The following is a 72,089-nucleotide window of genomic DNA, read 5'->3' on the forward strand; positions in this document are numbered from 1 at the left end:
GGGGCCGTCTCGGGCACAATTAAGAGAGGGCACCTGAAGGTGGGGTACTGCTTGTCAGGGCCAGCTTCCTCAAGTGAGCTGACACATATTACAGCCTGGACCATGATTAGATGGAGATGACGGGCTACAGCACTGAGTGCCAGCCAGTGGGTACACTGTCAAATTCTGCCTGGCAGCCACCCCAATCCCCAAGGTCTGGCCTGTTAGATACAACTAGGACCCTCCTAGACCCGGATATCTAACAGGCAATGCGACAGCACAGAGGTATATCATTCGCTTGTTTCCGACCCATGTCTTGTGCATGGGGACATGTGGGCGGAAGCATAGCAAAAAATGGGACAGTTGGAACAGTACAGGTTGAGAGATGGGCCAAGAACAACCAGGTACAGTCAAGATGCCTGGAACCCACAGACTGCCACCAAAAGCCAAGCAGACAGCTCAATGGTGCACACATATGGTCAACGGATTGTGAGATGTAGGCAAGAGAGTTAATGGAACAGTGCAATGTGTGTGTGTCTTTTTGTTTGTAAGGGTCAGTGAGCTTGTGTGTGTTGTGGGTCACTGAATGCGAGTAAGTGTTTGGGGGGGATATCACTGTTACTCTGACAGCCACTAGAGGGACTTCCTGGGTTCAGTCCTACAAAGATTGCAAGTCTGACGTTCAACTCTACATGAAGACGCTAAATGCTTCCCATAGAGATACATTGATTCAGAGGAGATGCTGATTGGCGCAGCGTGGCATTTTGTCACACATATACACTAGCCTCCCAATGCTTTCCTATGAAGATTGATGATGAGCGAAACTACATTTTCATGCATTCGTGGTGGGGTAGGGGGTGGAATACTAAACGCTACAGTTCGCTATTGCATTAGGAGTCCATGTTTGAATTCCTAATGTTAAAGCTTTTCTTTAAATTATAGGTGAGTATTATGCTTGTATATTTCTATGTGTATTATAATAATATTTATATGTACTGTATGTACTATAGGCCGAATATAATTTATGGGTGTTTATGTGTTGTCACACCATGGACTGAGTGTATGGGGTGGCAAAAGATTATTGCACCTGCACCTGTCTAATCTTCTCTGCAGTTTCCTGTGAGAGAGGAGATTTGGTAAAATTACCCGATGGCCATTTCTGATAATGAAAAACTCTGCTCTTAACCCGGCCTCTCCCATTTAAAACCATTCTGTCCCCATACACGGAAACTGTTGCAAATGCATTGGTGCCCGCAGGTGATTCGATAACTCCTTCCATTGTTACGTGGTATATACCGTGGGAGTCCTTGTGATATCCACCATTGTGGTGATGTCCTGCAAGATAAGAGACTACACTGGGGTGCGAGTGGATCAGTGTGAGCATCTCTATGTAATTCCATGCCAAGCAAGTCTTCAAAGTAGTCTTTGGGTGAATGGGGATGTGACCTGCAGGGAGACAGAAGGTACGAATATTTTATTTATACATCTTTTACATTTCTTATCCCATAGGCTTAGCCAGGGCTACTTACATTGAATACATTAGGGAGTCAGACATAAGGTTACACATCTCTCAACATTAAAAGTACGATGTCAATTTTATTGGAATTTAGTTTATATTGACAGCTCTTCAATCTACAGATAAATAATGCAAAATCGGAAGATACTTAATATGCCTCGAGAATGGAATGCCTTGGTATATGGCAGCACACCAACCGTGCCAAATCTATGCAGTTAATTTTCTCCCTTTATTAACTAAACTAGCACGAAATCTTTAACAGTAGTAAAAACCTCACTTATTTTGTATAGAGAAAATAAACGCAACAGAATTACACTACTCCCCAGGGTCCTATATGCAACAAAAGCTGCCAGTCAAGATACCACAGAGTTTTTTTTATAGAACTCCAGTCACATTATCGAAAATTTATTTGGAAGAACAATTCCCCATGTCTAGCATACCCCATACTGGCCCTGCCTAAGTTGGGAGGAGGGCTGGTACTTCAGGAATTGGAAAAATATTATTACACAACACACTTTTCTAGGTGTATTTCCTGGATAGTGGCAGACAGATTTAAAGACTGGGTGGGTCTCAAGACTACAACTTACCAGCTATAACCACTCTTTCTCGGCGTTCATCAGAAAACGTCAGGACGTTATGTAACCAGGACAGCTGCTCCGAGCTAAATCCCCCATTAAACTCCTTCAGCTGGGGTAACGAATAATCTGGTTACAAAACAAAACAAATCAAGGGAGGATAAAAATAAACAAGCATAAAGACGGTACAAGCTTTGTGACTTAAAAATAACCTTTCGGGCACCATAACAACTTAAATATGATATTGTGAAAATTCTGATGTTGTGAAAGTTGTTATGGTGTCAAGGGGTCCATGGCGCCAGCTTACCTCCAGGGGTTTCACAAATCTTTTAACCCCAAAGTGTTGAATCCAGCCCCGGCTGGCTCTGCCCCTCTCCTCCCGCTTTTCTCTTGGGCTTGAATCAGGAAGCCTTAGACAGAGGCGCTGCAAATTGGCAGAGGGCCAATAGATAGCTCCCCGTTCATAAAATGGATTTAGAAAAATACGTCACTTTAAACTCTAAGCCAGGGACCTGTAGGCACCATAACAACTTTATTCCGATGAAGTTGTAATGGTGCCCGGAGGTTCCATTTAATTAACACTATGTAATCGTGATGAAGGATATCTTACATTACAACTGCCTAACTATCCTATATAACTAAAGGATCCCCATCTAGGGGTGGTGACTACAAAATTACGGTATTTTCAAATTTTACGTAAGTAATCATTAAAGAAAATCTGTCACTTGGAATTCTTTTAGCCAACATGAATAGTGAACGGAATAATAGCAATAGGTTTTGATTTATATTTAGCAAAATATTGTTTTTTTATTATTTATTTAGATTAACCTGGTATACCAGTCTGTCATGTAGAGCAAGTCAGTCATTTCCCATGATGCAGTGAGCAAAAGGATGGTGTGTCTGAGAGCAGATAAGAACTACTAGCATCTCAGGAAAATGGAAACCCAGTCCAGGTAAATTCTTAAGCCAAGGCCTCCTACTGTGACCAAAGGCAACTTGAGAACAAAAGGGTATTTTTGTTTGATTCAATATTTGATCTTATATTTTAATTGTATTGCTTCCACAAATTTTTTTTTTACACCCCCTGTATACAATTTTTGGGGTTTGCAAAAGTCTGCTGCCTTTGCAAGCCCTCCCCTTCTAACCCCGCCCAGACTTTCTGTGGCTGTCCAATCACAGACTTCCCAATGCAGCTCAATGAGAAGTCTTGGCAAGGCAGGTACTCTGGGCAATTGCTGCCTGTTGAGTTTAGCTTCACTGAGCTAAACAAACCAGGAAGTAACAGGGTCAGGTGTCTGTTTGACAGCCAGGGTGTGTAACGTGGTAAATTTTTAAAAGCGCCAATTTCTCTTGGAATCTGTACTTTTTGTAAAATGAAATCAAAGTACGCACTCTTCACACATAAAGCACTACAGCAAGCTAAGATGATTTAGTGGTCTAAATTGTCCCTTTAATCACCAGCATGACAGTAATCAGATTAGGTGGGGTTAACACTGCACTTGCCTTGGTTGCCTTCAGATTCGTTGCTTTGGTAATTTCCATGAAGGTAGTCTGATGATTCTAGGTATTTAGGATTAGAAGAATCTCTGCCATGGACACTCAAATCATAGCTGTCCACTAGAATAAAACGAAAATTAGGAAATGGGCTGAAATGGTACGCGTAGTAATTAAAGCAGTCTGTACTGTTTGATATACATGCGCCCATTCCTGGTTTTTGTTCATCAGCCATAAACATGGTGTTTAGCGGTGAATCCGCTAAAAAAATACGATCAAAGTTGAGGAGCTCGTGGTTTCCCCATATGTGATGGAAAGGAACATCGATATTTTTAATTTCTTTCAGAACAACCTGGAGTGCATTTGTAGATTGACATAGACACGCGTTGCATGCATCAATGATATCTCCAAGCTGAAGCACGAACTGTAATGGAATATCTTCTGTTTTCCACTCATCTATGGCTTGCCGGAGATGTAGGAGACTTTGTCGATAGAACCTCATTGTCCTCCATCCACTGATTCCATCTGGCCGATCGGCATATTGGATATCTGCTATAACCCCAAAAGTAAAATATGGCTGTTGGGTTCCATCTTTGCCTTCCTCTATGTTAATTTGTTCTGCCATCCTGCAAAAAAGAAGATTTTTATGAATTTCCAAGGCTTTTTTTACTGTTCGGTTTTAACCCATTAGTTAAGAAGCATGTTGAGGACGCTTTAACCAGGGCTGGGCAAATGCTATTGAAGAACTACGACTTCCATAATGCTTTAATGGAAGTTGAAGTATTACAACATTTTGGGATCTGCCATTTGTCCACGTCTACTTTAGATGTCTACTTAGACACTTACATCTTAAAGGGACATGTATTATTTGATTTTTGAAAAAAAATTATAATAAAAACAAAAAGCATACAACACTTTTACAAATATGCAAGCTAAAATAAAGCATGAAAAGTATTTAATTAACACGTATAAACTTACTTAGATTTTCTCTAATTTATTTGTAAAGAGTGTTGGCTGCTTCGAGTAAGACTATGTTGGTGTGGGAAGTAGTTACTCCCCTCTGAGGGGAAGTGAAAACTCCCCTCTATTCTCCTATAATTTTGTTAGAGGGGGAGAGTGGACATATTCTGGCCTCCCCCATTTTAGTAATAATATTAACATTGTATACTTTATTGAAAAAAAGGGGTATTATACTTGTGGATAAATAGTGAAACTTTTACTAACATTTTTCACAAGCTGCTCTATTTTATTTTAAATTAATATTCAAGATTTAGTACATATTAATCCAGTTCAGACAAGGCAAAGCCTGAAGAAACATCGCAAATGAAGAGGAGGCAAAGAAACATTTTCATTTCTCCTCTGTATACTTTCTCTATGCGGACTGAGCTTAGAACAGTAATTATAGGGACAATACGGTTAAAGGAACAGCACGCACACAAAAACAAAAACACAGCTTTATATTTTATAAGGCTACTTAAAAACACTTATCTTAGCAAATAAATATGGGGATTTAGTTACCTTAATGTTAGTTAGTTTGCTAAGATATTTAAGTAGCCTTGTATAATTTAAAACGTTATTTTTGTTTTTGTGGGTGTGCTGTTTCTTTAACTGCTTAGAAATGCATGTTCTTGGTGTGCCCCAAATTTCCATTTTTTTTCTGAATAATTATAGGGATCTGAGATGTAGGACAAAGAAGTAAAAAAAAAAAAAAAAGATTTCTTTATTTAATTTTTTCACACTACCCAAATATATATTTGTTAAATATAGGGATAAGTAAACATAATATTAAAAATCATGGGAGTCATAGTTCCTCTTTTAATTATTAAATCTCTAAAAAGTAGCCAACAGAAAATTGTTCCTGATCCCCACAAACATATACAGGGTTATTTCATTTTAATTCTCATTTTGGTAAATAAATCCTAAAATATTGCTCTGTACCCCTGTGATAGAAACCTTTGTGTTTGTCATTTGAAATATGCTTCTCTGTAAAATCCCCCAGATTTTTCTTATTCCATCACCAATACAGGATTAAAATAATTTCCTTAAAGGGACACTATAGTAACCAGAAGAACTACAGCTTAATGTAGTTGTTCTGGTGAGTATAGTCGGTCCCTGCCGTCTTTTTGCAGTAAACACTGTCTATTCAGAGAAAAGGCAGTGTTTACATTAGAGCCTAGGGAAACCTCCACTGGCCACTCCTCAGATGACTGCTACAGGTACTTCCTGGGGCAGTGCTGCACAGTGTGACTGACATTCTGTGTCTCCACCCTCTGCATGCAGACTCTAAACATTCCTCATAGAGATGCATTGATTTAGTGCATATCTATGAGGAGATGCTGACTGGCCAGGGCTGTGTTTGGCTCCGTCCCCTTACGGCCTCCTGGGCAATCTCTGCCAATTCAATACTTTCTTATGGGAAAACATTGTGATTGGCTGAGATTATCACTTCTGATTATGTCAACTAAAGAGACAGATCAGGGGCAGAGCCAGCACCAGCAGACTATAACAAAGGTAAGAGGGGGGTGGGGGGGGGGGGAGGCTAAATACTGATTTTAACACTACAGGGTCAGGAATACGTTTGTGTTCCTGACCCTATAGTGTTCCTTTAAGTATATTAGAAGCCAATTTTATGGTGCAGTATATGACAATTTCAAGGGCTTTGATGACTAAACTAGTTTTTATTTTTATTTAATTATTTTCTGTTAAAGAATGCCTTATTAGAGCTAAGGAGGACAGTTAGTATTGATTTGTATTTGTATGTTTGTATTCACTAAAGGCTGACTGTATAAAATTGTTGCTTTGTTTTTTTTCATATATATTTTTATTTTATTTTGTAAATTCCTTTACCAATTGCTGCTAGAGGAATTAAAGGGACACTCCAGGCACCCAGACCACTTCTGCCCATTGGAGGGGTCTGGGTGCCAACTCCCACTACCCTTAACCCTGCAAGTGTAATTATTGCAGTTTTCATAAACTGCAATAATTACCTTGCAGGGTTAACTCCTCCTCTAGTGGCTGTCTACCAGACAGCCACTAGAGGGCACTTCCTGGTCCATAGCACAGGTCGCTGGACGTCCTGGCGCTGTGTGAGAACCTCCAGCGTCGCTAAAATCCCCATAGGAAAGCATTGAAAAGCATTGCATACGCATTAGGTCTCCCCCGGCTGACGTGATGAAGGGGAGGAGCGGCGGCGGACCAAGAAGCAGCGACGAGGGACATCGTCGCTACCTTTGGTAAGTGACTGAAGGGTTTTTCACCCCTTCAGCAACCGGGGGTGGGAGGTGGGAGGGAGAGGGGACCTGCAGTGCCAGGAAAACGGATTGTTTTCCTGGCACTGGAGAGTCCCTTTAATCACACGTGAGCGAAACTAAGCAAAACCATATCCAATATAAAAACTAAGAGAGGAAAAAATACAGAATGTTTTATAATAAAAATACCCACAATCCACTTCCCGCACGTAACTCTTACCTGCCCCTACCTCTGCTGGGGTTTTCCCGTCTAACAATGCTGCACAGGAGTGATACGATCGTCCACAAAGGCGAAGGATTTATGTTACTGTAACTTCCTACTGTCGATAAATGAAGTTGTGTCTACATGTTACACACCCCATGTCATACCAATACCATGACAAGTCAACTGTGTTTTTTTAAAAAAATGGGTGATGTTAAAAATGAGCAATTCTGGAGCAATGACGTACATCTTTGACAATCAGTGTGTAAACCAAAAGGAAAGCACATATTAATTGATCCACTTTAAACATCGCTTGGATTTTTAGAAACTTTTGGTACCAATTGCCCCTTGGTAATATTATATTGCGCAAGCACTGTATTAGAACCTATTTCAGAATTATGGGAAACCTGCGTTACAAGCATCTGCAGTACTAAGGCGCAGTACTCATAGTGGGGGGCTCTAGCATTTATTGGACAATGCTAGGAGGGGTGTATCCGGCAGTACAGCTAGTGAAGGGCTAACTATAACATCTTGCAATTAACCAAAACTAGTTGGATTTTTCCCCCAGTGTCCTATTGCGCGGACACATTGTGGTTTGCGCTAATTTAAAGCCATGTCCCGCCGCCTATAATAACTTAATCTAAACAGATCTATTTACTATTCTCTTTAATCACATAGTGGGTCATTGCTCAAGAAAGCCATCATTGCTCCTTAATTGTACTTACTACCCAGGCAATAATGCAGAGTACAGACATTAGATTTTTTTTAGTCCAGATTTAAGATTTAATTATCATGCCTTCGCTGCCTGGAGATGTCCCCTTTGGGGACTTTTCCTACCTAATACCCATTCCGAGGTCAGGATGCTTTAACCGTTATTAAAAATGGGATTTGTTGGCAATTCAAAATTGAATTGAAACTTTTAAGGCAAGATAGCAAAACTGGTAAACAGATAAGGGTTAAGATCCCACGGGGCCAAAGTTAGGTTTCCAATTTGGGATCCCTCCATCATTCTTCACATAGGGATAGTAAATGGGGCCACACAAATTCATGGTTCCTGGGGCTCCTTGTCTAGTCCCTGGGCCCTAAGCAGCCGCCTAGGGTCCCCCTATGGTTAGTCCTGCTCCTCTGCTGGAAAAGTTTCCCAAGTGAGTTGTGTTTTCAGACCAGTTGCTTGTCCTAACTATGAAATTCACTTTGAATTCCTGACAATTCACACGTTAGTAAATCACGGTGTGGGATATATAGCACACAGAGGCACGTGATGGCTAAGGATACTGGTAGTTGTACATTTTATCAGCTACATTTCCTGATACCCCACCCCTAACCTTGCACATTATAACTTACCTGGGTCTCTTACTTGATAAGACCTTGCTTGTGTTTCCTGTCTGTACACTTGTCATACAATACACACCTGAAGCACAGACAGGTTTCACAACTCTCTTCTCAATGATGCAGCGAAATGAAACTGGATTTATGTGTTCCCTAACCCAGCCCTGCCTCGCCCCCTCCAAGCAGACTATGCATTGACTTACAATTTAGCACCATCTAGAGATGTAACTGGGAAAATCATAAAACAAAAACAAGTACAATCACTAGAGTGCAAATTTTATCTGTATGTCTGTATGTATGTCTGTATGTATGTATCAATGTATGTCTGTATGTATGTATGAATGTATGTCTGTATGTATGTATGTATGCCAGTATCAATGTATGTCTGTATGTCAGTACCTCTGTATGCATGTCTGTCAGTGTCTACGTATGTATATATGTCTGTATGTCTGTCAGTATGTATGTATGTCTGTATGTCATTATGAATGCATGTCTGTATGTATGTATGCCAGTATCAATGTATGTCTGTATGTCATTATGTATGTATGTCTGTATGTCTGTATGTCAGTATGTCAGTATGAATGTATGTCTGCATGTCATTATGAACGTATGTGTGTATGGATGTCAGTATGCATGTATGTCAGTATGTATGAATGTATGTATGTATGTATATCTGTCAGCAGGGCCGGACTGGGGATACAAAGCAGCAGCAGGAAAAAATAATCTATGCCAGCCCCATAAGTCATTGCGCCATATATGTCGCAGGTAATATGTAAGGCTATGTCTTGCCACCCCAGATAATAGAGTTATGTTATATATATGTGTGTATATATATATATATATATGTATTGCTTTTTCTAATATAATATATTGGTCCTTTCAGAGTAAAACATTTAATTATACAGTAAGCATACTCACATGCAGACACAGACAATCTCACTGACACACACAAGCTCATTGATACACAGCCTCATAGACAAACAATTTCACTAATATACATAAGCTCATTGACATAAAAACCCAAGCTCACTCACTAGCAGGCACACACACACACACACACACACACAAGCAAGCAAGCTCACTAGCAGGCGCACACACACACAGCTTAATGTAGTGTTTCTGGTGTCTATAGCCTGTCCCTGCAGGCTTTTGAATGTAAACACTGACTTTGCAGAGAAAAGGCAGTGTTTACATTGCTTCCTAGTGACACCTCTAGTGACAGACACTCAGACGGTCACTAGAGGCGCTTCCTGTGTCGGTGCGGATTGGCTGAGATCATCAAGCTTGATGATCTCAGTCATAGAGGCAGAGACCAGCACGACGTTGGAAAAAAAAAAGGTGAGTAAAACATTATTTTTAAAAACACACACTGACACACACACACACACACCATGACAGACACACACACACACACCATGACAGACACACACACACACACCATGACAGACACACACACACACACACACACACCATGACAGACACACACACACACACACCATGACAGACACACACACCATGACACACACACACACCATGACAGACACACACACCATGACAGACACACACCATGATACAGACACACAGCATGATACAGACACACAGCATGATACAGACACACAGCATGACACAGACAGACACACACACACACACAGCATGACACAGACAGACACACCGCATGACACAGACAGACACACACACCGCATGACACAGACAGACACACAGCATGACAGACAGACAGACACACAGCATGACACAGACAGACACACCGCATGACACAGACAGACACACCGCATGACACAGACAGACACACCGCATGACACAGACACACACACCGCATGACACAGACACACACACACAGCATGACACAGACACACACACACATGCAGCATGACACAGACACACACACACAGCATGACACAGACACACACACAGCATGACACAGACACACACCATGACACAGACACACTGTGACACAAACAGACACACACACACACAGCATGACACAGACAGACACAGCATGACACAGACAGACAAAGCATGACACAGACAGACAAAGCATGACACAGACACACACACCATGATACAGACACACCGTGACACAGACGACACAGACAGACACACACACACACAGACAGACACACAGCATGACACAGGCAGACACACACAGCATGACACACACACACACACAGCATGACAGACACACACACACACACACACACACTGACATACATACTTTTTGGTACCTGTGGGTGGGCAGACTGATCGCTATGCTGGCGGCCGCAGGGGAAGCTCTTCTGGGCCGGCGGCCGCTGGGGGAGCAGGCTGTTCTGGGGGAGCAGGTTGTTCTGTCTCTGCTCCCCCTCCCTCGCGCGCAGCTTAATGAGACCGGAGCCGGAATATGACGTCATATTCCGGCTCCGGTCTCTTTCTAGCCCGCGAGGGAGGGGGAGCAGAGACAGAACAGCCTGCTCCCCCAGAACAGCCTGCTCCCCCAGCGGCCGCCGGCCCAGAAGAGCTTCCCCTGCGGCCGCCAATCAAGTTCTCCCTGCGGCCGCAGGTCACCCCGGCCCCAGGTGCCGACGGCCCACCGGGAAATTTTCCGGTATCCCGGTGGGCCAGTCCGGCCCTGTCTGTCAGTATGTCTGTATATATGCATGTATGCCAGTATGAATGTATGTCTGTATGCAATTATGAATGTATGGATGTCAGTGTCTGTATGCATGTATGTCTGTCTGTATGTATATATGTATGTATGCCAGTATGAATGTATGTATGTCTGTATGTCATTATGAATGTATGTCTGTGTGTGTGTATGTATGTTGGTGTCTGTATGTATGTCAGTGTGTATGTATGTATGTGTCTGTATGTCCTCGTGCATGTGTGTCTGTATGTATGTTAGTATGTGTCTGTCTGTCACTGTGTAAGCCTGTGTGTCTGTATATGTGTGTATGTCTCAGTATGTGTGTGTTAGTATGTATGCCTATATGCGTGTATGTCTGTTTCAGTATGTGTGTCTGTTAGTATGTATCTGTGTGTGTGTATCTGTGTCCTTTTGTATCAGTGTGTGTGTTTGTGTCTGTGTGTGTGTATTCCTGTGGACGGGATTTGGAGGCGGACCCTGTGGGCGGGATTGGAGGCGGGCCCCAGGGGGCCCAGACCCTGAGCTGAGTTAGGGGCCCCAAAATTTCTGGTGGCGGCCCTGGCTCCAGCCAAGGCACAGGGCAGAGTAATTTGATCCAAACTGTCTTTTATTGATAAATTCAATTGTCACTTTATTTAAACAATTATTTAAACATTTATTGTTTGGTATTCATCCCCTTTTCCCCTTCTTCCTGCTTTACGGTACCGCGAGATTCACGACGGCTATTTTTTTCCCGCCAGTTCGCGATTCCCACGAACTAGCATAGTTTTCTGCAGCTATTTATGTATAACCTACTGTTAACTCTCTACTGTGTACATAGTTCTCCACACAGCTTCTGTGCATGAATGTAAATCAACTGCTTACCTGATGTGTGCACATAGTATTCATACTCAGTCTACCTTCAGGATGGTAGGTTACGAGCTGTTAACTAGTGTCCAGGCCTCCCACTCCCACTGGAATTTCCAACTACATGGATATACTCCCTCTCCCTAGGGATACGTTAATCAGGATCCAGTGGTGGATGCACATAACTGAGTATATAACAGGGGTGATCCCCCTACGCTGGGTGACCCCCAAGCGAGCCTGGCACCTGTCTTAAGTGACATACATATAAGGAGTGACCCCCCCTACGCTGGGTGACCCCCAAGTGAGTCTGGCACCTGTCCTAAGTGACATACATATACAAGGGTGACCCCCCTACGCTGGGTGACCCCCAAGCGAGTCTTACATCGGTGCTAGTGGCATACATATATAGGGGTGACTCCCCTTTCCGACAGGGTGACCCCCCGCGCCCTACTAAGGGCTTCTACCCACAGAGTACGCTCTGTCACTGTGTACGGACCAGGGTGCATAAGATGCATGTATTTCGGCACCTCCATGCTACTACTGGGGTGATCCCTACGTAGCTGGGAAGGAGAGCTCACAGTGCTGTCGAAACTCCACAGTACTTTTCCATATAAGGATGACCCGCTTGGATTATATATATTGAGGTTGCCACGCCTCCCATACACGGGCTATGTCCCGGGATTTATGACCGCTCATCCCGGTCTTATTGAGGGTGACCCCCTCCTCAGACCACTCCTCGGATTTTACTAAGTGGTACTGATTGACTGACAATTCTGGGTGACCCCTAGTTGTACGTGGAGGCTCACTGTGCGGCAACAAGTGTACTACGGTACCTGACACCTGTTCTGTCTCCCATAGACCAAAAGAGTGTAACCTAAGTCAATGTTTAATGCAGCTGCGGTGGAAAAAGCCCTTGCCAAAATGCTGTAAAAAAAAAACATCTGACATGGCGGGTGCGGCAGCCCCACCACCAATGGAAGCCAGAGACACCGACAACATTAGGTCGGACACCTTATCATGTAAACGTCATTAGAAGGGTTCCACCACGGCGCCCACGAAAGGGAGAGGGAACGCCCCACTTAAGCGAAGCCGTCATTCGGAATGTCCTGACCATCTCAGGCTCCATCATCAGGGGACGAGGACTCCATCCCTCCCCCTTCCTTGGAGACCATGGACGAATGGAGAGCAGAAGAGTCTCCATTTGAATAGGAAGAGTGGCAGGACCTGCCCCAAGAGGAAGAGAGCTACACTCAGGGCAGAGAACGTGCGGGGCGCCCTAGCAAGAAAGGGCAAATAACGATTTGTGTGAGGATAGTGTCTTCTTTGACACACTGGGCACTCTCATGTTCGATCCACGCACCATCCGACATCCAAGGTAATCCCAATGGGATTTACCGGATCACCTGGCACAATTTGTCCACTTCTGGCTCAGGAGGCCTATGGAAAAGGAAGTTCAAGCCAAGCTCAGGGCGGAATACCCACACCCTCTATTAATGAACAAGATAGCCCTCACCCCAGAGTTCGATATCATGGTGGTGGTATTTATGTCCCAATCAGGCCGGGATCAACGAAAAGGCATAGGAAAAGGGCTTAAAGCGGTTCTGGATAAAATGCTGGACATAATCGGTCCCCATGCAAAAATATTATATTTTGCGGACCTGGCCCTCACTCAAGACTCACCTCTAGAAGCTCATGATGTGAGGGAATGGGTGCAAAGGGCAATATGTATGCTGGGAAACGCAAATGCAGCCATGTGCACGGAACGGTGCAAAGCAGCCCTGTTAAAAATGGATTCCAAACTATTACAGTTGGGGAAGAAAGAACTAGGCCCTCTGGCAGACGGGCTATTGTTTGGAGAGCCATTTATCGAAGAGCTCAAGAAACACATGGGCCTGTATACCAGCCTGAACAAGGCACAAGTTTCCACCAGGCAAGTCTTCCGCAACCCTACACTGAGCTGGGGGGTATTCGGCAGGGCTGGTCGGCAGAGGGGTCGGGCCACCAGCTGCTTCTGGTCCTCGGGTCGCAGATATCAACCCACACCTCAACCCTTCTTCCCATCCTCAAGAGCCACCTTCGCAAGGGGATCCGTCTGCACAAGGGGCGCTAGAGGCAGAGGTTGTGGATGATTCAATTCAGGTGAGCATGCCTCCCCCACTACTTTGTCAGTCAGGTTTAACCGCAGGCAGGTTATCTCTCTTTCCACAGAACTGGGAAGCCATCTCCACGGACGCCTGAGTCCTCCAAATGATAAAGGGGTACATGATAGAGTTCACCAATAAACCAGAACAGGTCGTACTACTAACCCCACTTCGGGCAGCGAAAGCCCACATATCGCTCATAGACAAGGAGATTCGAGCCCTGTTCGCCATAGGAGCCGTGGAGTTCATTCCAGATGATCAGGGCTATTTCAGCAACATTTTTGTAGTAAGAAAAAAGACGGGAGACTATCGTCCAGTCATCAACCTGCACCAACTCAATGGATTCCGTGGCGTACCGGCATTTCAAGATGGAAGGTATCCATCTCTTACGGGATCTACTCCTCAAAAACGACTGGTTCACATGGTTGGATTTGAAGTATGCATGGCACACGTAGGTCGCTCCTTCCTTCGGTTCACTTGGAAGGATCGACCTTGCCAGTTCACGTGTCTACCGTTCTGCCTCAGCTCGGCCCCATGGTGTTTCACGAAGCTTCTGAAGCCGGACATGGCACACTTGAGTGCAAGGGGTATCCGCTGTCTCATATACCTGGACGACTTGCTGATTTTTTGAGAATCCAATTCCAGACTGCAGTCACAGATGAGATTTATAATACAGTTTCTGGAATTGTTGGGTGTCGTAGTGAACAGAGAGAAGTCGGCTCTGGCCCTGTCCCGAGTGATTCAGTTTCTCAGCTTCTAAATAGATTCCACCTCGTGTGTATTACGCTTTCCCACATCAAAGATAGCGGCGGACAGGTTCTCCCGACACTGGCGGGATGGCAGCGACTGAGGTCTTGACACCTTGATATTCTCTATGGTGAGAGTGCACAGGGGCCCGCTACTCATAGATCTTTTCGCGTTCCTACAACCATGGCCCCAAAGAGAGCGTTTGCGTTCCCACCATTCTCAATGGTGCCGAGGGTACTGCATCGGATCAGAGTATCAAAGACCTCGATGGTACTCATCACACCGTTATGGAGGAGTCAAGCATGGTTCCCAGATATGTTGGCTCTGACTCAGGGTCACCTGCTGCTCCTTCCAGCGTTCCCCTTCCTTCTGACCGACCCGAAAGCGGAACCTCATCTGCTGATAATGCAGGAGCGTCTGGAGTTGGTGGCTTGGAGTCTTTCAGGGGAGCCTGGAACATCGAGGGACTAGCGCAGACTAGAGCCCTATTATGGGACTCATGGGCACCTGGTACTTGACGGAGTTACATATCCGCACGGAACACCTGGAGTCGCTGGTGTATGGGAAGGAACTGCGATCCCTTTACTGCCTCTATGTCCACGGTGCTGAATTTTTTATCACATCTTTTCATTACGGGCCGATTATACCGTCCTATTAACGTGATACGTTCCGCGATTTTGGAGACACATGTTCCGATTCACGGCACTCCAGGCGGTCAGGATCCTTTGATATGCCGCCTACTTTGGGGTATCAAACTGTCCAGACCCCCTGCGCCAAAGTATAACAGTTTGTGGGATGTTGATTTGGTTCTTTGGTTCCTTCGGGACTGGCCAGATAACACGGAGCTGTCTCTCCGGCAGCTGTCGGCCAAAGTCATGTTACTTTTATGACTAGTGTCTTTTCGTCAGGTATCAGACGCTGGGGTGTTCGACGTGGAATTTTTTTTGGTATCACCGGAAGGAGTGACCTTTGCGGTGTCTCGCATAACAAAAACGGACACCGCGTCCGTATCATATCCCTTTTTTCTGATGGTTCCCCATCTTTGTGTAGTGAGATAATTATTTTGTTACGTGGAGATCACGACCCCCTTAGATCGTCACATTCAGGGCAGAGCAACTTCTGGTCTGTTTACCAAACCCTACAAACCAGTTACCATGACCACTCTGTCTAGATGGGTTAGTTGGCTGATATCTCTAGCGGGGGTGGAGACGTGTTTTGGTGCACATTCGGTACGAGGTGCGGACGCTTCTCGGGCCTTCACGGTGGATATTTTACATGTGGCGGATTGGACACAGGAAGACACTTTCCGGATATTTTATTTTATTCAAACCACACACGCATCTTTCTCGTTCATACCACAGCATTAAAAATAATTGTAATGACATCCATGTTTGACTCCTTTTTGACAGTGTCATGAAAGGGAAGGGGCATAGTCATTATCACATAAAGCCAGGTGAATAGCATTTTATAGTGTTCCTTTAAGCAAATTAAATGAACATTCTGGTCAACATAACAACTTCATCTAAATGAAAATGTTGGGTGCTCTCCTTCCTTTAAGGAGTTAAACTGCTCTCAAATGGTTTAACCCCAAAGGCTTCCTCCAGCTCCAGGTCACTCAGTGGTATTCAGGTTCTGAAACGGAGTGTCAGGAAGTGTAGATTGACGTCAGGCATGGCTGCTGCAGATTGGCTAGAATGGTCAGTTGACGCTCTAAGCCAATCGCTAGTTCCCGGTTCATAAAAATAATTTACGTTTTTATGAATGGGGAGCTACTGATTGGCTTAGAGTGCCAGCTGACCGCTCTAGCCAATCAGCGACATCCCTACCCAGCGGCACTCTGTGCTTCCTGACACTCGGTAAATAAAAGTGAACACATTAACACATTTTGTTTTACCTGGGGAGATGAGAAGGTCCAAAGTTTCCCTGCCAGGCCAAGGTACCAAAGCCTTATGATGTGGTGTCCAGAATAAAGTGGAGGGTTCACTTCACTTTTCCTAACTGCTCCAATCTCCTTTTATTCTCCTTCATTTGACACAGTGTTCTTTTTCTTCTGAGCTCCTTTGCTCCTTTACCTTTCTGCTATTTTCTGCTTATTTTGCGTCCTTCTACTCCTTTCTCTTTCTGATCCCTTTCTGCTCCTTGCAGGCCCTTTCTGCTCCATCTCCTAATTTACCTTTGTGCTTCTTGCTGTTCCTTTCTGCTCCTTGCTACCCTCTTCTGCTCCTTCTCCTACTTTACCGTTGTGCTCCTTCTGATTCTTTCTGCTCATTACCTTTTCTGCTCCTTATCCTACTTTACCTTTGTGCTCCTTCTGATTCTTTCTGCTCCGTTACCTTTGTACTCCTAATCTACCTTTCTGCTCATTGCAGACCCTTCCTTCTCCTTGCAGACCCTTCCTGCTCCTTGCTGCTCCTTCCTGCTCATTTATGTTCCTTCTCCTTTCTGCTCCTTCTCTTACTTTACCTTCCTGCTTCTTGCTGACCCTTCCTGTAGGCTGTCTACCCCATCCCTCACTTACCTGATTTATAGGCTGCCTCCCCATCCCTCACTTACCTGATCTATAGGCTGCCTCCACATCCCTCACTTACCTGATCTATAGGCTGTCTCCCCCACCCCCATCCTTCACTTACCTGATCTATAGGCTGTCTCCCCCACCCCCCCATCCTTCACTTACCTGATCTGTAGATGGATCCCACCATCTCTAACTTACCTGATCTAAAGGTGGATCCGCCATCTCTAACTTACCTGACCTGTAGGTGGATCCCCCATCCCTCACTTACCTGATCTATTGGCTGTCCCCCCCCCGATACCTCACTTACCTGATCTGTAGGTGGTTCCCACATCTCTCACTTACGATCTATATGCTGTCTCTCCCCTCCTTCACTTCCCTGATCTGTAGGCTGCCCCCCGTGCCTCACTTCCCTGATCTATAGGCTGCCCCCCATGCCTCACTTCCCTGATCTATAGGCTGGCCTCCAAGCCTCACTTCCCTGATCTATCGGCTGCCCCCCATGCCTCACTTCTCTGATCTATAGGCTGCCCCCCATGCCTCACTTACCTGATCTATAGGCTGCCTCCCCATCCCTCACTTACCTGCTCTATAGGCTGCCTCCCCATCCCTCACTTACCTGATCTATAGGCTGCCTCCCCATCCCTCACTTACCTGATCTATAGGCTGCCTCCCCATCCTCACTTACCTGATCTATAGGCTGTCTCCCCCCATCCTTCACTTACCTGATTTGTAGATGGATCCCACCATCTCTAACTTACCTGATCTGTAGGTGGATCCTCCATCTCTAACTTACCTGACCTGTAGGTGGATCCCCCAATTCCTCACTTACCTGATCTATAGGCTGTCCTCCCATCCCTTACTTACCTGATCTGTAGGTGGTTCCCCCATCTCTAAATTATCTGATCTGGAGGCTGATCTCTCACTTACAATCTATATGCTGTCTCTCCCCTCCCTCACTTCCCTGATCTGTAGGCTGCCCCCTGTGCCTCACTTCCCTGATCTATAGGCTGCCCCCATGCCTCACTTCCCTGATCTATAGGCTGCCCCCCATGCCTCACTTCCCTGATTTATAGGCTGCCCCCCCAATGCCTCACTTCCCTGATCTATAGGCTGCCCCCCATGCCTCACTTCCCTGATCTATAGGCTGCCCCCATGCCTCACTTCCCTGATCTATAGGCTGCCCCCATCCCTCACTTGCCTGTTCTATAGGCTGCCCCCCCATGCCTCACTTCCCTGACCTATAGGCTGCCCCCCATGCCTCCCTTCCCTGACCTATAGGCTGCCCCACCATGCCTCACTTCCCTGATCTATAGGCTGCCCTCCCATGCCTCACTTCCCTGATCTATAGGCTGACCCCCATGCCTCACTTCCCTGATCTATAGCCTGCCCCCATTCCTCACTTTCCTGATCTGCTGTAGGCTGCCCCCCATCCCTCACTTACCTGTTCTGAAGACTGGGAGTTCCTGGCTGCATGTGCTGCTCCCCTGCGGTTTCAGTCAGCAGAGAGAAGCAGGGATAACATGTAGCTTCCTATTTCTGTCTCTCCATACACAGCGCCACCTACAGGCTGGCGCCGGTATTGCACTGTATTTTCAATCTCACACAAAAATAGCAGAACAAGCTGAAAAATCCAGGGGGGGGGGCAATTTCCCCCCTGCGAACGCCCATGGTTCTACATGTTATTCAGAACTTTGTTAGAATTCCCTGACGTATTAGACTGTTTTTGCATCAAAGAAAGAGGTGTCTGTCAGGGCTTTATATATGGATGTGATACCTGTTACTGATTGGTTAAAATCTATCGATTGACTTCTGCTACTGGAGGCATAAAGCAAAGAAAGTTATGCAAAATACTCGCCTCCTGTCATTATTAAAATTAAGATTATAGGTACACTACGTTACCATAATCTACAATTAATGGATTAATGTAGTGTAAAAAAAATCATAAAGAAAGATGATATTCCATAAATATAAAGAGTTAAAGTAAAAGGCCAAGCTGGGAATAAGTCAAAATATTTATTAAAGGGACACTCCAGACCCCAAAAGCACTTTAGCTTGCTGAAAAGATTTATGTGTGAAGAGTGTGACACTTTTATAAATTACACTTGTTACACCCCCCTGGCTTTTCAAACAGACACCAGGTCCTGTTACTTCCTGGTTTGGTTAGCTTATTTGCACTGAACTCAAGAGGCAGCAATTGCCTAAAGCACCTGCCTTGCAAAGACAACTCATTGAGTTGTATTGGGAATTCTGTGATTGGACATACACAGAAAGTCTGGGCGGGGTTTGAAGGGGAGGTCTTGCAACGGCAGCAGACAAGAGTTCTGCAGTTTTTGCAAGCTGTTTTTAGCTATAACTCCAATGCAAAAATGCATAATTAAATTCATGCAAGCTTTCGCTTTGGGCTATATCTATTAAACAGTGATTTTTTAAATTCATTTTGCATTTGGGCAGTGGAGTGTCCCTTTAAACCGCCAAGTAGATAATGCATTGGAGGAAGGAAGAAAAAAAAAAAAGAAAATCCTCATGGCAGCCGGTGACCAGGAGGTAGCTGAATTCTCTTTTGCTGCAATAGGCACTGCCATTCATGCCAAAAGTATGCCAAAGTATGCCATGCAAACCCACATGTAGCTTCATTTGTCCTGCATATACCATGCTTAGAATTCTACGGGTACTTTGGTGAGAGTTTGGGTCAACATGTTATGTTTTTGAAGAAATACCATGACTATCCCTGTGAACACCTAGTTATTATAGCAGTATAAATGTTCATTTTGTACCCAATATAATAATTTTATGCATTTCAGAAGTTCGGGAATTCGTTTAGGTGACTTGGGCTCACTAGCGTTAGGAATACATATTTCCTAACGCTACAGTGTTCCTTTAAGCTACTTTGAACGAAAATGTTAAATTTACATTAATTTCCTGATTATTCACACTAGTGAATACCTTGTCGTCTAACTAAACAGACCTATGAGGATGCAGGAATATCTCAAAATAAATTCCCAGAAGGCGATGAATCCGAACTGGAGTCTGAAACTATTATTATGATTTGAAACCTACAAACGGCTGCTCATCCTAACAGCAGGTAAGTTAAACTGAGCAGCAGTTGCTCAGATAATAGTAGAATCTGACCCAATATGGCAGATAAAATGTTATATTGTCTCCAAAAACTCAAATTGAAAATTTGATGGCAGTTGCCCTTTAAAAAGACAGTCACAACAAACACAACATATACTAATCTATTAAAGGAAAACTCAAAGTAACAAAACAACTAAAAAAGCCGGCTGCAGTGGTTATGGTGCCAGGAGTAGCCTGACGCTGTCCCAGTGCAATTTGTCAAATTGCATCGAAATCTTACAGGGACTCCTGGGTGCCCACGCCACAATTGGTCTTTCCCTGCAGGAGAAGCCCAATGTCTTTTTTTTCAGATAAACATGGTTAAACTTAATACAAGACGCTCGTCTGACGCTCTCAGTCAATAAGCATGGCCTTAAGTCGTGTAATCGATCCAACAGGATTCTCCTGCACAAGCAGGGCATGAGGCTGTCAGACTCATAACTTGTCAAACTTTTGTAAAATTGTTTAACTACAGTGTGCTGCAGTGGTGCTTAAAGCGCTCTTTTAAAATGGGTGATAAAATTTATTTCTGCCTCTGTATTACAGTGTATATTTTCCCACAAGCAGATGGAAACCTTTAGATATAGATAGTATCGATAAGTGTTAGTGCATGTGTACACCCCCAGCTTTGATGGAACTATGATCACAATAAATGTGCTGGTTGAAAGGTTGCTCAATCCTCATGGGTCTTATAACATCTATGGTGGAAAGTACGTGTAGGTTAATGCTGCTTGAATTCTTACAATCAGATGATTGCTATTGAGAATCGGTTACTGTATCCTTCCTGATTCCAGTTTCAAATGGAAACCAGCTTTGTGCAATGATTAAAACAGTGACCCCGAAAATGATTGAGGTATCACATTTATTCTTTCTAGACAAGGAACAGAGGCAGGAAAAAAATCAGCAGCAGCAGGCCAGGTCTAAAAACGCGTTTTAATTCTAGACAATGTACTGAATAAAAATGACAGACTCATCCAGGTTTGATTTGAATCTCAGCATGAAATTCTAGATTACGATAAAATGTCCTTTGCCCTATATAACCTACAGTATTTGCATTGATTCTACAAAAATTGGACATTTGGATGTTAAAAAATTGCGTCAATTAAAAAAACAAAACAAGATTTATACACGATAAGGAGATATAAACATCAAGATAAGTGCTGATATGTATAAGAAGTGTTTCTGGGTAATCAGGTCACCACAGTTGGCAGCGTTAAACTAAAGTTACCTTTCAAAAGTAACCTCTAATACTGAACAGTGATGACAATCTCCAAAATCTGCATGCGTCTTCTAAAAAAACAATTAAAAAACAAAACTTGTTCCTTCCATTGAATAAGATGATAGATAGAAATAGAAAATACTGTAAAAGTATAAAAAGTAGTCTAACAAACAAAATTTTACCTTGGAACAAGATACCATAAAGGGACACGATAGTAGCAAAAACAAGTTTAGCTTAATGAAGCAGTTTAGGTGCATAGATCATGCACCTGCAGTCTCGCTGCTCAATTCTCTGCCATTTAGGAGTTAAATCACTTTGTTTATGCAGCCCTAGTCACACCTTCCTGCATGTGACTTACACAGCCTTCCTGAGCACTTCCTGTAAAGAGTCATCTAATGTTTATCCTTTCTTCATTGCACTATTTGTTTAATTTAGTATTTATCTCCTGCCAATCAATTATCAATTCCTTGCTAGACTTTGCAGAAGTTTTCAGAATGTGATTAAAGTTCAATTAAAAGATGAGATAAACATTTCTAAATCATGTTAACATCTGATTGAAAATGAAAGGCTGTACCAGTCACAGCCATATGTGGCTAGGGCTGCATAAACAGAAACAAAAGTGATTTAACTCCTAAATGGCAGAGAATTGAGCAGTGAAACTTCAGAGGCATGATCTATACACCAAAACTGCTTCATTAAAGCTAAAGTTGTTTTGGTGACTATAGTGTCCCTTTAAAACAATGGGCAGGTTCAAACCAAAACATTTGTGTTAAGGAATACATATATCAATTTTTTTTATGTAAGTTTGTCCCACTAAACAAGTAGTCTTTATTCATTATGCCTCTTTCGGTGTTTAACCCCTTAAGGACCAAACTTCTGGAATAAAAGGGAATCATGACATGTCACACATGTCATGTGTCCTTAAGGGGTTAACATATGCTGATTTATAAGTAAAGCTTTTTACACAATCTTTACAATGGTGTCCCTTTCTGTGAGTCCTTGCCTTTTTTGCATCTATAAGGCTTTTCGCCGGTGTGTTTCTTTTGATGGACAACAAGACTACATTTATGGCCGAAAGACACGCCGCATACGTTACACTGAAATGTTTTTTCGCCAGTATGTGCTCGCATGTGTATAACAAACTGAGACTTTTATTCGTTCTGTATCCCACATATGTCGCAGGTATAACGCTTTTGGTCATTGTGTGTCCTCTGATGTTTGAGAAATTTTGACATAGAAATAAAACACGTTCTGCACTCTACACATTCCAGAGGCATCCCATTAGAATGTTCCTGCTGATGTTTATTAAGTCGATCTATATTAGGAAATATAGCCTTGGATTCAGTGCACGTATATTGCTCTTTGCTACTCCAGGTGCTGTGGTGATTTCCAGGTTCTGGCCAGTGGCGGATCCAGAGCCGGATCTCAGGAGGGGCACTTGTAGATTATCTAAAGAAATAATCCAGGCACAATAACCACTACAGCCCAGTGTAGTAGTTTATGGTGCCAGTAGTGCCAGGATCCCATCCCAGAGTAAGTAGTCAAACCGTTTAAGAACAGTTTGACAACTTACCTGGGGTCTGCTGGGATATAGGGCATAGGAGCAGTCATATGTGTGAGGGGTGAAGTGTGTGTGAGGGGTGAAGTGTGTGTGTGTGTATGTGTGTGAGTGCGTGAGGGCGGCAGTGTGTGTGTTAGGGGGCAGTGTGTATGTGAGGGGGCAGTGTGTGTGAGAGTTGCAGTGTGTGTGTGAGGCTTGCAGTGTATGTGTGTTTGGGGCAGTGTGTGTATGGGGGCACTGTATGTGTGTGGGGGGGGCAATGTATGTGTGTGTGGGGCAGTGTGTGTGTATGGAGGGCAGTGTGTGTATGGGGCAGTGTACGTGTGTATGTGTGGCAATGTGTGTATGGGTGGCAGAGTGTGTATATGGGGGGGCAGTGTGTGTATGGGGAGCACTGTATGTGTGTGTGGGGCAGTGTGTGTATGGGTGGCAGAGTGTGTATTTGGGGGGGCAGTGTGTGTATGGGGAGCACTGTGAGTGTGGGGCAGTGTGTATATGGGGGGCACTGTATGTGTGTGTGGGGCACTGTATGTGTGTGTGGGGCAGTGTGTAAGGGGGGGTCTTGTGTGTGGGGCAATGTGTGTGTGGGGGCAATGTGTCTATGGGTGTGCAGTGTGTGTGTGAGAGGCGGTGTTTATGGGGCACTGTATGTATGGGGGGGGCAGTGTTTGTGGGGCCATGTGTGTATGGGGGGCAGTGTGTGTATGGAGGGACAGTGTTTGTGGGGCAGTGTATATATGGGGGGGGCAGTGTTTGTGGGGCAGTGTGTGTATGAGGAGGCAGTGTTTGTGGGGCAGTGTGTGTATGGGGGGCAGTGTTTGTGGGGCAGTGTGTGTATGGGGAGGCAGTGTTTGTGGGGCAGTGTATGTATGAGGGGCAGTGTTTATGGGGCAGTGTGTGTATGGGGGCATAGGCGTGCGCACGGGGTGTGCCGGGTGTGCCTGGGCACACCCTAATCCCCGCGGCACGTCTATGGATTGTCCTGCAGGAACAGCGTTCCTGCACTGTTATTTGCGCAGGAACGCCGTTCCTGCAGGCACTGAGCGCACCTAAATGCCCCCCTTCCTCCCCCTGTGTCCCCCCTGTCCTTATCATCCTCTCTCTCTATATCAGCCGCGGCGAGGGAGCTGTGAGCTGTGTGCTCTCTGCTCCCTCTCGCCGCGCGCTGTTTGCTGATGCTGGGAGCCGGAATATGACGTCATATTCCGGCTCCCAGCTACTGTAGACAGCCCGCGCGGCGAGAGGGAGCAGAGAGCACACAGCTCACAGCTCCCTCGCCGCGGCTGATATAGAGAGAGAGGATGATAAGGATGATATGGAGAGAGGCGCCCGCCCCACTGGACCCCAGGGACAAGTCCATGCCAGCACTCCAGGTAGGGAGGCTGGGTGGACAATTTTTTTTTTTTTTTTATTAAAAATAATAATTTGTGAATGTGTGTCTGTGAATGTATGTGTGTGTGTGTCTGTGAGTGTGTGTGTGTGTGTGTGTCTGTATGTGTGTGTGTGTGTCTGTCTGTATGTGTGAGTGTGTGTGTGTGTGTGTGTGTGTGTGTGAATGTGTGTGTGTCTGTGAATGTGTGTGTGTGAGTGTGAGTGTGTGTGTGTGTCAATGTCTGTGAGTGTATGTGTTTGTAAGTGTGTATGTGTCTGTGAATATATGTGTGCGTCTGTAAGTGTGTGTGTCTGTGAATGTATGTGTGTGTGTGCCTGTAAGTGTGTGTGTGTCTGTGAGTGTGTGTGTGTCTGTATGTGTGTGTGTGTGTGTGTGTGTGTCTGTATGTGTGAGTGTATGTGTGTGTGTGTGAATGTGTGTGTGTGTCTGTGAATGTGTGTATGTGAGTGTGTGTGTGTGTGTCAATGTCTGTGAGTGTATGTGTGTGTGTCTGTGAGTGTATGTGTTTGTAAGTGTGTATGTGTCTGTGAATATATGTGTGTCTGTAAGTGTGTGTGTGTCTGTGAATGTATGTGTGTGTGTGCCTGTAAGTGTGTGTGTGTGTGTGTCTGTGAATGTATGTGTGAGTGTATGTAATTGTGTGTATGTGTCTGTGAATATATGTGTGTGAGTGTATGTGTGTGTACGCGTATATATATATATATATATATATATATATACACACACACACAAGTGTATATTTTTTTTTTTGAGGGGGTGGGAATCTTGGGAGAGATCCCACATATTATTCCCCAGGACTTGACCCCTGCCGGCAGGGGAGATCTCCAGATCTCCCCTGTCGGCTCATGCAGAGCTGGCGCTATCTGAGTGCCGGCTCTGCTCTTAGCCTCCATGGGCCGGCAGGGAGATCAACGATGTACCTCACCAGCCACAGCAGCATGGAGGGAGGAAGGAGAGGACCCGGGGAGCTCTAGACAGAAGCTCCGCCAGGTTCCTCTCGCGAGATCTGAGCTTTGCCGCGGCAATGCTCAGATCTCGCGAGAGTGAACTCTAGCCCCGCAGCCCCACCTTCACAATCCCTCCAAACATACAGCACCCACACACACATACAGCACACACACACACACAGCACCTACACACATACAGCACCCTAACACAAACAGCGCGCGCACACGGCACCCTCACATACACAGCACACAAACAGCACCCTCACACACACAGCACACAAACAGCACCCACACACATACAGCACCCACACACACAGCACACATACAGCACCCTCACACACAGAGCATCTTCACACACACACACAGCACACTAAGAGCACCCTCACAAACACACGCACACACACACACACACACACAGCACCCTTACAAACACACAGCACACTAACAGCACCCTCACAAACACATACAGCACCCTCACACAAACAGCACCCTCACACACACATATCACACAACAGCACCCTCACATACAGCACACTACCAGTACCGTCACCCACATAGCACACTACAAACACCCTCTCACACACACACACATACACACACACACATCAGTATATGTATGTGTGTGTATGTATATATATATATATATATATATATATACATGCGCCGTGTGTTTGTGCTTTAGGGTGCACACCCTAATGCAATTGGCTGCGCACGCCTATGTATGGGGGGGTGGAGGGTAGTTAGGCAGCTCTGCATTAGCTGGCAGGGGAGAATTGCCCCGTTGCCCCCACCCCCCTCCCCCCCTGGATCCGCCACTGGTTCTGGCCGTTTACCAAAACTTATAGTTGAAGCTTCACCTTTACTGCTGCTCAGTAAACTATCATCTTTATCTTTGAGTGAGGCATTTTCTTTTAGTGAAGAAGCAGTCGAAGATGCACGATTTTTTTTCTGATATGTTTTGGAGAGACTAGCTATTTCGATTTCAGAGTCCTCATCGGGAGTCCACAGGGGGGGTCTCGTGTGTGGGGCAATGTGTGTGTGGAGGCAATGTGTCTATGGGTGTGCAGTGTGTGTGTGAGAGGCGGTGTTTATGGGGCACTGTATGTATGGGGGGGGCAGTGTTTGTGGGGCCATGTGTGTATGGGGGGCAGTGTGTGTATGGAGGGACAGTGTTTGTGGGGCAGTGTATGTATGGGGGGGGCAGTGTTTGTGGGGTAGTGTGTGTATGAGGAGGCAGTGTTTGTGGGGCAGTGTGTGTATGGGGGGCAGTGTTTGTGGGGCAGTGTGTGTATGGGGGGGCAGTGTTTGTGGGGCAGTGTATGTATGAGGGGCAGTGCTTATGGGGCAGTGTGTGTATGGGGGGGGAGGAGGGTAGTTAGGCAGCTCTGTATTAGCTGGCAGGGGAGAATTGCCCCGTTGCCCCCCCCCTGGATCCGCCACTGGTTCTGGCCTTTTACCAAAACTTATAGTTGAAGCTTCACCTTTACTGCTGCTCAGTAAACTCTCATCTTTATCTTTGAGTGAGTCATTTTCTTTTAGTGAAGAAGCAGTCGAAGATGCACAATTTTTTTTCTGATATGTTTTGGAAAGACTAGCTATTTCGATTTCAGAGTCCTCATCGGGAGTCCACAGAGATACTTTGGACTCGTTATCATCATACTTGGTACCATCGGAGGAGCGGAGTTCTTCCAAAGCATCCCAATCCACAGACTCAGCTGTTTAGAAAAGAGAATACGGTCAGTATTAAAAACAAACAAACAAAAAAACAGCGAGAATTAATAAGAAATTACATAAAGGGCTAAACACTTGTGGATTATTCAGTTTCTAAAGTAACACTCTATCAGTCTGTGAGCCAAACAGACCTATCTAAACGTCTCTTTTTTTTTTAATTCTTTTTTTTTGGTATTCAGGTAGGTACAACAGTGCCTGTTTCGCCCCAACGGTGTTAGCAGGCTCGACTTTCATATTCATATTATAACAGTTTTGACATGTTGAGTATGCATACATTTTTAAATGAATAGAATAACGATACGGTAAACCATGCGTTAACTAGCTATAAGCATAAATGGTTGAAATTAGATTAGCATTACTGGTTGAGGCATCGCGTTGTAGTCCCCATGCATGTATATTAATTAGAAAACAGTAAAATGCAAGATTCGCTTGTCTCGTTTTTCACGCCATTTATACATAAGACAGTGAGTAAGCTATTTACAGCATGTCGCCCGCTGGGTTTGTATCCCTAACATGTATAGTCACTATGGTATCGCCCAGCTTATATCTTTAAACATCTATTCCTGTTCTGAGTGTTGTTTGTTTGTCTATTTACGTCTCAGCTTGTGTTTGTATATACATGCTAGTGAGTAAGACAGGCTTGTTGTAGGTATATTAGCTTGCCGGTCGATTACCAGTTATTGCATTGAAGAGACGTGTGTAGCATAGGTAGGCAACAAGCCTAAACTAAAACATAACATATACGCTTTTATATTTTCGTGCCTCTGTATCGCTGGTTCGTCTTTCTGGGGTCTAGGTCCCTGGAGGCAATCCAAGGTGTAAGGCATTGTTAGGAAAGCAGAATTTTGTATGCAAGAGTGGCCCATGAGGGTTAGAGGACATCTCCGCACAGAAGTCTGCCTACCAGCTAGTTACTGTCGGCCGTCACAAGTGAAACATTATACTTAGTATAATACGGATTTAGCATGGCCACATGAGAAATCTCTAACTGTAGATCATCGCTGACTAACGTACTTATAGTTAGTACACTAACTAAGAGAGCAGGAAAGTTAAATAGTAAGCTATACTGGCATTCCCCGCTACGAAATGTGAAGCATGCCTGCCCTAACTATCTCAGGCATACAAGACAAAGTTGTATTGGCACTGCCGTTAGGTTTGAGTATTTTGGCCTACAGGCATAGGGCTAGGTAAGGGTCTGTAATAGATGCTGCTCTACAGTAGTGGGTAAAATCAAAAGTAAGATTCAAAAACAAAATCTATTCGCTATAGAAGCCCCTGTCTCCCTACAAACAATTTAAAAAAATAAAAAATAAAAAATAAAAAAAAATAAAGGGAAACACTCCTCGATTAAAAACCCCCGCAAGACAGAGTACACACTACAAGGTGTATCCCGTATGTTAAGAGGCCGTGGGTGGTCAAGTCACACAGTAACAGCAACAGGTTTGTAGCCTGTGAGCTCCCCGTAGGGTGATAGAGTTGTCCGGCTTCAGTCGGGCTCATGCATTAACCATCACTACAGCAAACACACAGGGCGTCGTTAGGTGCTTTGGGCAACAATGTAGGTTATCTGACTGGCTAGGTAGTGACCGCTGCATAAGAGTCCGGCGTTGAGCCCGTGGGGACAAATGGTGTGATCCTTGCCGGATCCCAGGAGCGTGTTGGTGAGGTGAGGTTGGTTTGTCCCCCCTGGGAGAGCGAGTCCTGTGGTAGGCCCAGGGTCCGTAGTATAGCTTCAGCTTCCTGGATGTCCTGGATTTGGTGTAATTTGCCCCCTGTCGAATTTGGAGCGTACGGGGAAGTGTCCAGCGGTATTCTATCTTGTGGCGTTGGAGCAAGGCGGTGAGTGGTCGGAGCGACCGTCGCCACGTTAGGGTGCTATTGGAGAGATCAGCATAGAAAGTCAGCTCCATGGTCTCAAATTGGAGAGGTGTTTTCACTCGTAGGGCGGTGAGGACTGTAGCTTTGTCTCTACCGTTGTGGAATACAAGTATAACGTCCCTTGAGGCCATGGCTGGCGCTCCTGTAGGTTTGGGGATCCGAAAGAGGTCAGCAGGTTCGATCGTTTTGGCTTGTCTGGGCGGTAAGATGGTCGAGAACAGAAGGACTCACCACGTGTGGCAGCTCCTGCTCCGGCACTGCCTCTGAAAGCCCTCTCATTTTCAGATTGTGTCTCCGCCTAGAGTCCTCTTGGGCTGCGAGGTGACGTTCGTGCTGCTGGGCCTGTGCGTGTAGGTCGTGCACCGCCTGCTGTAGCGTGGTAATGTTCTGGGCATTTGTTTGTGTGGATCCCTCCAACGTGCTGATGCGACCTGTCAGGCCCTGTAGGTGGCTTCGTAGTGCCGTGACATCTGCAAGTGATGTAGAATTATTAAAAACCTTTATTAAACCTGTATTGAATTGTTGTACTAACTCCATCTTAACTACATTTCATGACAGATTCTCCATTTTAACTCCATTACATGACAAGATTTCCTAACAGCATTTAGAATACTGAATAGAGACTGTATTTTCTAGAAAGATATGACTAACATCGGAATTATCGGAACATGCCACAAAGTATAGTCAAGGCCATGGGAAAGCCGGCCTAATGAAATGTCCTATTCATAAAAAGAACACTGAATCTGACCACGAGTCTGACATCACTAACTACCCAAAAACGGTGCCAAGTACTCAAAATGGCTAGCTGCCAGATTCCCCCTCCCATCGAGAGAGCCTCGTGCTAAAGATCAATGGCGACTGAAGCCTTGTCAGAAATTACGACATCCCATGATGGGAGGATGCCCCACTAGTCACTCAAATCCCTAAGCCAATTACTAATACAGATGGGAGGGCATTTAACCTACCACTTGACACTTAATCCAATTAATGATGTTTATTTACTGCTATCTTGATATCCAATGATGATGTAATTTTGCTCTTATAAGGGCTTGCAAGCCTGTTTTTTACCAGATGCCATTAAATTTTCTCGAAGTGCTTTTAACCTGAACTCCGTGTGTCAGTGTGAACTTACTTCTGCGTATACGCAATTTAATCATCTCAGATTTGGACAGGAACAGATAGTCATTTAAACATATTTGTTTGCTTAAAATAATCTACATCAATTTGGCGCATCCAACGTGAGGCTTGGGTTATGACCTATCTGGCAGCCGTCCAAGAAGACCTGGGTGGGTGAATCCTAAGGGAAAGATGGAGATTGATCACCTCTGAATACACGGTGGAGACTGACTGCAGCAGCCCGGTATGTTTCTTTCCCCTTTGATTTATCTATTCAAGTGTGTGACTGCTGCCAAGAGGACATCAAAGACAGGTAATATCTTGCCCAGAGAGCCTATACCTTATTTGTTAATACGTTTTACCTGCGTTTTTGACTATCTGTTGCCTGGGTGTGTTTGTATTGGTCTGTCTTTAGCTTAAGTGCCTGGGTAGAGTGTTTATCTGTGTACCCCTTTTGGGATAAAGGGGGGGTGGACCTGTGGTAGTTTGCCTGGGGGTCCTCTGTTTGTCTGTTTACCCCTTTTGGGATAAAGGGGGGTGGACCTGTGGGTGTTTGCCTGGGGGTCCTCTGTTGCCTGTTTACTCCTTTTAGGAGCCACGTGGCTGTGGCTGTAGGGAAAAAGGGGGGTGGACCTGTGGAAGTTTTCCTGGGGGTCTTCTTTGCCTGTTTACCTCTTTTAGGTGCTGGGTAGCTGCAGCAGTAAGGAAAAAGAGGGGGGGGGAATCTGTGGAGGGGTGTAGACTCATTGCTTCCTGGGGATTCCCCATGGTGTCACTTTGATAGCCTAGCTAGCCTCATTGTGCACATAGCTCTGCTTGCAGAGAGGTGGTACCCTCCAGCTTCGAGCGCTGAGGCTGGTGGCATTCCAATTTTTATTTGTGGTGCGTGGATTCGGGCAGGCATTGCTGTCTCCATCACCACGGGGTAGTGAGACTTATGAGTGGGTTCATAGGGGCGCTACGAGGGTGAGGATAGTGGTGGCCACACTTAGTGGACTGCTGTAACGAGGGAGGCATATGGATTTCGGGCCGGTGTCAGTTGTTATCCTTGGCCGCTGGTAGTGAGACTTACGAAAGTTGTTCTCCGAGCGGGGACACTACGAGGTTGAGGGAGGTGGCTTTGGCCACATGAGTAAAGGAAAGGGATTACTGTTGATTTTATTTGAACTGTGATGCATGCACTGTATTTCAATTGAATTGTTGTTTTATTTGGGAGTCATTCAAACTCCTGTGTCTGTCTCTAATTTCACTTTACTTTTACTTTTACTCTACTTCCTGTGTTATTTACACTTTCCACTCCTATTTCTCTTGTGAGACAAGTGATTGGTCACACACTTCTCACCTCGCTTCTAGGCGGAATTAGTGACTAGTCTACGTTTTGGGAAGACGCACTTGGGGGGACCCACCCTTCTGAGTGGCAGTCGACCATTGTAGACACTCTGTTTCATCTTCTTTCCCCTATATCTGGGACGCCTTTTATAGGGGGTATGGGACAGGGATTGGGAAAGCCCGGTAAGGGCTGGTTAGCGTGTGATCTAGTTGAAGACAGAGAGGGTGAAGAGATGGTTAAGGGAGTTGAAAAGATTGCTAAAGTGTGTAAAATTGCTGTGCCTTCATGTGGTAGATTGCAGCCAGAAAGCTGGCATAGATTACTGACAGAGAAGAAAGCAAGCTTACAGATAATGCTTTACTGGTACAGAGTAGCAAAAGCTATTCAGCAGGAAGGTTGGGTTGAGGAAGAACTAGATCACAAAGGGTTAAGAATGTATGTATATCATAATAATTGTGTTACTGGGAAGCTCTCCCAGCCAGAGCCCTGTCATGGCGTCCAGGAGGTGACCACTCCCATCATCTTGTCAGTAATGACGGTCACCATCCCTGGTCCCCAATCTTAAATGCTGTGGGGTTTTTGTATTTTGTGTTAGCCATTAGATGGTAAAAGCCCAGTTTCACTGAGAGTATTACTAAATGTTGTGTTTTTGTGTCTCTTTGCTTTTGCAATAATTGTAATGTATCTATCCTTCTGTTTTGTTACTGTCCTTCCAGCAGTGACATGGTTAAATCTTGTGCCTGTGGTGTTCCCCCTCTCCCCCTCCCCTCTCCCCTCTCCCCTCTCCCCCCCCCCCCCCCCTCCCTCTCCTGGTCTCCGTGTGCGGGGGTTCGGGGGGGGGAGGGGGGGTTGCATGCTTGCAAATTCAGATTTGTTTCTTCCGTAGAGTTATTCAGAAAATACTGGGTTGGCAACGGAAGTTTTTTGCTAGAAAATATTCTAATTGTGTATTTTGCTACTTACATAGGAGTGATGTGTCGTATAGGAGGTTTCTAGGGTTTGTATATTGTTATTGTTGTTGCCATTTATATGACGCCAACAGATTCCGTAGCGTTATATATATATTTGGACGTGTTAAGTGATTAATGGCTGGTGAATGATGGGGGAGGTTAGTTGCATTCCGTGAGTTTATTTTTGCAGCATGTTGTTTCAAAAGTATAGAGACAGCTTCACGGGCTGTTAAATGTATAATGTTTTAAACTGTCTTATTTAATCCGTCAAGTCTGTCCACAGTTTAGTATTTCATTTTGCCGAACAGAATGTTGCTTCTCTGATTTATTTTATTAAGCTATAATTTAGTGTAAAGCTGAAATGCCTTAAAAGAAAATGGCCCCTAGAACAAAAGAAGGTTGTCCTTAAGTGACATGTCAGTCCTGGCTCCTGCCCTCACTCTGCCCTTACCATATCAGTGAGGTCATATCCGCCCATATATATCGTGTCATGCTCATCCTATCTTAAGACATGCTGTTTTCCTTAAATTTACGCATATTATGAACAAGAAAGTTACAATTACTATAATAATCCTGCTATTAGTTTCCCTATATCAGAAAAGTGTCTGTGACAAGTGATGGTTAATATGTAGATAGAATATATATATATATATATATATACCGATTCACGTGTAAGTAACAAATGTGTTTTAACTTTGTGTACAAAAAAAACATTGATAACATGCTGGAAGAAGGGTTATCTTAACCCCTTGAGGACAAATGACATGTGTGACATGTCATGATTCCCTTTTATTCCAGAAGTTTGGTCCTTAAGGGGTTAAAGAATATTTACTAAAAAAAAAAATTCTAATAAACAAAGATTTCTTGAACAAATGGTGATACAATTAAGGATTGGTCTCAAAATGTTTTGATCTAATTGAAAAAGAACCAGTAAACATTATAAGCATAACTATTAACAAATGGATAAGGGGGGAGTGTGCTCCAATCTGTCTTTATTGGATAATGATTGCCTCCAAGATTAAAGACTGACTAACATAATTTTTTTGTTGTAAGCCTAGATATTTTATTGTTGCATATGCATAGAAGTTGAGACTTTGGGCATTATAGTGTATTGATTCTAGATCTGTTACTAGCAGCAAGTGCTTTACATAGAAACATGGAATGTGACGGCAGATAAGAACCATTCGGCCCATCTAGTCTGCCCCGTTTTATAAATGCTTTCATTAGTCCCTGGCATTATCTTATAGTTAGGATAGCCTTATGCCTATCCCACGCATGCTTAAACTCTTTAACTGTGTTAACCTCTACCGCTTCAGTAGGAAGGCTATTCCATGCATCCACTACCCTCTCAGTAATGTAATACTTCCTGATATTATTTTTAAACCTTTGTCCCTCTATTTTTAAGACTATGTCCTCTTGTTGTGGTAGTTTTCCTTCTTTTAAATATAGTCTCCACTTTTACTGTGTTGATTCCCTTTATTTATTTAAAATGCTTTTATCATATTTCCCCTGTCTCGTCTTTCCACCAAGCTATACCTGTTAAGATCCTTTAACCTTTCCTGGTAAGTTTTATCCTACAATCCATGAACCAGTTTAGTAGCCCTTCTTTGAACTCTCTCTCTAAGGTATCCATATCCTTCTGAGGATATGGTCTCCAGTACTGTATACAGTGCTCCAAGTGAGGTCTCACCAGTGTTCTGTACAATGGCATGAGCATTTCCCTCTTCCTACTGCTAATACCTCTCCCTATGCAACCAAGCACTCTGCTAGCATTTCCTGCTGCTCTATTACATTGTACATTGTCATTAACAGCCAAAAACTGGAAAACAAGAAAGGTGAATTAATGTATAGCTATTTATAAGCTTAACAAAATCTCCATTATCTTTTTCATTTATTTCGCAGAAGACAATGTTATTTGTCTATTTTGTATGTTTTAAAAATACATTATCAGTGAAGAGTAGAATAAATTTTATCCCATTTGCAAGACATAAAATTGTGATAATGTATATTTGTGATATAAGTAAGAATTACATTTTGAGAAGTTAGATATAAATAAAATAAAATAAAGAACGAGAGTCAGGGATAGCGTCTGTCTCCACGGGCACAAGTCTGGTGTGGGAGAAGTAGTGGGCTAGCCACTGCGGGGCACCCACGGAGTGAAGCGTTCGAGGCCTGTGCAGACAAGATGAGCATGTTAGCCTTTTATTATTTTTCTCTAGGGAAAGCATAGGGCCAGTTAATAGTTGTTGTACATGGGCTATTTGCAGCCTCCATTGCATTTCTACCTAGTCTTGATTTCTGATGTATTCTCCATTGCTACATCACCTGTCTGCTCCCTTACCTGCCCACCACCGCTTACTCCTTCCACCGATCCCTCCCCTTCATCTACAGTCCCCCACTTTCTCCTCCTACTCCTCCCTCTACTCCACTTTCTCCTCCTACTCCTCCCTCTACTCCACCTTCTCCTCCTCCTACTCCTTCCTCCTGCTCTTACTCCTCCCTCCTCTTTCTACTCCTCCCTCCTACTCCACCTTCTCCTCCTTCTACTCCTCCCTCCTCCTCCTACTCCTCTCTCTACTCCACCTTGTCCTCTTCCCCTCCTCCTACTACTCCCTCTACTCCACCCTCTCCTCCTCCTACTCCACCTTCTCCTCTTCCTACTTCCCCTGTCCTTCCTACTCCACCTTCTTCCCCTCTCGCTCTATCCACTACTCATTCCTCCATCTCCCCACCACCATATCTATATCCTTTATATGATTCCTCCCTTCTTATTCCTTACCAATTTCCTCCGCCCATAGACAACTCTGCCTCTACCTGACAACATTATATTTTGAAGAAAAGTTGCTCTGGCCACTCTTCCGCCACTTCCCAGGGGGGAATACCACACTAACGAAAAATTATTCAGACTGGTGGAGGTGCACTTCATCATGAAAGACCTGTTTTGGGCACTCTCAAGGAAATAGTGCGGTCCTGACCCAGATTCCCATGGAAGTAAGACACCTGTATCATCACTGGGAGGTGGCTGTCCCTCATGTTTTCTTCACTAAGTCCCCAGAAATCTCATGAAAGGAACCTGACTCATTAGAACAAAAACATGAAACACTAACAATCGATATCAGCTCTCTACAGAGGGGGGTCAGCAAGAGAACTGTAAATAGAAAGACAAATACCCCCAATCTCACACAGAAATAGGTGAGGAAACCTCTTCTACTGCTCCTCATGGTTGCTTTGAACAGATGAAAGAAGAAACAAGACACCTCTCAACAGGGCATGCAGTAGCTTTACCAGATCCTGACTCCACTCTGTTTGCGGATAAAGAGGAAAGGTACCATACTGGATTTGCTGTTGTTACAGAAGATCATGTACGTCAAGCATCTTCACTTTCCTCACCCACATCTGCTCAAGACGCTGAATTGACAGCCTTCTCAGTGGCATGCAAAATGCCTGAAGAAAGACATGCCAATACCTACACTCAAGATATGCCCTGGGTGCGGCACATTATTTTGGATCAATCTGGAAGATAAGAAGCACCACTCAGCTGACCAAGCTGCCAACCAAGCCACAAGTGCACCAAGGGAAGTAGACAGAAGGGTGTCCGCTGAAGAAACTTCTATACTCACCATGTAGATCCTATCCACAGATCTCAAGCTTCTGAAAGAATGACAAGCAGCTGCTGACCCTGAAGAAATACAAAGCTGGAAAACAGAAAGGGGCAACCCTTGAAGACGGGCTGTACTCCAACACTCTCAAGTTCTGTTAACCCAAAAACATGTACTAGGCAGTGGGCCCATGGAACTTTATACCTATCCAAGACCCTCATGAACTCTTTGATCCCTAAATACTCTGGAGCACCTAGAATTACTCCTCTAATCATCAGTTACTGCCGATCCTGTGTCATTTGTGCCAAGGACAGCTCAGGCAGAAGAGAAGGAGAATCCTAAGCACCTAGCTAACTCTCACTATCCCTTTCAAGAATCAAAGTGACTATATCCAGGTGCCAAAGAGCTGCCGGGTCAAATATGCACTAGTTATAATAGACATTTTGTCAGGATGGCCAGAAGCCTAGCCGGTCATCAATGTGACAACCAAGACCATATACCCAATAGTGCATTGTGAAAGTTGCAGAGATCACCCAGTGGATTCACTGTTCCAGATTCAAGACTCTCTCTGCAACATGGGAAGTAACATTTGTTGATTTTGACAAACTTTTGACTCTAAAGGAAAAATGACTTAAAAAAACAAAAAGATACCAACAAGTAGGTGTTTGATGGCCATAATAATGCCTGACCACCTGCCATCGATGGAAAGCCGAGGACCCCAAAAGGAGACCTCGTGAAGCTAAAGAGATCCAAACGCCAAGCTTCCTCAGGATTATTTGCCCATCCTGAGTTTGTGGTGATATTAATATTGACTAAATGATCCAAGTCCACCTACACTGATGTAGCGTGGGACAGGTTTAATACTATGATGAATAAGAAAATGTGCCCTAGCCAAGGTTATTATGTCCATACACATAAAACATGACAAGGTACTCTTGACACACCACATTCATGCTTCAGAACACAAAGAGGAGCACCCCTCTAAAGGGAAGTTTGACACATATATACATATATATTGATGCCATAGGTGTGCCAAGGGGGGTACCAGATGATTTTGCAGTTAAAGAAAAGTTTGAGTCCATTTTCCCAACCGTCACTGATAATAATATTTTGATTTGCATTTATTATACCTATTGCAACCAACAACGTTTACCTGTCACCATGACTTGTTGTGCCTATACTCCAGATAACACAGGTCCATATGGTAATGTAAGCTTGTCTATTTTATGATGTCCCTCTGAAGAACTAAGAAGACTTTAAGAACCGTTACTTCATAGGGTTTTGTGCCTTTGGGCTAACATGTCTTCTGGAACTAACCAATAAAGGTTATCTTTTTTAGAATCTAACATTTCATAGGGGGGACTGATGTAGAATTATTAAAAACCTTTATTAAACCTGTATTGAATTGTTGTACTAACTCCATCTTAACTACATTTCATGACAGATTCTCCATTTTAACTCCATTACATGTCAAGATTTCCTAACAGCATTTAGAATACTGAATAGAGACTGTATTTTCTAGAAAGATATGACTAACATCAGAATTATTGAAGCTCCTGTAACATGCAACAAAGTACAGTCAAGGCCATGGGAAAGCCGGCCTAATGAAATGTCCTATTCATAAAAAGAACACTGAATCTGACCACGAGTCTGACATCACTAACTACCCAAAAACGGTGCCAAGTACTCAAAATGGCTAGCTGCCAGATTCCCCCTCCCATCGAGAGAGCCTCGTGCTAAAGATCAATGGCGACTGAAGCCTTGTCAGAAATTACGACATCCCATGATGGGAGGATGCCCCACTAGTCACTCAAATCCCTAAGCCAATTACTAATACAGATGGGAGGGCATTTAACCTACCACTTGACACTTAATCCAATTAATGATGTTTATTTACTGCTATCTTGATATCCAATGATGATGTAATTTTGCTCTTATAAGGGCTTGCAAGCCTGTTTTTTACCAGATGCCATTAAATTTTCTCGAAGTGCTTTTAACCTGAACTCCGTGTGTCAGTGTGAACTTACTTCTGCGTATACGCAATTTAATCATCTCAGATTTGGACAGGAACAGATAGTCATTTAAACATATTTGTTTGCTTAAAATAATCTACATCACAAGTATGTTTCTCTGCAGGTCTGCCAATAGCGTTTTCAGTATCGCTGTGGTGACCGGCTCGGAGTCTGCTCCCTTCTTGCTCTGTTTTGCCGTTTGTGTTGGGGCAGGGGCAGGTTGATATTCTTCATCTGCATCCTCAGATAGTTCATCGGAGAAATCCGAGCAGCCGCCATGGAGTGCCGCCATGTTGGGCTCACTGGCGCCACGGACTTGCCTCCACATGTCTCCGATAGTCAGCCCTGTTACGGGCTTATTTGGTATTGTTTTTTTCGTTTTACACCCCATGTGGTCTCAGGGATCTCTCCAGGCGTTTGGGGTTTGGAGGGGTTTAGGCCAGCTGTTAATTCCGCCGTGTGTAGCTCGGAGCTGCAGGCACATGCGACCGTTCGCTTCAACGTTCAAGCTCCGCCCCAACGTATCTCTTTTTTTTTTTTTAAACTTTAACTTTCGGTTGCCTAACTGACGCTAAACGTCCTCACACTATGCATGAGGACATCCAGCGGCACCCGAAATCCCATAGGAAAGCATTATATAATGGTTTTCTATGGGGAAAGTACTAATGCGAGCGCAGCGATAGCTGCGCATGCGGTCTTCCTGGGCGGAGGTTGAGCCCAAGTCAGCGCCAAGGGACATCAGCGTTGGACTCGGGTAAGCAACAGAAGGGGCTTTAAACCCTTTCTGCACCACAGGGGAGAGGCCTTGACATAGTAGGGCCCTATAGGGGACTATAGTGCCTGGAAAACAGCTTTGTTTTCCTGGCACTATAGTTTCCTTTTAAGAAAAGTCTTGCTTACAATTAATATAATAAACTGCAGTAGAAAACCAAACAGTATAAAATAAGACATGTGTTGTCATATGTTCAGGCTTTTTGCTAGTTTCTAAACTAAATTCTAAAAATTCATCTTTTCACGCAAAAAAATGTTTTGTTTTCCAATAATTTATTTTCCTTGTGGAAATGGTAATTAATCAACTTCTTCTAAATGGTGCAGTTTGGGTGGGTGGGGGGGAGGGAGGGAGGTTACCTGTGCTGCAGTTATCGCGTATTTCACGTTGACTGATTGGAGGGGGAGGGATGGTGACCATGTCACTGTAAGCATCTTTGTGTTGCTGTATGTACTGCCACTCTTCCATTGTAAAGAAAACGGCAACATCCTCATGCTTCAAAGGTACCTGTAACACATGGAACTCTGGTCAAAATCAACCCGCATCCTGTAAGATTGCTCTAGTCTACATACAAACAATCAGGAAGGTCTGGATTAGGTTACTGTGAGATAAAGGGAAAAGGGACAGACAGTGCTTGCCTTAATATATAGCAGCAGTGCTTACCTCTCCAGTTAGCTCGTGAATGCTCCTATGAATAGAATTTTTCTTTACAACGATCCATTCCTGTAAAATTTGAAGAAATTATTATTACTTGTCAAAAATGTTGGTCTCTGCACTAAATCAAACGAAATATGACGCACCATGCAGAAATGTATAACCGTCTTAGGAGAAATGTACAAGAGATCAGCACACAGATTAAGTGAAAAGGCTAAAATAATTAAAAAAAGAAGTGGTCTATACAGGGAGCAGGCAAAATGCTAGCAAATACATAGGTCAAACCGTTCGTGTAACTGTAATGATTTTAGTAACATCACAGATTTCTGAAGTGTCGGTTGTTGGAAAGAGTCTGCGCATGCACCCCAAAATGTCATTTGACTAAGGGATTTTGGGATCGTGAGATATGTGTCAAAGTGCGCACATCTGATGTGTCAGTAAAGGTGTTTACCTTTTTCTGATCTCCATAATGCTGTAACTTTGACAGGAATTGTGGTAACAATGTATTGATGTTTTCTACTCTTTACATTTTCAATATAATCCTTTTACCAACTCTTTAGGACTGGAACTGGCCATGTCTAGTCTGATTGGTCCCATCTACAGTAGATCTCACCTCTCCAGTGAGCTGGGCGAGGATTTCCAGAGTCTGATTCAAAATCCGTGATGTCCTCATCTTTTTGGCCTTTTCCATCACCACCACATTAGTCAGATACTTAAAAACCGAGACCTATGAGAACAGACAACAGAGATGATCCATTTATTTTAGGTGATGTGACAGGTTGAACATTATGTGTTTCTGTTAAACAATGACTTGTCTAATGTATCACATACTACCAAGCAATCCAATGGTGTATTGTTAACGGTGTGTTGTGTGTTTTAGTAACTATTTAGATTCAGCCCCTCCTCCCTTCCGATGATTTTGTTTTTAAAATGTACTTAGTTTCTTATCTGGCAGTCGCTCCACCACCCTGATTAGATTACTAATCCTGATGATGACAATACAATGCTTCCTCAGAGGGAGGTATCTTGAGGCTAGTGCGTATCCGTGACAAACCACAGTGCTGAGCCAGTCACCATCTCTTCTTAGAGATGCAGTGAATCAATCGGTGGAGAAGCTCAATGTCGGTCCTGAAGTCTTTGCAGGACCAAACAAAGGAAGTCCCTGTTGTGGCTGCCATAGTGACTGCCACTAGAGGTGACATTTGGCAGTAATGTATGCCGGTTCTGATCACACTGCTTAGTCCACAGGGACAGGCTCTAATCCACTACATTAAGCTGTAGTGGTTCTGGTGCCCACAGTCTCCCTTTAACTCCTTGAAGTGGGAATTGTTTAGCAGCGAAAAGTGAACTTCAATTATAAAATCTCTACACCTCTGCTATTTTGGCTAATACTGCAACTGATATATAAATGACCAATTGGTGAAAGTTTGTTTCTTGGGTTTCACCTTGGTCTGCTGGTGCCCCTGCCATGCTGTACTGATGATACATTACATTCCAGAAATGGTAAGCTCTATGGAAGGCATTCCACATAGGATATCAAACAAACAAAGCTTTATTCAGACTTAGAAACAAATGTATATCAACCCCTTATGTAAGGAGACATTGTCCAACATTTGGTAGTCAACGTCAACCCTACCCTTACACTAACTTTAACCGCACAGCTATCCTAAACGTAACCCCTCACTATCCATAATCCTAAACCAGGAATAACCCTTATCCTACACTAATACTACCAGTAGGGATTCCCTCTGCTGACATCAGTACTGACATTACAGCTCACACAGAACTGGGAGATTGCAGCTTAAGGGGTGGATCTAGCTCTGATTCTACAGCTCCAGCACACTATCCCCAACAATCACGTAGTGATCAGTGTTAGGAATCAGGCACAGCCCACCACTGGTCCATGCCAACAAAGGCATGCATGGGGGACCCTATTGATTTTTTTTTAGACCCCAGGAATGTCCCTCTGTATGGGGAATCACTGCTGCTAAACGTACTTATGCTGCCATGGTGAGTAAAATACATTTTAAAGCGATACGTACAGCTTATCTGTTAGTTTGGGGCCAACAAATATGGGATGGTGATGACAGATGGTACCCCAAAGTGTATAATAATACTTGGGTCTCATGAGTGTCAGCAGGGTTAAATCCAAAACTACAGGACCTTTTATACTGTCCTAACGGTGTTAACGCCCAATATTTTTAGGATGGTGATGAAACACCCTAACAACCACATTGGCACTTTATATAAAAAGACAAAAAACACACAAACCTTGAGTGTGAGCTGCATAGAATCCACATAATGATAGGAGCATATTCTAAAAGGGGGAAACACAAGAAATTTGTACTTGTGCTTTATAACGGCCTCCACTGAAACATAGGTCGTACCTAATGCACGTTGTGTAAGCTCCTCTATTAAAAGGACACTATAGTCTGTATAGATCATGCCCCTGCAGTCTTACTGCTCAATTCTCTGCCATTTAGGAGTTCAATCACTCTGTGTATGCAGCCTTAGTCCCTCCTCCCTGCATGTGACTTACACAGCCTTCCTAAACACTTCCTGTAAAGAGTCATCTAATGTTTACACTTCCTTTATTTCAAATTCTATTTAATTTAGAATTTATTATCTCATGCTCTGTCAATAGCTTGCTAGACCTGTATATAAATAAAGTTTAATATGCAGATCAAGAGACAAAAACTTTTTAAAAAAATTACATCTGATTGAAAATGAAACCATTTTATTTCCATGCAGGCTGTGTCAGTCACAGCCAGGGGAGGTGTGGCCAGGGCTGCATATACAAAAACAAAAGTAATTAAACTCTTAAATGGCAAATTGAGCGGTTACAATTCAGGGGTATGATCTATGCACTAAAACTGCTTCATTAAGCTAAAGTTGCTTTGGTGACTATAGTGTCCATTTAAAGGACACAGTGTACCTACTGTGAAATGTGTACGTTCCTCCTAATGGTCACTTTTGGGTGGGTTTTTAAATTTCCAAATTAATATGAAGATTTTAAGGAAATACAATAAGTATGAAATCTAATGAACACAAACTCTCGTACCAGATCATCTTCTGAATATTCCTCATCAAACCTGTCAATTTTGGCTTTTGCTATTAAGTAATGTAACAAACTGGCAGGGTAGGAATATCTCATTGCCGAATTCTCATAGTAATGGTCGTGAATAATCTTCCACGGTTCCCCATCCACCTTTTGCTCATATTCTGGCCATTGTATTGCTCTATCCACCATTTTTCCTTCAGAAATTACAGAAAATGTAGATGTGCTGGCATTTTTTTTCTCAGAAGGAGGAGGATCTGAGCGTTTAGTTGCGTTTTTCCCACTCATATCTGGATCTGAAGTAGTAACCAAATTACCAACTGCCTGACGCAGATCTTTACGTGGACAAACATCATTTGTTTGAATTAAAAGCAGGGCAGTCGTAGGCTGGATGATGGATAACTCAGAAACATTGAAATTCTGGTGCCCAAAAGGTTGGATTGTCCACGTATTAAATGGATGATTTCCGTATATTGGTGGAATGGCACCCTGTAATCGAACAGACAAATTTCTATTTGGGAAAATTGTTGGGATAGCGTTCATCATAAGCTGTTTTTGAGATCCAACAATATGGTAGCAGTCAGGAGCGAAATGCGCAGAGCAGATGCGAAACGCACCTATCGTTCCCTCCAAGACTCCCTTTGCAAACAAGTCGAAATCTCCAAAATCCTGACCAGTTTGTATGAGCCATTGCTTGATTAAACAGAGATTTTTAGGAAAAACATGAAGGATGACTCCAGGAACACTGTTTTTCCGTCCAGAGTAATTTGGGCAACCCTTCACGATGCAGCTGGGCATTTTCCAACACCTAAAATACATAATTGTTATCTGTGAGTGCAAAAAAATTTTTTTTACTAGTTTTTGTTTGTGAAATGAAATTGTAACCATGCAAACCATTACTTTTAATGAAAATTATATCTTATAAAACAAACTTGGTGTCAGTTTTTCCCCAGTCAAAACAAGATTTTTGGCAAAAGTCCATTCTTTAAAAGGGACCAGGACTAAACTCTGGCAAGACACATGTAGATAATGAATACAATCCATATTTTAAAGAGTAATATAATAAACCAGCAGAGGCATTTATTGATAGTACACATGATTGAGAATAATTTTAATCTCAGTGATATACTAATGATGTGGATTCTTTTCTGCAAACCAATAAGTTTGAATGACTATCTGTTCCTGACCAAATTAAAAATAATAAAGTTGCGTGCACGCGGAAGTAAATTCACACTGAGACACAGGGTTCAGGTTAATGAAAGAACGTCGGAATGGTTTAATCAAAAATGAGTGTGCAGACCCTTTTAAAGGCATTATTACATCACTGAAGAATTCAAGATAACAACAAGTAAACATTATTAATTGGTTTAGGTGTTAAGTGGTTAGTCAAATGCCCTCCCATCAAGAGGTGGTGACATTCTTGACACGGGAGTGGACACAGGATGTAGGTACCATCTTGTTAGCATGAGGTGTCCACTCGATGGGAGGGGTGCTTTGGCAGCAATTTTGAGTAGTGTGCATTGTTAGTTTCAAAGCTTAATTTTTCAAGGTCTTTTAGTAGATACACATTTTATTATTCGGCTGACACATACTTTATTGAGATCAACATGTCGCTCAACGGCCACAATGTTTCATTCTTGATGAACACATTGTTCCGCTGACGCACATTTCTCCCTGATAAAGTATTCTCTTATGCTGATTTCATAAATTCTATAATTCTACAACACTAATAATATATATATATATATATATATATATGATACCGGAGAAACTGACGGAAGCCAAGCACAGAGAGATGGACACAGGTTTCTTCAGGAAGGAAGAGATTCTTTATTGGATCACCGATCGGGACTCAGAGGGACTAGCGTCACCAAAATACAGCAAAGTCTGAGTACTGAATACATAGAGTACATTCCTTATATAGCACTGTAGCTCCTCCCACAATTAACTACACCCACACATACCCTTAACCTATTTAATAATGAGTCTAAACTCATCCATCCGGTCTAACCACGTGGCTCATCTGATACAAAGGAGAGGGACGCGTAATTCCAGTTCTTACATTCCTGCACCTGGTCAGTACAGTGATAACAGTATCTTAGCTACGTGTAATTAACTAACTGATACTACAAACACATATACATACATATGCCTTGTGGCAATCTTAGCCTGCTAAACTTGTATTTTACTGGAATTACATCACATTCCCCCCTTTGATGCCTCTGATATTTCACAATTACTTGAGGCATCACTTAACCTTGGTTTGCATATACCTCAGGTTACCATGAACCAGACCAGACTTATCTTATGATGTGAATCTTTTAACACTCATCTTCCTGCATTGGTTCTCCTTGATCTAGAGCCTTATACTTATATATCGCCATTATCTGTGCAGCAGCCTTCCTCTCTGCTATACTTCCTATCAGGCTTTGCACAGACCTAACTACTAAGGGTATAAGACACGGTAGGAGTAGACACAACAGTAAAATCAGTAGGACTCCACCTACCACTGCCTTAAGCCCTCCAAACCACTCATACCAGCTACCAAACCAACTACTTGGATTGTACCCTTTCCATACCTGAGTAGGCACATGCACTAGTTTAACCATATGGCTAGTAAGCTCAGCTATTGCTTGCCCTTCGTCATCTATTTGAAGACAGCAATTGCTCAGGTTAAACTTCCCACATACACCTCCCTCTACTGCCAAAAGGTAATCCAAGGCTAATCTATTTTGGTACACTGCTGTCCTCATCCTGGTATTATGCTTCGCTAGAAGATTGAGTGCTTGTGAGGTCTCATTAGTAATAATCTCAACCACCGCCTGTAATCTTATAATACGGTTGAGCATATAAATTGGGGTTCTATAACCAAAGGTACCATCTTCTGCCCACGTGGCTGGCCCATAATAATCTATGATACGCTGGGGAGGCCATTCATTATCTTCCCAGGTGCCTATCTCTAAGGGTCCCCTTTTCTTCCTATGATTCACATCATACACTTTAACACCTAAAGTCTCACCTGTTTCAATCGGTAACAAGAAGAAGGATGGTTTGAGCATACCCAACACACATGCCCCTTCCCAGTCCTGTGGCAACTCCGAATAGGCTTTCTTACCACAGATCCAGTACAAATTTGCTGGGGCTCTCCAGGTAGATGTGATGGATAAATCAAACCACACATCCTTTAAACTGGCATATCTAGCAAACGGGTTAGATGGTTCTGAGACATTTGAAGCCGACCACCAAGTTGTATTTTTAGTATCATCATCATAAGCTTTTTGCCCTAGACAAGTTAATTCTCCTACAGAAGTATTATACATTATTCCTTTCCTTGCTATGCAAACATAACCTATGATGGAGGTCTTTAATCTCCACTCAGATTTACCTCTAACACTCAAATGATAATCGGCTTGTGTAGATATTAGTTGGTCAACTGCCTCAGAACCGGACATTACCTCCTTTGCTTCCCAAGGCCATTGGTCTCCCATGTTAGTACCTCCACACACATAGCAGTTGGTAACATTAAGACTACCGGCAATACTTTCAGCTAGGTCAATGAACAGGTTTTTAGCGTTATGGGGGATCTTATTATCTATACTCATCTCTTCATAAAAGGAATGGTATACTTGATGAGTCTGGGAGGATACCGTATCAGTCTCTATTCCTATAAACAATAATGTCCCAGGATCTAAACCCGTCCCGTATATCTGAAACCCAAATAAATTTCCATACTTATCTAGGAACTTGTCGGGGTTATTAATAAGTATATGGACTGGGTTGCATTCCATAGACTTACAATAAGGGCTAGTCGGCAACTTAGTCACTATCATGTCTTTATCTACTGTCTGTCCCCAAGTCGCCCACCCCACACAAGACCAATATGGACAAAAGTTATAGTCTTTATTTGGGCATCTAGGACTCACATATTTATTTTTACTACTGGGACAAATATATTTATCATTAGACCCATACGTCCTCTCCCATCTAAGATCCCCACATACATTCCACGGTTTTCTACCACTTGATATCGCCTTACATGCATCAAATAGCAGAACACCCGAAGAATATACGGATTCTAACACCGTCTTATTAATTAGGGTCCCCTGAGGATCTCCATTCCTGAGAGTCAACCAAATTGTACGAGGTTGATACTCTGGACTGAAGCACTTAGGTTCTCCTACTCCTAAATGGCACACACTATAGTCTATATTTAGGTATCTACATTTTGATACCTCTCCTTTACACTCGTACTGTGAATGCCAAATTAGGGTTTGGGAAATATGGTTACCTGTTCTCGTAGTCTTAATGCATACCTCACAGCTAGGAGTGTCGGTACCTCTACCTTCCTGAATATAAAAACACATATAAATAAACACAATCAAAAGCACATCTTTCGCCGTCATCCTCAGTCTTCGTCCGTGCGATGGAACCTCAGCTTCCAGGATGTGAGGGCTGCAGGGAATGGAGTTCTGCTCGTCTTCACAGGTGTCCCTTCGAGACTTTCCTGGCTTATACACTATGTGTTGGTAAGCGGACAGGCTTTATTATGGCCTTCTCACTCACACCTGTAACAATAAAATTTGTAATCCACAATAATTCCTCGTTACTCCGACTGAGTAGTGCGTTTCAACCGGATCTTGCAGGGATTCTCTGGATCTGCTGTAATTTGCCAAGAATCGACTGCTGCTGGTTTAACCCTGGAGTGATGTATCCACGGAGTTACTTCGGCTACTTTTATCGCTGTAGGGGTAGACAAAAGAACAACATAAGGACCTCTCCACTTGGGCCCTAACGGTACATTATTCCACTCTTTAATCCACACTTGGTCTCCTGGATGATAACTATGAACAGGGGGATAAATATTCACAGGTAATCTATCTTGTACCCATTTCTGTACCTCCTCCATAGTCTTACCCAACTCTACAACCTGCTGCCGGGTAATTCCTTCTCCCAACTGACTCAAGTCCCCCCTTAAGTTACCAAGTACGGGAGGTGGTCGCCCATACATAATTTCAAAAGGAGAGAGGCCCATCCTTCTGGTAGGGGTACTGCGGATTCGCAATAAAGCTATGGGTAAGAGAACGTTCCACTTAAGTTGGGTTTCCTGACACATTTTAGCCAACTGGTTCTTTATAGTTCTATTCATTCTCTCTACCTTACCAGAACTCTGGGGTCTATATGCAGTATGAAGCCTCCACTTTATACCAAGCATATGAGTCAGTTGTTGTAGGCACTGATGAACAAAAGCTGGACCATTGTCCGATCCTATAGAACAGGGTAGTCCATATCGGGGTATTATTTCTCGTAGCAGGAATCTTACAACTTCTCCTGCTTTCTCTGTACGAGTAGGACATGCTTCTACCCAGCCTGAATAGGTGCACACAATTACCAACAGGTAACGATGTCCACCCGATTTAGGCATTACTGTAAAGTCTATTTGTAGATCGGACATGGGGAGTCCCCCCATAAACTGGACTCCTGGTGGCTTTACTGGTCCTTGTCTTGCATTATTCTTAGCACACGTTACACATCTGCGTACAATGGCCTGAGTCAAGTTGGACAATCTTGGTATGTAGAAATGTTTCCTGAGAGATTCTTCAGTACTGTCTCTCCCAGAATGTGTCCCGTTGTGATAATTTTGGACAATTTCTACCGCTAGTGATGCTGGTATGACTATTCTTCCATCTTCTAGCTGATACCACTTGTTCTCCAAATACTTTCCCGGTTCAGTCTTTAACCACTCCTCTTCTTGAGCTGTATAAACTGGAGTCCATTGGGACAGTGGAGTTGGTATAAGAGCAGCTATATGCCCCACATACTCCTGTCTTCCTGATTCAGCAGCACGCTTAGCTGCACTATCTGCCATCCGATTTCCCTTGGTTACATCACCATCTCCTCTCAGATGCGCTCGACAATGTATGATACCGACTTCTTTCGGCTCCCACACTGCTTCCAATAGTTGTAGGATTTCAGCTGCGTACTTGATTTCTTTGCCTTCTGAATTCAGTAGTCCTCTTTCTTTATACAAAGCTCCGTGGGCATGAGTGGTTAAAAACGCATACTTAGAGTCCGTATAGATATTTACTCTTAAACCTTCAGCCAATTGTAACGCTCGTGTTAGTGCTATTAATTCTGCCTTTTGTGCTGATGTTCCTTTCGCCAGTGGCCGAGCTTCTATCACCTTGTCTATTGTTGTCACTGCATATCCTGCATAGCGGATCCCTTCTTTCACATAACTACTGCCGTCGGTGTAATATTGAACATCGGGGTTCTGGATGGGAAAATCACGAAGATCTGGTCTACTTGAAAATACTTCATCCATTACTTCCAAACAATCATGTTGACTTTCAGTAGGTTGCGGCAAAAGGGTAGCTGGATTTAAGGTGTTTACAGTCTCTAAATGCACTCTTGGGTTTTCACACAACATTGCTTGATACTTGGTCATACGGCTGTTACTAAACCAATGATTTCCTTTGTAATCCAACAACGTCTGTACTGCATGTGGGACTCGTACATAAAGTTCTTGACCCAGAGTGAGTTTATCGGCTTCAGCTACTAGCAGGGCGGCTGCAGCTACGGCTCTTAGACAAGGTGGAAGTCCGCTGGCCACTGCATCCAGTTGCTTAGACATGTAGGCAACAGGTCTTTGCCATGATCCCAAGTACTGTGTCAATACTCCCACAGCCATTCTTCTTTGCTCGTGTACATATAAGTAGAATGGTCGTGTGTGATCAGGTAGACCTAATGCTGGGGCACTCATCAAAGCCTTCTTCACATCTTCAAATGCCGTTTGCTGTTCTTGGGTCCATAAGAAGGGGTCGTGCTCTGTACCTTTGATGGCTGCGTACAGAGGTTTTGCCAGTATCGCATAGCTGGGAATCCATATCCTACAGAAGCCTGCTGCCCCCAAGAATTCTCGCACTTGTCTTCTATTCTTGGGTATTGGTATTTGGCAGACAGCTTCTTTTCTCTCTGGCCCCATAATCCTTTGACCTTCAGAGATATGGAATCCCAGATACTTGACAGTTGGCAAACACAACTGAGCCTTCTTTCTAGACACCTTGTATCCTGCCTTCCAGAGAATATGTAGTAGATCGTGCGTTGCTTGCTGACATTTTTCTTTTGTAACTGCTGCTATCAACAAGTCATCTACATATTGTAACAATACACACTCTCCTGGGATGGACTCGAAATCCAGTAGATCTTGACTTAGGGCTGAACCAAATAGGGTAGGTGAATTTTTAAACCCTTGGGGCAGTCTTGTCCAAGTCATTTGGCGTTTTGAGCCCGTTACAGCGTTCTCCCATTGGAAAGCGAAAATACATTGGCTTTCTGCGGCAATTCGGAGGCAAAAGAAGGCATCTTTGAGATCTAAGACTGTGAAGTAAGTAGCCCCGCCCGGAATTAAAGCAAGCAGGTTATATGGATTGGGTACAACTGGATGTATACTAACAACCGCATCATTGACTGCTCTTAAGTCCTGCACAGGTCGATACTCATCTGTACCGGGCTTTTGAACAGGCAGCAATGGGGTGTTCCAGGGGGAAGTACAGAATTTTAAGATACCATACCGTATGAATTTATCCAGATAGGATTGGATGTTCTTCTTAGCCTTCTGCGGAATGTGATATTGTCTTAGGCTCACTGGATAAACCCCATGTTTCAGTTCAATTTTTATTGGTGGAATATTGCGGGCCAGTCCTGGTGGGTTGTTCTCTGCCCAAACTCCTGGTATGTTAAACAATGTCTCATCACTCCTAGGGTTTTGGCTAGTCAACACTGTATAAAGTCGCCACTCTTCTTCCTTTGGTACGGATAAAGTCATAATACCTGAAGGTCCATTAAACTTTAAGGATGTTGTTCCATTTGGTAGGAACGTAATCTGCGCTTGTAATTTTGATAGCATATCACGTCCCAGCAATTGGACTGGACATTCAGGCATATAAAGGAATTGGTGTTTTACTACGTGGCCTCCCAATGTACAGAGTCGACTTTTAAGAACCGGTTTTTCAGCACTTCTTCCAGTTGCTCCTATCACAGTAATAGTCCTTCCAGATGGAGGAGCAACTAGATTAGTCACCACTGAATGTTCAGCACCAGTGTCGATCATGAACGCACTCCTTTTCCCCCCTATTGATACATCGACCATAGGCTCCGCTCGACCAAGGGGGATGGAGCCCGGTCGGTATCAATAGTCCTCCATGACAGTGTCAGCCAATCCTACAAAGTCCCTACCTTCTCTATCGCGGGACCTTTGCGCTGCTGGAATATACCTGTCTTCCCTAACACTTCCTCTGTTCCCATTACTCCCTCTATAACCATTACTCCCTCCGGGGCCTCCTCTACCTCTCGCTCTACCTCTAAAGTTTCCGTAGCCTGCCCTGGGTTGGTCTCTCTCGTACTGCTCTCTTTGCGGACATTCGTTCCTCCAATGCCCTTCTTCCTTGCAATACGCGCATTGATCCCTACTCAAAGGCTCCCTACTCCATCTATTATTGCCTCTATCTGGGCCCCGTTTATCTACGCCTGCGATCGCTACCGCTAGCATATCAGCCTTTTTACGCATCTTGCGCTCTTCCTCTTTCTTACTTTCTGTATCCCTGTTCATATAGACCTTATTTGCTACCTCCATTAGTTGGGTGATGGACATACCTGCAAACCCTTCTAACTTTTGTAGCTTGCGCTTAATATCTCCGTATGCTTGGCTGACAAAGGCGGAGTTAACCATTCGGGAATTGTCTGCGTCTTCCGGATTAAAGGGGGTATACAAGCGGTATGCCTCCAATAATCGGTCATAAAAGACACTGGGCGCTTCATCGCTTTTCTGGATCACCTCAACTGTCTTCGACATGTTAATGGCTTTCTTTCCTCCGGCTTTCATGCCAGCAATTATAGCGTCTCTATAGGCTCTGAGTTGAACCATATCAGCACCATTTACGTTCCAATCGGGATCGGTGTTGGGATAGTGTGTCGCGGCCCATGCTGCTGGATTGGCTTGGTTCAAAGCACGGGCTCTATCCTCTAATGCTTTAATGGCTGCTTGATTTATTCTTGTCCTTTCCTCATTGTTAAATAAAGTCATTAGTAACTGCTGGCAATCAGCCCATGTCGGATTATGCGTCTGTACTATTGAGGTGAACAGATCAGTCATAGCTTGTGGTTTCTCAGTATACGAGGAATTATGGGTCTTCCAGTTTAAAAGATCGGTTGTGGTAAATGGGACATATACGAAGACTGGGTCAGCGTGTGCCATTTGACCTGCGGCATCGATATAAGCTGACCCGGGATTCAGACGAAGAGGCATCTGATAGTGCTTTAATTGTTGGGCACCAGTCAACTGTCGGGTTTGGATGGGGCTACGTAGAGAGGCGTCAGTCATGGGTTCCGGTCGGGGAGAGATAGGGTATGGGGATGTGGGAGGTCGGTTTTGGGAAAAGGTCGTAAATAAAACACTTCGAGCCGAGCTAGATGAAGCTTGACCGGAAGTCTGAAGTGGCGCCAAATCAGGATATTCGTTTCTAATGGGGGTGGATTCTGGTTCCGGAAGGGGAGATTTAGTACGAGGGGGGGTGGATCCTGTACTGGAGGAGGAAGCGGAAGTGGATGAGGGTAATGAGGGGAGGGGTGCAGGACTTCCTGCGTTTGCGTCACTTCTTCTTAACGGAAAGTAAGGGGGCGGCAAAGGGATCTCGGACTCAGGGGGCGTGTCCAAAATGGGCCTAACACCGGTCCTAGTGGACGAACAAGTCCTAGCTACCATGAGGCGACACTGCTCCTCGTGGCATGTCTGGAGCCATTTTGGCGAGTCATTTACGGCCTGTCTCCAACAGTCAATATAAGGAAACTGGCCGTAAAGTTCAGGCCTACCCGATACAGCCACGTGTAAGCGCTGTACCAGAGTTGGATCCAAACTGCCACGTGGCGGCCATGCCGCAACCAAAGTAGGCCACTCCCTAGTACACAAAGTGACCAAACGTACAGGAGACATCTTTACCCCAAAATCACAAACTTTGAATCCCTTTTTAAAATTCTTAACCATACATCCTAAGGGATCCGGAATCGTTGACTGCGACGCACCCATACTTAACAATGGAACGTCGTCGACAACGAATACTATACACGCGTACTATTCAACAGTCACACCCGTTTCCTCTGGCAACAGCACCACGTGGTACGGTTACCAAGTGAAACGTACACAATAACAAACACTCAGGGAATTCCCGTACACACACAGCTGTTACACCAGTCACTATATAATCAATATTATGCCCTTTGGCGTAACTATACAGTCACCCACGCTATAATTCTCTATATACGAATTACCCGTCTATAACACACCCCAGTAACATCGTCTTTTACAAATAGCGGTTACAGTACGGTTAGCATAGGTCAAAGCACAAGTTAAGGTCACAATACAATTATTAGTGGTTATGGTGTTAAACATGCAATGGACGACAATGATTAGTACTTATTATATAATGTCAGTAAATATACAGGGTTATGGTACCGTGCACTATAATACAGCAACACACTATTAACACTCTCGCTAGACGGCTGAGCTCGCGCTATCTAACAAGATATACACTTTACTAAAACAATCGTTAACACATTTACAATTCCCAACTAAACTATTGGCCAGTACCTTGAATGGACTACCTAAAACTATATACACCCGTTTTGGTTAGCCACACTGCCCAATCACCACATATATAGCGAGCTAGAGAACCGAATTTACACAGGCGCCTCTTAGTCGCACTATCAAAAGTCTAGTGGGTTCCAAATTTACACGCCTTCCCACTTAGCCCAGATAGGATGAGAACTAGCGAACCGAATTTACACAGGCGCCGCTTAGTCTCCCGGTCCCTCCGACCTAGCGAACGTAATATACACCCTAGAACGCTAGTCTAGACAAGACACCGGTGTCCGGCTAGGGCTATTTACACCAGGACCCCACCTGACTAACCAAATCAAACGGTCTGACTAAAGAGCGTTCGATCGAGCGGTGCGCCTTCGCTCCTTCCCTCCGACAGAGGGGGCAGATACAGATTCAAAAACCCCTTTGGGCCTACCGCACAATCGGTATACCCCTAGCGGGTCCTGCCGTCTAAAACAGCAGTTATCTTACCTCCTCGTTCCTGAACCTGAGTTCACACTCATCGACGGGGACACCCCAGCACTTCTTACGTAGAGGCCGATGATCTCCTGGACAACAGACCAGTGGCGCCGAGACGAAGGGAGGTCCACGCAGAAGTTCAGGGGTGCAGCCGTAGAGAACGTGGGCAAAGATAGACCGTCTCACGCCTCTGCCTCTCAGCTACCGTTGAACGATGAGCTTCCCGGCCAATGCACCAAATGATACCGGAGAAACTGACGGAAGCCAAGCACAGAGAGATGGACACAGGTTTCTTCAGGAAGGAAGAGATTCTTTATTGGATCACCGATCGGGACTCAGAGGGACTAGCGTCACCAAAATACAGCAAAGTCTGAGTACTGAATACATAGAGTACATTCCTTATATAGCACTGTAGCTCCTCCCACAATTAACTACACCCACACATACCCTTAACCTATTTAATAATGAGTCTAAACTCATCCATCCGGTCTAACCACGTGGCTCATCTGATACAAAGGAGAGGGACGCGTAATTCCAGTTCTTACATTCCTGCACCTGGTCAGTACAGTGATAACAGTATCTTAGCTACGTGTAATTAACTAACTGATACTACAAACACATATACATACATATGCCTTGTGGCAATCTTAGCCTGCTAAACTTGTATTTTACTGGAATTACATCACATTTATATATATATATATATATATATATAAACACACCAATCTGTGAATTCTCTACACACACATAATATCATGTGTATAAAATAGAGTAAAATTAGTTTATATGCATTTTTATTTTATAATTACTGGGTTCTGCAAAGTATTTAGCCATCTGCACCCATGCAATGATGCCCTGTATATGTGATCTATATACTAGCTCTTTGTTTATAGGCATGCTAGCTGTGTCTATGGGCTGTAACAATGTATTCACTGGCAGGTGTTCTTTGCACAGAGAATCACGTGTTGCCCTGCATTGCTGTCCCCAAGTAATGAGTACATACCTTACTGTAGCAGCTAAATGTATCACCCAGCCGGAATGAGCTGCTCTGTGTAACAAGCTTGACTCTGATTGGGTGGGATTCTGACTTCATTGCGATGGAATGCCGGGAGTTGTAGTTTTAGCTTGGATCCCCTGGAATCTCCTGTGTGTAGTTCTTTGAAAACCTCACTGTTATTTCAGCTGCTTACCTTGAATGGGAAGGGGATCAGTGAACCCCCAATTATACCTACTGGTGCAATTGTGTGATGTGTTTTATGGAACACTCATTATACACAACATCCTTAGGGTGTAAAGCATGGGTTATACTATAAGAGGACATATATATAGGACACTATAAACTTTTAGCCACACAATCCTCTTCTATACAGGTGGGTGACCAGATGTCTACTTTAATTAAAGGGACACACCACTGCCCAAAAAATAAATATATATATATATATTGCACTATTTAGTAGATATATCCCCCCCAAAAAACATGTATGTATTTATGTATGCAAATTTCTCATTGGGAGGCTATATCTAAAACAGCCTGTAATAGCTACAGATTTCTTGTCTGCAGCTAATAAAAAGCCCTCCCCTTTTAACCCCGCCCAGACTTTCTGTGGCTGTCCAATCGCAGACTTCCAAATGCAGCTCAATAAGAAGTCTTTGCAATTGCTCTGGGCAATTTCTGCCTCTTGGTTTTATCTCTATTAAAGGGACACTCCAGCGCCAGGAAAACAATCCGTTTTCCTGGCACTGCAGGTCCCCTCTCCCTCCCACCCCCTATCCCCGATAGCTGAAGGGGTGAAAACCCCTTCAGTCACTTACCTGAGACCACGCCGATGTCCCTCAGCAGTGGTTTCTGCTCGCCGCCGCTCCTCCTCCTCTTCCTTACGTCAGCCGGTGGGCGAGACTGATCCCGCCCGCCGGCTGAGGAGACCTAATGCGCATTAGAGCTCTCCATAGGAAAGCATTGAAAATGCTTTCAATGCTTTCCTACGGGGAATTGAGCGACGCTGGAGGTCCTCACACAGCATGAGGATGTCCAGCGACGCTCTAGCACAAAGCCTGTGCTATAAAGCAGGAAGTGCCCTCTAGTGGCTGTAGGGGAGGACTTAACCCAGCAAGGTAATTATTGCAGTTTATTAAAAAACTGCAATAATTTTACTTGCAGGGTTAAGGGTAGTGGGAGTTGGCACCCAGACCACTCCAATGGGCAGAAGTGGTCTGGGTGCCTACAGTGTCCCTTTAAGCCAGGGGTCCTCAAACTCCGGCCCCCCAGATGTTGCTGAACTACAACTCCCATGATTCTCTGGCTATCTATGTAATTCAAAGAATCATGGGAGTTGTAGTTCAGCAACATCTGGGGGGCCGGAGTTTGAGGACCCCTGCTTTAAGCTAACCAAACCAGGAAGTAACAGGACACGTTGTTTACTTAACAGCTGTGGAGAGGAGGTGTAGCCGGGTTCGTTTATAAAAATGCCAATTTCTATTGAACTCTGCACTTTTAGTAAAATGTAAAAAAAATAGGACACACTCTTCGCAAGTAAAGCATGTCAGCAAGCTAAAGTACTTTTGGGGTCCGGAGTGTCCCTTTAATGATTGCATTGTGAGGCTAAAGTATGCATTTGCTGCAATGTGATAACCCCAATAGAAAGTGATTTTTATTATTTTTAAGATGTCACATACTGACTGTACATTGTGGGTCATGTAAAATGGTGGTTATATATAAATTGTAGTTCTGGGGCAATGTTCTAAAAGTGGAGTACATTCCATGGAAACCAATGGAATGTCCTCACTGTTTGCTCTGCCTTTTATTTCTGTCACTTCTCCTCTAATGCAATATGTGTCCTATCTGTGCCAGAGCTTAAGGGGACACAACACTCACTAACACCACTTCATCTCAATGAATGGTCTCTCCATGGCTGGCCTCCTTCCTTGGCTGAGGTCATCAAGATCGATAATCTCACCCAATCCAATGCTTTGCCATAGGAAAGGATTGGGAGGCTTGTGCACATTTGTCAAATCAGATTAAATTTACTCCACTATTTTGAAGAAGCGCCATTAGTAGCTGTCATATTAACAGCCACTAGAGGCAGCTTAACCCTGCAAAAAAAATTGCCGTTCCTTCAGAACTATAAAATAGTTTCACAGTGAAATGAGGGGATGGCCTTCAAAACTCATAGCACCAGAACCAATGCAATGAGCTGTAGTCATACTTAGAGCGACCTTTACATTTTTATAGCACATCACATATAATGGGACACATTCCTATTTGAGTATGCGTTTCCAATTATAGAAGCAATCCCTATGTGCAATCAGTAGGTATTGGGTATTTACTTGTGGTTAGGGGCCCATTCCCCATTTGTTGGCTTGATATTTTAGGTACTTTATTTAAAATCTGGGGATTCCTTTTCAGCAGTTTTTTGTTTCTGGTGATATTTCAGAATGTGTTTACTTTGACGGTCAATGTAAGGTTTCTTTACATTCATGCCGCACCGTAGTTGGTGCTGAAAAATTGATATTTCACAATTTGTATAAACATTTCATATATGTAATTGTTATATTATATTGCTTTCCAACTTCGGGTTTACCTTGGGTATAGACAATTGCTGTCTGGAATAAGGAAAACGTTTTTTTTATTATCTTTCACTGATCACACACCATGGTACCATAACTGTCACGGCTCCCGGCACGACCGCGCGACAAGTTGAGCTTACCTGCTCGGTGGTGAGCCGGGATTCGCTCCTCCGGGTCTTCTGGGCAGTTTGCCCAAAACAAAGATGGCGCCGACCAGGGTTATACGAACGTGCGTGTTACGTCACGACGCCAACGCACATTCTGGGGTCAGAGGTCTCCCTCTGACCAATTACAGCCTAGAGAGGGATATATAAATCCCTGAAGCACCACCGTACCTTGCCCTGTCGTGGTTCCTGAGAGTGGGTTTTTCCTTGCTGTATTTGTGATTTCCGGTATTTTGACCTTGGCTATTCCTGACTACTCTGATTTCTAATTCCCCTGACTTGGCTTGTTTAACAGTATTTGTATATTTCTGGCTTCCTTGACCTCGGCTTTCCCTTTACCAATCTCTGTCTCTAACGTATTAGTACGGCCATTCTAAGGACCGGTTTACGTTGTATCCTTTCTGTTTCTTTTTATTTTCTATGTAGATGTTACATAGTTCTGTGTGCTGGACCAAACTAGCAGTCGTGACAATAACATTCCACCTCTTTCCGATCTTAACTGCAGCTCTGTCACCTTGTGGGTTCTTTGCATATTGTAAAATGGTGACATTGCCTCTTGGTAAGCAGTGGCTGTGTGCTGCAGGGGAAGGTAGCTTTTATGTACGTAAAGCATTCCCTCACATCTGCCACCATCTTCATCTGACCCTCTTCAGCTAATGACACTTCATCTGCTCGTAGCCCATGTCTGTACTGTACTCTAGTACATGCGCGAGAGTACAATACCGATGTCTATAAAGGATCCTGTGAGACCTTCCATACACAATGTTGTTTTCCTCACAGCCATCACTAATGACGTTTGGAGGACCTGGCAAAACTTGAAGGTGGAGAGGTGGGTAGCTTTGCCTTTTGTTAGGTTATGTCAAGAGTAGGAAATTGCACGATACAAAGTAGTTCCTATTTTGCCATATCTTTTGACTGCTTTATAATTTCAGTGAGATTCCAAGTCAACCAATGTGAACATTTATGTAAAGTCACTTTTTATTGTAAGTAATGAACAAAGTAGACAGGCAAGCATGGTACTCCTATGATGTAGCAGTGGGACACGCAGGTCTCCATTCGGGTTACGTCAATAACATTTGGTTTGGATACGCAGATCCACTTTAGTTAGGTATATATTCGTTTGTAAAGTGAAAGTGGTCATATTGCTCCATATGATCCGAAGAACCTTATCAACTAGTTTGCCTGTATATAGTTAGTGAAGTGTTAAGAGTCAACTTGAATGCTTATGAGCAACGGGACGCAGAGGTCCCTTTAACAATTAGTGAGCGTGATCACAGTGGGTCTGTCGTAGTGTTATTATTAATCAGTTCGTTTTTATTTTCATTACCTAGTTGTCTTTCAAAATATATTTTTCCTTTTTTTTTTATTATATCTTTATATGGCAGTGTTGCTATTCATGTTTGTCTAAGTCTGTGTGGTATTGTATGTGTGGAGTGGTTTACCGTGTGGTGTGTATCCCCTTTATCTAAGCCCCCCTTGCGTCTATGGTTCGTGTTGGCTAGTGTCGTGACTCTCCTGGGAGTCAGGGGGGGGGGGGGGTAAACCCTCTGTGTTTGCTTCTGTAAGTCATAGGTTGAGTCTGTCATTTGAGGTCTAGTGTAGGGTTATGTTTACCCCTGGGATTGCTGTTTCCTCTCCAGTTTCTCCCGGTCCCGTCAACATTAGGTATCTATGTGACTGTCAGGGCAGTTGTTCGGTGTGAGCCATTCCAGGGGATGTCAGGCGTCCTGTCTGCTGCCCAGTGGGGACCTCGGTGTTGTATTCGTGCGGTTGACCCCGTGATTTGGGGTATGGCTGTATTGGCATGTTTTGTGTATATGCGCGTGCTGTGGTGGTTGCGTGGAGAATCACTGCGTGGGAGTGTGGTATGTATGCTCTGAGCTGGTGTAGACCTGTGGTGGTGAATGATGTTGTTCCCCACCTTGTTTTTCCCTCGTGTGTTGTGGGCTAGTTCTACCCTGGTTTCGGGAGTCATGGGGGTGTCTGTCCACCTGTCGTCCAGTAGTGAACACCCCTAATCCCACCCCTTAGATCTTAGTTCTTCCCGTTTGCCCATTGTCAGGGTCCTGGGTAAGCTAGTCCTCTGTGTGTATCCGCTCCCCCCTGGGTCCCCACCCCGCCGCTACCAGTGGGCGGGGGTAGGCTTGTGATCGGTGGTGCTGCGTCCGGCGAGTCCAGGCGCTCCATCTCCCGTCTCCCACCCCCTCTCCCCCCGTCTAGTTATCGGATGTGTTCCGAGAGCAATATACATACCATAGTCTCCACTGCTCTGCGTGTTTTTCCTGTCTCCCCAGAAGACTAGCTATTGTGGATTCGGCCCTGTGTATGTCTTCAACCCTGAGTTTCCATTGCCCGATTGTCGGCAGGGTTGGTGTTTCAATGTGAACATTTGATAAAGATTTTATCTATTTGAAATATTCCAATTTTTGGGGTACGTCAGAGAGTCGCTTTTGTTTTGTAGCCTGCCACTGCAACTGGTGCCAAAAATGGTACTATATTTTTTAATGTGTATGTCTTAATATTGGGTTACACGGAGGCAAAATTATATTTTTATCACATAAATTAACACCCTTTTTAAGCATGATAGCAATTTACTGGTCTTGGGAATTAATAAATGACATTGCACACTGTTACGAAGTATCCGATCTATAATTATAGCCAGCCGATGCTCTCAGCCAATGAGAGCGGCTCTTTTAAGCTCAGAGAAGCAAACCAGACTCCTTGTAAAAAAAAAAAATGGAATCAAGGGCAGGTCCATGGGCACCTGTCGGAAGCCAGGTACTTTGTCAAACTGTTCTAAAATGGTTTGACAAATTACTCTGGTACCATAATTACAACTGTGTGTTGTGGCGCTTGGAGTCTTCCTTTAAATTTGTGAACTTACATAGAATTTTGTTCTTTGTTACATTTTTATATCTGAGGCCAGTCTCAAAATATTGAAAGTGGTTATATTGAGGAGACGCAATGCTCGCCTAAACTCATTCTCATCAGTAGATTTTATCCACGTTTCATAATTGAAAATTCCTTAGTGCCAGGATTTTCTATTTTAAAATCTTGGGAAAGTGACAGTTGATGTCACATTTTATTCCAACTGCCTGAAAACCCGCAGAGCATTGAAACTTAAAGGAAAAACAGACTCTTGTGATTAATGAATAGATACAATCTGCAAGTATAGATGTCTGAATTCGTACTACAATAGGGTAGTACTGTTTTGTCAATTCTTCATTGCATTCTAGGTAGATAAATGTCCTTGGTTTTTCTTTGTTATGGGAACCCTTGTATAAATATACTAGTCTGTGATACTATGTACAGAATCTCTCACTGGCTCAGAATTAGGGTTACAGAAAATGTTGATGGCTAGTCTATGGCATTATCACTGTTATATGCTCCTCATAAAACTCAGCCACATGGCATGCATAGTTTACAGCAGCTTTAGGGTCAAAACGGTAGACATCACTGCTTTAGATTAAAAAACAACTATAGGAAACCATGGATCTAAATTCTATTCCTCTATTCACTTCTGTACCAGTAAAATTAAAAAAATAAAAAAAAATCACAATATATGTTCTTGTCTCTTAACAGTTTTACTTAAAGACAACAAGAGACTTTAACAAATTTTAAGCAGCCAGTTTGGACAAGCATAACACCCTCACAGTTAACCTCTACAAAATACCATGCATGTCATAGTAATCTCCAACCTTGATATCACATGAATTAACCCCTTTTATTAGTGTTTCCTTACTACAAATTTAACCCTCAATGCTATAAAGTCCCATTAACAATTCATAGCCCATGCAAGCCCCCCCCAAAACACAATTTGACTCGAGGACAAGCATTATAGGAGCAGGTACAATAACGAGATTGCTCCCACTTAGAGGGGGGGTGACCCTGTCGGCACATACAAGCCTCTGTTGTGCCTATAAGGTGACCCCAGGGGCCCCCAAGCTGCCCACCTCGGTTTGTGGGTACAACAAAAGCCCCCTGTCGCTGGAAACAAGCTACTTCCGTTCCCGCTTTTAGGTGACTGGATAACGCCATCTTGGCTGCTAAGGGCTCCGCCCCTTAACTGGACAGAGCTTTAGCGCAAGAAGAAGTCTTGAAGGGCTGGATTCTGGACGCTAGGGCAAGTAAATAATGATATAAGTAGGTACTAACTTTACAGTTGTAATTCACAGGAATTTAATCAATCAGAATAGACTAAATAAATATATATAAAAATATAATATATATATATATCAAATTTTAACCCTCTTAGTTTTTCTTGTCCATGTTTGCAAAGTTTTTTATGAATATTTACAGCAAAGGGACAAACCCAGACCTATAGCCTTTTATTGGCATATACATATGTAGCAATTACATGTAGTTTATAGCTCTTGACAATTCAATAGTTAAAGGTGTGTGAAAACAAATGTATAAGTGACTTTATATTGTTTCATTAAAGCAGCCTTGACGTGTGCATTTTATATTTACCTAGGCAGAAAGTTATGGAAGAATTGGCCAGAAAATCGAAAACTACAGGGCAAAATGGCAGAGTTGCAAACATTTTAATTTACACTACAAAATGACAGAATTGCAATAATTGAAATCTACAGGGCAGATATAGATAGGAAACTGGGAATTGTAAACGTTGGCCCAAAGTAGCCAAAGATGCCATCTTGGTGACACACTTAGAATATTACGCATATTCACAATCTGCTCTTCTGTCAGAAAATTACTATGACAGGGCAAAAACTGCGTTAAAAACAATTAACAAAACAATCAAACCAATGAAGTATTCGTTGTACTTTCTACATTTTTTTCATTATAAAGTTGTTGTTTTTTTCTCTCTCCTAATTTCAGAGTTGAGAATGACTTGGTTAAGCTTTTTCAGGCTTCCTATTGGATGATCTCATGCTGTGGGAAATGCGCAGTCATGTGATCCATGACAAAACGCCATCATCAGCAAATCTTGTTTTAAGCAACTAGTCGCTTCTGTAGACTTTTCACTGTCATTGTTTCAAAAGTACTAAAGCAAAATAATAAATTATATATGCATGGAACAATGTTAAACATCTTGCCCTATTTTACTCCAATGAGTGATATTTTTATTTCAACGGCTCTACTTGCACCCATATGTCTTGCTAGTGGAACATTATTACAAGAGAAGGCCCAGAAATGTACGGCGATCTAGTGGTTGATCAAACCTTATGATGGTCTCAATCCTTTGGCCTACCCTGCAGATACTAAACAAATTTCCATTGCTCAATAAACATAAATTAGCTCATTGAATTCAGATATAGATTTATGGACATAGAATGAGTTATCTGGTTTTGTCATTATCAAATGATAAACATTCTACTGGAACAGTCAATCCGCTTTTCCCCATACTCTTCAATTCTTTGAGGTCCGTAAACGCCCACTCCATGAGCATAGCCTTTGGACTCCAAGGGTAACGGTCATTCCTCAAACCTATGTCTTTATTTCGCAATTGAATTAGCCGGCCTATTCTCAACCTTACTCTCCTCTCCCAGGTCTGCCCTGGTCCCACCATGTCACTTGGTCCCTATGACTTACACCTTACTCTCTCTAGATTATGAGCGTCCTCATTAACTTATTGTTCCTGTTAAAATTAGTTGTTAAAGGAACACTGTAGTGTTATGGGCAAATGCAAATATTACAAGTTTTAGAATTAAATGTTGTATTTCTTAAACTGTGTACTTTGTCTTTAAGAGATATTGCAAATTGACAAGGTGTTAGAAATGGAACATATTGTTTTTCATAGATGTTTCTTTAAGCAATAACCTCAGTGCATGATATGTTTGCGCCATTTTGTCCCAGACGAATTACAATAACAATAATGCATAAACAAGCTTCAAGGCTATACTACGACTCTTTCAGTACACAATATACTGTGGTAACCCCAAGTTAATGGAACTTCCCCAAATCCGGGAATCTCCCACGACTGTGCACTTACGTCTTAGTATAAACAACAGATAAGCTATTCAGACTTTGGGAAGCCATCTTGTCCCTTGAACTTGATGGAAGTTCCCCAGGTCCGGGAGTTTCCCATGACGTGTGCACTCGCTTCTAGTTATGGACTTTTTCATATGAACTATGGTGACCCTAAAATGACGACACCTAAGGTATAAATAGGTGTACTTTTTAAATGTTAAGACACAGAGGAGAGACTTGGAGACAGACACTGCTCCATCTTAAAATGACTGAGAGGCTGACATGATGACATGTACAGTAAGGGTATGTTAACCTATTAATGATATTTGCAAGCATTTAATTTCATCTTATAAACTCTGCTATAATGGATTTGATATGTCTATATTTATATTTTATATAATAAATATCTAAAAGACAAAATCTATGGCTTCCAAGACAATCCTTATTTTATATTGTATTCTCAATTATTTATATATGTTAAATAGAGGATCTCTTACTAACTATATAAAATTATGGCTAAGATATCTGTATGGTTAGCCCTGCTAAGTTCTATGCTTTAAGACATTATAGTGGTAAATAAGGGAACCGCCAGCGGTTACAATTGGCGACCATGAAGGGACTTGTACTTGGAAGCTTTAACTATAAAATAACAAATACCTAGGTAACCTCTTATACGTAAGAGAAGACACAATACTTTGTCATGGCACAAATCTTGAAATATCAAGAATCTATTGAGCTATTTGTAGCCCAGACTCAGAGAGAGATCTTCATCATGGAGAGATGATTTTAATGTGAACTTGTACAATGCACTTTAAGTTCAGGTGACAGGTACATTGTAATTAGCATACAATGCTGACATTTTGTGGATCTTAATTAATATCATAAGAGAACAAATATGCATATTTGGTAAACTCCCTGATATGCCTAATACACCAGCATAGCATGGCCCATTAGTTCCAGGACAGTGGATTGCAGGCAGAGGGATATGTTCTCTTTGTAGCTGCGTAGTATGCATGCGCAGGAAAAAGATTAATGCAAAATGTTGTCAAAAGAAAATTGATAACACAGAGCGATGAATTTTGAAGTCTAATTCCAAGAATGCAAAGAAAATTGCATTATGGCTTAATGAAAACATTCATGCCACATAAGCAACAGACAGACAGGATTTTAATGTCCACTATATAAGAAAGGTTTTATAAAACAGTGATAATTTCCATATTGTCAGTTACGCTAGCTGTTCATTACAAAATCAGGAATTATAACAGTATAACTATTTTTGGAGTCTGGAGTTTCCAGCCAAGGTTGCAGAGATAGGAGACATGTAAACATTCCAAGGAATTGAGAAGTCGTTGGTTTATATTCCAAATTATGAACAACATTATTACATACAGCCATAAAGAGAAAGACATGGCTTTTAAATACATTGAGTGCAGTACAATGCAGTACACGGCAGCATATATTTTATATAATATGTGATAACTAGCTCATATTTTTTCCTTAACAGAGTTGAAATTATACTACCCTCCTAGAAAAAAAGGGCAACATGTGGTTATACACCCTTTGCTTCTCTAAATGCTCTGTAAAAATAAATATTTATAAAATGATAAAAAATAATATATATGTAAAATAAATCAGGGCAAAATAAAATTGTAACTATACAGGATCTCTGATAACTTTTAAACTGAAATTAATAAAGGCGTATTTAAATAAAATGTTAAATACATTTACAGCTTTAAATGTGACCAAAAGATACTAAATGATGTGTTAAGCAGCCAGCCCAATTCACTAGAATAGCATAAGTATTCGACTATTTAAAGTGCACAATTCCTGCACATAATGACTTTGCTTACTCAGGTACAGTCTTTAGTCTATGGCAGGGTTAAAGTCCACCAATTTCAAAAGGGAAAGCTTACTTAAATAAGTGGTACTATCCCACTGTACCTGTATTGCTAGCAGTAAGGAAATTAGAACAATGATATTGTACTACTGACTGTAATCAGATCAGACCCATGTAATCTCAGTGAATTTCATAAACTAGGTTTTCATAAAACATAAAATAAGATTAAATATCAATGTTGTTTATAAATAAATGTATATAGACCAGGCAATAAGAGCATTCAGCAGCCTGCTCTCTCTGCCAGAAACTGATTTATAAAATTTTTTAAATAAAAACTAGGTTTTAAAAAGTCAACCACACATGAAGGGTGAAATAATTGCTTCTTTAAAAGCTATATGCTGTCACAATTATGTATATAAATACAGATTAGGGCACAGAGTAGAAATAAAAATACAGTTTCAAATCTCATATATGGGGATTCAGTTCCACCACATATTCTACAAGTCTGAAAGAGGCTAATTTTATTAATATGTTGTAAGAGCATTGTGAATATATATACTGCAAAATTAATGTGATATTGCAAAGCCTGCAATATTCTAAACAGACATTAAAATGTAAGAAAAAAAGAAAAATAATAATGCATAAAAAAAATGCAGTGTCAATTAAAGTGATAATGATCTGATATAGTAAATCACATTGCATATCACATATCTGCTATATGAAAAGTATAAATAAGGTAACTTTACTGTCCAAAGCCCCCTCACATCTATTTTATAGAATCTATACTTTTCTGTGGTCACCTCCAAAGAAGCCTCTGAAACTGGGGTGCTCATCCTGAAAGGAATCAGATTTCACACTTAAAAAAATTATGATAATAGAAGAGGTATTGTGGGAACATCCAGAACATGCATTTTTGTATATAATCTTAATTTGCAGATATTTTATACCTTAAAGACATATAAAGGATATTTAATTAAATATTCAGGTATCTTTAAAAATTAAGCAATGTTAAAATAAATAAATAAATAATAATAAATATTTTTATTTATTTTTTTTACCACAAGATAAACAGTCACAATATAAACAGCTTTGTTAAACAGATTTAAGTACAAGGATTTTGTCAAAAAAATATACAGAATAAATTTACAACAGGCAAGTTTAGCATAAATGCAAAATTGTTGTTCTTTGGGGATTTATTATTGCCCAAGAAATCTCTGAACATATTCAGAATTTTTGAGAGCAGCGAGTATAGATAGCAGATTGCAATGGACACCATTACAATATTGCTTTGCCGATTGAGGACAGAGCTTTAAAGAATAAATAAATAAATGTTCTATAGCTCGCTAGACCACTGGCTTTTAATGAACAGTTTGCACAACACTTATAAAATAGTTTGTTATACTGCACATTATAGCTGTGATAAAATAATACACAAGGTAAAAATGCTAAGTCACTGTTTAATAGACTTACCCAGTATTTAAGGACGACATGTTTCTTGCAAAGTAATCGGGACTTTGAGGGAGGTTCTAACTACGTTTAATTAATTAATTAATTTACTAAAGAAAAAAGGTTTTGTTTTTTTCCCCTGCAAGTGAATTTTCAGTGCAAGGTCATTCTGTGTTCACAGACTATTTGGATTTAAAAAAAAAAGCTGTTCTTTATCTCACATTATGAACGGCCTTGTAATTCCTATGCACACTAAAAGTTGGCTTTTAAATGTTATTGTTTTAACTTTAATATATCATAGTTAATACAGAGGATAAAGTAATCGCCTGGTTTTGTGTTCTGGCTGTCTTGACACACGCCACATCAGGCTCACATATTGCAGCCTCTCTGGCTTAACTAACCAAGCACTGTAGCATTTTGTGTACCTAACTAGCTTGGACGTAGGCTATGTCATTTTTGCTAACTCTTATTTGCTACGGTTTTGCTTATGTTCAAACTCATACTTTTTCTCTTATAAAAAAAAAAAAGAGGCATTACTAATCTGGAAATGTGACACATTACTGTTGTATTAATCCAAAGCTGTAACCCATGCGAACATTTTCCCGTTTTTCTCTTCTGTACCCTATCTCATATGCCTCCAATAAAAAACAGAATTTAAAAAAAATAAAAAAAAAAATACAGAGGATAAAGTAATTTAAAGAAAGTATATTGAAAGTATATTAATTGATCGGATTTCATTTATCTATTTTGGTCCACTGTAAACTGATCTCTAGTCTCAGTCTGGTGTTCAAACTGTTTTTCTTACGATACGTTGTGTGTTTCTATCCACATCTGCATGTTGCTTTGTGGAAACAAATTGAAAGCCTGGCATTGTAATACGTGTATGGACATGCTTATAACAAAGCATGGTCCCTCTCCTCATATAGTTGGCCGTTAACAGGCACTTTGATGCACTGTGTCTGTGGTCACTGGATCACAAAAGCATACCCTATCTCTCAGTCATGATGCAGAGTTTATGCTTGCCACCTGGTATCCACATAAATACTCCTATCGTTTAGAGGGGTTAATTACATAATAACCATTGAAGGTAATATGTTGGTTGTTCTTCCTATAGAGGAAAGATAGACTTGCCCAAAAGCTTTTTCATGGCTAGGACAAGCTCTTATAGAGAGAGGTAATCTACTACTAACTCCTGAAAAGGAATATTGGTGGTCCAATATGGGATATTCTGTAATTCATGTGTTTAGTAATCATAAGCATTTGCTTATTGCCACATTACTGATGTACTGTTTATTGAAATATTAATATCTAACGTACTTTTTGAATTACTATACATTGGAAGTTTGCCAACATCTCATGGTTATAAATATGTTTTTGTATGTGTTGATGCATGTACCAGGTTTACTTGGATATATCCTGTGCGAAGTGCAACCTCTGATACCACGTTTTCTAGTCTCACTTCCTTAGTATGCATTTGATAATCTCAGGACCATCCATTTGGATGGTGGTCCTGCAGTTACTGCAAAGGAAACCTAAAACTGGGCAACCACATTTGGGTTACTTTGGGATTTCAGTGCCCCTACCACCCCCAAAGTAGTGGGGTTGTGGTCTGGGAAAATGCTGAGGTTAAATGATTATTAACCAAGTTACTAGTTGCTTGCCCCACACAGTGGTATCTATTTATTCCTATGGTACAGATGAGCATTCACAACATACCTGATGATACAAATGGTGAGACACCATATGAAATGTTACATGTTTTTCACTGACAATCATATTTCTGCACCAGGGAGAGCTTAGAACCATTGGTTCTATTAGAGAAATTTAGAGATTTGTTTTCCAGCCCACCTCACAATGCACCACCAATTTTTTCTTACGGTTGGCCAGCTTGTCCTTTTACTACAGAGAACAATCAGAGCCAACAGAGAACAGTAAGTTTTGATATTTTACAACCTGCTAAATACTTCCAGGACGTTCACAGAACCACTGACTGATACAATGGATGCTGTTAAAGATGACAAGATAAAACAAACAGAGGACGACAGACATGCCACTAGAAAACAGCCACCAGAATCATAGCCACGTAACAGACGGAATCATGATCTGACATCTGATCCTGAAAATGTGAAGGAGAAGGATGAACAGACAGACATGATACATTCACAGTTAACATGGAATGTATGAAAAATGAATCATCAACATCATTATAAGAAAGACTCTGGAGAAAACAGAGACTGAACCTGAATTATCTTATACAGTAAGAAAGAAATGCAAAGATGCAAACAAAAGGAGGCTAGCAAATTGGTGTCTCCTTCTTACAATCTGCAGCATTATCATAACATCAATCCTAGCTGTCGTTTTAAAACTGCATTGGGATTATGTTAACAAGCAGGAAGCACCTGAGCTGAATTGGACTGCACACTATACAAGTTCTGTGATCGTGAGGACTACCTCCAAGAACTATCTTAAAAGGAGACACAGCTCACAGTGAAATGATTGCTAATGTGATTGGACTATTTCAAATCCTAATAATTTACTCAACGATGATGGCAAAGCATGCTGAAATCAGAAAAAGATGGGACAGATGCTTGTGAAAGACTTTGGATGCACCTATGAAGGCGATGCAAGAAAAGACTTTGCCATATAGTTTATCATTGAATGACTACCGCAAACAGCCTTCTTATGCTGTGCTAATTCTGGACATTGCTATTATGTTTCCAGACAGAAGATGACCGGAAAAAGAAATAAAGGCTGATAACTGTCAACACCCAGCTGTTTCTCAAGATGGAGCATGGTACTGAGAAAACCTGATTGACTATCAAAGCACCTCACAGTACAAGACACAGATTGTTAACTACAACTCAGAAAAAGTGATTAATAGGAAGGAGCAGAAGAAGAGGAATATAGATTTCTACTGGAGTGAAAACCATCCTGGAACAATATTCTGTAACAATGAACTTTACAATGACATTTGGTGGCATATGAATTTGAATTCGGAAGAAACACAACAATTAACGAAAGAAACCTTGATGCAATTAATAAATAATAAGACCGGCCTACTAAGAGCAGATGCCCTGCCAAGAGAATGGAATATAAAAGGCCAGCAAAATCTTTCAGAAACCTGACATCACGGGACATTTGCAGCTTTTCTTAAGCTCTACATATTATTTACATACTTGCAAAGCAAAGAACTCCTGTAAACCTAAACACAGAGACATTGATACAACAAGGAATCTGTTATGGTTCTGTTGCAGATGTGATCTACCGATGTACTCCTTGCTCTTTTGGTATAACTATACCAATCAAAACGTTAAATGGCTCCATAGAATCAAACGACAATGGATTTTTGCTATATTCTGGACTTCCAGGAATGTGGTGCATGGACACAAAAATTATAATTACTAAAGCAATCATGCTATTTTTTTCCCTGTATCAGAAATGTGTCAGTGACAACGTGTAATATAATACAGATACTATAATTAATGGTATCAAATAAACACATAATGTGTTAATTACAAAGGTGGATAGACTTTGTGAATATCTGAAACGCAATTGAAGATTATTGCTAAAATGCCATATGCAGCTGCAGTCTGGCCTACAAACAAATATATTAGACATACATGTAAGAGTATAACAGCTGATTACCCAGATGAATAATGGAATCATGATAGTTAAAGATCATATGATTACAATAACAACTGCAATAACGGGGGGCGGGGCCGGACCACAGAGCTGAGCGGCAGCAACCCTCAACAGCTCCTGCGACCAGCTTCGGCAAAAACGACATAAAGCCACTTAAAAGGCAACAAAAAGCAAACTAGAGCCACGGAGCGAAGGGGGAAGTCGGGGCAGACAAAATGATACCTGATAAGAGACACCCAACCCGATCTACACCCAACGCACAGATGAGGCCTACTAGCATGGTGGGCGCGGGAGAGGCGGCCGCTCTCCTGCTGCCTAAAACAAAGGGAAAGAAGACACAGAGCCCTCGTTCCCCACCCTTTGGACCGGTGGGGGATATCCCGGTCCTCCTTCACACGAGCAGCCGAACAAACCATACTCAAGCGATGGGACCACGGAGTTCGGAGGCTACAAGCGGAGTACACAAAATGGCGGACGGCCTCCACGCCACTACTCTAACAAAGATCAGGAGAGAAACGGAGCTCCGATACGACCGCTTATTCAGGGCGGTCTGGGAGAAACTGGAAGCCCTACTGCAGTCCCCACGACCGAAACCCTCATCTGGCGGTAAGCTGCAGGGCAAAGGCAAAGAGAGAGATGGGACAAACCCCACTCTCACAACAAACACCCACCAGAGGGGGTTCGACACGCCAGCGCCCAACCGGAACCGCCATGCGACCAAGCATAGCCTGCACATCACCCATCAAGCTAAAGGGACTCCTGGGACACGGCTCCACAGACGGCCCTCCCGAAAAGCAGCAACCCAGCGCGGAATCGAGAAGGGCAAAAGCCACCCAGGTAGTCCAAGCAAGTGGCGAATGGTAAAACCTTACCCAGCCGGGATCGCTACACCAACACCTCGAACTGGCAGCAGCCGGCGACCACTCCAACCCGCACAAATCTCGGCCGGAAAACTACACTGTGCACCAGGCGCACCTGACATGGGAGCTTTCCTCCACTGCACACCCGGACCGCAGAGCGCGAGACTAACCCACCGCCCCAAGTATGCAGACAAGGCCTCCAGAACGGGCATCGGCTGAAACAGTCTGGACTGATTCAAGGCAAGGCACGCAGCCAGTGACCCGGCTCCGTACTCAAACTGCCCAGATATAATTTCCACGATGACCAATGTGTACCTATAGACTATTGACCTTAACAGTTTTTGTTTAACTACATGGATGATAGACCTGACACGCTATAGAACCCCTAAACACCTAACCTTCCCACACTTAACGTAACTCAACACACTAATAGCGAATGGCAAAGTAGTGCTAGCTATTTGGAAGGGCTTTCTCAGAAACCTAACCCACCGCTATACGCTTGATACCCAGCATAGCCCACAGCTCAAAGTGTGTAGCCTTCTTGAGGCCTTTGCTGTTTATTATAACACAATCTAACTACCAAGCCATGAGCCAAAGATAAAATAGTTTATTCTTACAATAGTTAACGCCTGATTATCAGCCTTTAACCCCTTAAGGACCAAACTTCTGGAATAAAAGGGAATCATGACATGTCACACATGTCATGTGTCCTTAAGGGGTTAAACAAAAAAATTTGCAAGTTATATCAATGTCCCAAAGGTGATTGTATGCTTTGTAAACTCTCTGGCTTGTTACCTGCTTTTGGGGCGGGACGAGCATGTATGTAACTACGCACAATAAAAATAAAGAATTTAAAAAAAACAAAAAACTGCAATAACATTTAAACTTTAGAAGAAAATGTGATCTGTCCTTTTTAAATCAGAAACTACTCGATATTTGTTTAAGTTTGCAGAGTGGTATTATTAATATAA

The 72,089-nt window shown here is 42.9% G+C and overlaps 2 protein-coding genes across 2 annotated transcripts in view; both read right to left on the bottom strand.

Moving 5' to 3' along the window:
• Window positions 1–8,468, bottom strand: part of LOC134612290 (manganese-dependent ADP-ribose/CDP-alcohol diphosphatase-like) — an 8,812-nt gene extending 344 nt beyond the window's left edge. The window contains exons 1-5 of the mRNA XM_063456629.1: window positions 8,359–8,468; window positions 3,563–4,190; window positions 2,899–2,911; window positions 2,083–2,199; window positions 1–1,425 (exon numbers count right to left, since the gene is read on the bottom strand). The exon at window positions 1–1,425 is cut by the window's left edge and continues 344 nt beyond it. Coding sequence (XP_063312699.1) covers window positions 1,058–1,425; window positions 2,083–2,199; window positions 2,899–2,911; window positions 3,563–4,190; window positions 8,359–8,414 — 1,182 coding nt within the window. The 5' untranslated portion in view covers window positions 8,415–8,468 and the 3' untranslated portion in view covers window positions 1–1,057. The remainder of the gene's footprint in view (window positions 1,426–2,082; window positions 2,200–2,898; window positions 2,912–3,562; window positions 4,191–8,358) is intronic.
• A 14,246-nt stretch (window positions 8,469–22,714) lies between these two features.
• On the bottom strand, window positions 22,715–54,729 carry LOC134612291 (uncharacterized). The gene is made up of 9 exons (XM_063456630.1): window positions 54,678–54,729; window positions 42,565–43,369; window positions 40,117–40,230; window positions 39,513–39,572; window positions 39,209–39,356; window positions 29,305–29,543; window positions 27,870–27,921; window positions 26,922–27,179; window positions 22,715–22,878 (listed from the first exon to the last, which is right to left on the bottom strand). The coding sequence occupies exons 2-9, from the start codon at window positions 43,357–43,359 to the stop codon at window positions 22,715–22,717; spliced, it is 1,830 nt and encodes a 609-aa protein (XP_063312700.1). The 5' UTR covers window positions 43,360–43,369; window positions 54,678–54,729.
• Between the last annotated feature and the right edge of the window lie 17,360 nt (window positions 54,730–72,089).

This window comes from Pelobates fuscus, chromosome 5 (genome assembly GCF_036172605.1).
Source record: "Pelobates fuscus isolate aPelFus1 chromosome 5, aPelFus1.pri, whole genome shotgun sequence".
Lineage (NCBI taxonomy): Eukaryota > Metazoa > Chordata > Amphibia > Anura > Pelobatidae > Pelobates > Pelobates fuscus.

What these genes read in the sequence shown, in the direction of transcription:
- LOC134612291 (XM_063456630.1), bottom strand. Translation starts at nt 43,359, where the DNA reads ATGCCCAGCTGCATCGTGAAGGGTTGCCCAAATTACTCTGGACGGAAA. An exon ending in AGCAGGAGCTGCCACACGTG is followed by an intron (nt 27,922 to 29,304) that starts GTGAGTCCTTCT and finishes GTTATGTTTTAG; the next exon opens with TTTAGGCTTGTTGCCTACCT. An exon ending in TCTCTTCAATGCAATAACTG is followed by an intron (nt 27,180 to 27,869) that starts GTAATCGACCGG and finishes TTTTCTAAACAG; the next exon opens with CTGAGTCTGTGGATTGGGAT.